The sequence below is a fragment of the Amblyraja radiata genome, chromosome 2, assembly GCF_010909765.2.
Source record: "Amblyraja radiata isolate CabotCenter1 chromosome 2, sAmbRad1.1.pri, whole genome shotgun sequence".
In the NCBI taxonomy this organism is placed as follows: domain Eukaryota; kingdom Metazoa; phylum Chordata; class Chondrichthyes; order Rajiformes; family Rajidae; genus Amblyraja; species Amblyraja radiata.
Window position 1 is genome coordinate 136,363,473 of NC_045957.1, and position 72,089 is coordinate 136,435,561.

Genomic DNA, 72,089 nt, shown 5'->3' on the forward strand with positions numbered 1-72,089 from the left:
ATCCAGTCGATACCTGTTGGGACATTTGGTCCTAATTATTTCTAGATAATATCACGGTGGTCTTCTTTTCCTTTTGGCAGTTGCATAATTTTCAAATGAGCTCCATACTTGTTCAAATTGAATTAATTGACCCCTCTGGTTAAATGTTAATCTCTGTAGGTTAATAATATCCAGAGCTGAATGAATCCACTGTTCCCCAGGTTTGTGATTTCCAGGCAATAACTAAAGGACTAACGACAAGGAATTTGATACTGAAATGCACAGTGAGTTCGAACACCAACCAGCACCCGGCATGTTTACTTCGGAATGAGTCTGTAAAATTCTGACAATAAGCATCTCCAGACAAAGTAATTTCCAAAGCAGAAGTGCAGCCATTTGACCCCAACACTAGGATTGTATGGCTGGGAATCTCAATTTTGTATTGAACATCTGGGAAGGAAAATGACCTTTAGCTTCATAAACGTCACTTATTCTTTGGGTGGCTCACTTGGTTGTTGAAGACAATCGACCTTTTAATTCCCTTCAGTTTCAGTAGTGCACCCTTGTCCGAGTGCACCCTGACACATTTGCAATTACATTTATGAATTATTTACGAACATGTTCAAACTGTAAATATCACGGCTGAACTTATACAAACTATTCTGTGCTTGTGATTCTGGTTTAGTTCTGACTCTGGTGATATAGTTTTCTAGAAGTGGCAGGTTGGGCTTTCACCCTGGCATGACATTTTCCAATTTAGACACAAAGAGATGCAATAACTCAGCGGGTCAGGCGGTATCTCTGGAGAAAAAGGATGGGTGACGTTTTGGGTCGGAACCCATCTTCAGTCTCTGGAGAAAAAGGATGGTTGATATTTTCGGTTGGAACCCTTCTTCAGACTTCTGGAGTAAAATGATGGGTGATGTTTCGGGCCAGAACGCTTCTTCAGACCTGATCCATTGACCCGATGATTACTTCAGCACTTTGTGTCTATTTTCGGCATAAACCAGCATCGGCAGTTCCTTTCTACAACTTTTCCAATTTATTAATTTTTCAGGATCTGGGCCATACTGGCAGAGGCAGCATTCAGTATCCATTCACTATGAGAGAGCTCGGAGAAAAGTCAGGGGAAGAGCCATGGGGGAGAGGAGGGTATCACGGGGGAGGGGGGTAGGAGCCAGCGAGGGGGACCAGAGGGGAAGGGGCTGGAGCTGACGATGCGATGGGGACTCACAGCGGGTGCTGGTTGCTGGTCGATCTCCGCTGGGATCAGAGTCTCTGCTTTCCTTTTGGCCGCTTCCGGTCCCTCCGAAAATTGTGTCCGGTTGGAAACCTCCGCCGGCCATCCTCAGCTCCAGTAAAGACGCGATGGCGCAGGAAAGGGCCCCTCCACGCTTCGCTGACTGGCAGGAGCGGAGATCTATCTGCACACGCGCGGTTTTTACAATTTTTAAACTGCGCTAACTTTTACGTTATACCACCGATCGGAGCAAAACATGGTGCACTCGCAGCACAGGAGGACGGTGAGTGAGCTGGCGAAAAATCGTAGCGCTATCACGTACCGTTTTTGTGCAAATAGAAAGATCGCGCAAACCGGAAGTTAACAAGATCATAGTTTTAGTTATTTATAGATTGATAGATGTGCGGGGCAAGGTTTTTACACAGAGGATGATGGATGCCTGGAATGTGCTGGTAGTGGTGGTAAAGGCACACGATAGTGCAGTTTAAGTGGCTTTTAGATAAGCACATGGATATGCAGGGAATGGCGGGATAGGGATCATGTCCAGGCTGATGAGATTGGTATACTTTGGCATCATATTTAGCACAGACATTGTGGGCCGAAGGACCTGTTCCTGCGCTGTACTGTTCTATATTCTATGATGTCTCCAGGAGTCCAAGGTTTCTGCATTAATTGATGGAATAGGTAGTGAGTGTAAACATCAACAGAGAGGAAAGGACCTGAGTAAATTAATGAAGGGGGCAGGAAAGGATGACCATCTGAAGCAAAGGGGGAGAGGGATAAGAAACAAAGAGTAAGTGGCCAGCATGGTGACACAAGAGTTAAGTGCTACTGGAAGGACATCCTTGCTATTGAGGCAGTGCAGCGTAGGTTCACGAGGTTAATCCCCGCGATGGCGGGACTGGCATATGAGGAAAGGATGGAAAGACTGGGCTTGTATTCACTAGAATTTAGAAGAATGAGAGGGGATCTTATAGAAACGTATAAAATTTCATGGACCAGCTAGATGCAGGAATGAGTAAATATATATTTACAATATACATTAATGATTTAGATGAAGGGATTAAAAGAAACAGCAAATTTGCAGATGACACAAAGCTGGGTGGCAGTGTGAATTGAACTGTGAGGAGGATGCTACAAGGATGCAGGGTGATTTGGCCAGGTTGGGGGAGTGGGCAGATGCATGGCAGATGCAGTTTAATGTGGATAAATGTGAGGTTATCCACTTTGGTGGCAAAAACAGGAAGGCAGATTATTATCTGAATGGTGTCAAGTTGGGAAAAGGGGAAGTACAATGAGATCTGGGGGTCCTTGTTCATCAGTCACTGAAAGTAAGCAAGCAGGTACAGCAGGCAGTGAAGAAAGCTAATGGCATGAAGGCCTTCATAACAAGAGGAATTGAGTATAGGAGCAAAGAGGTCCTTCTGCAGTTGGACAGGGCCCTATTGAGACCACACCTGGAGTATTGTGTGCTGTTTTGGTCTCCAAATTTGAGGTAGGACATTCTTACTATTGAGGGAGTGCAGCGTAGGTTCATGAGGTTAATTCCCGGGATGGCAGCACTGTCATATGTTGATAGAATGGAGCAGCTGGGCTTGTATACTCTGGAATTTAGAAGGATCTTATTGAAACATATAAGATTATTAAGGGATTGGACATGCTAGAGGCAGGAAACATGTTCCTGATGTTGGGGGAGTCCAGAACCAGGGGCCACAGTTTAAGAATAAGGGCTAGGCCATTTAGAACGGAGATGAGGAAAAACTTTTTCGCCCAGAGAATTGTGAATCTGTGGAATTCTCTGCCTCAGGAGGCAGTGGAGGCCAATTCTCTGGATGCTTTCAAGAGAGAGTTAGATAGAGCTCTTAAAGATAGCGGAGTCAAGGGACATGGTGAGAAGGCAGGAATGGGATGCCATGATCACATTGTATGGGGGTGCTTGCACAAAGGACCAAATGGCCTCCTCCTGCACCTATTTTCTATGTTTCTACTGCCTCATAGCGCTCAGCACACAGGCTTGGTCCCAACCACAGATCATGTCTCTGTGGATTTTGAGTTTTCTCCTCAAGACTCCATGGGTTTCCTGCATGCTCCATTTACCTCCTACATCTAAAAAATATGTTAATTGCCAATAAGGAAATTACCCTTTTGTGCAGGTTAATGGCAAAAAAAAGGATAAAAGTGGAGTTAATGAGCCTGATAGAGAAAATAAGTTGCAGAGACACAGAGAAACAAGATGAGAAGGAATTCAGCAGATGGTATTGTTATGCTTGTAGCTGTCATGGAATGGTGTGTGGGTGCAAACATTTCTTTGCATAAAAATAAACATTTGCGGCTGGATAAGTGGGAAACGTTATTGGAGGAGTATGCAGGAAAAGGCTGGATAAAGGGAAAAGGAGAAATTTGGCTCAACAAAGGGGTGGAGGGGAGAAGAGTGACTAAATGGGGGCAGGGAAAAGACATTGGAATAAACAGAAATGCTGGAGAAACTCAGCGGGTGAGGCAGCATCTATGGAGCCTAACTCAGGGGACTCCATAAATGCTGCCTCACCCGCTGAGTTTCTCCAGCATTTTTGTCTACCTTCGATTTTTCCAGCATCTGCAGTTCCTTCTTATAATTTCAATAAACAGGATGAAAGCGATACATGTCAGAACAAAAGGGGGCAAAGCAAGGTCTCCAGGTAACCAGTGGGGAAGGAAAGGGTGTCTAAATGGGGACGACAGATGGCACAATGGGCTAAGTGTTCGGCTGGCAACCGGAAGGTAGCCGGTTCAAATCCCGCTTCGAGTGAATACTGTCGTTGTGTCCTTGGGCAAGATACTTCACCCACCTTTGCCTGTGTGTGAATGTGTGTGAATGTGTGTGAGTGATTGGTGGTGGTCGGAGGGGCCGTAGGCGCAGATTGGCAGCCACGCTACCGTCAGTCTGCCCCAGGGCAGCTGTGGCTACAGAAGTAGCTTACCACCACCGAGTGTGACTGAGGAGTGAATGAATAATGCGATGTAAAGCGCCTTGAGTATTAGAAAGGCGCTATATAAATCCCATCCATTATTATTATTATTAAATAGGGGAAAAGGGGAAGTACAACAGGATCTGGGGGTCCTTGTACATCAGTCTATGAAAGTAAGCATGTAGGTACAGCAGGCAGTGAAGAAAGCGAATGGCATGCTGGCCTTTATAACAAAAGGAATTGAATATAGGAGCAAAGAGGTCCTTCTGCAGTTGTACAGAGCCCTAGTGAGACCACACCTGGAGTATTGTGTGCAGTTTTGGTCCCCTAATTTGAGGAAGGACATTCTTGCTATTGAAGGAGTGCAGCGTAGGTTTACAAGGTTAATTCCCGGGATGGCGGGACTGTCATATGCTGAGAGAATGGAGCAGCTGGGCTTGTACACTCTGGAGTTTAGAAGGATGAGAGGGCATCTCATTGAAACATATAAGATTGTTAAGGGCTTGGACACACTAGAGGCAGGAAACATGTTCCCGATGTTGGGGGAGTCCAGAATCAGAGGCCACAGTTTAAGAATAAGGAGTAAGCCATTTAGAACGGAGACGAGGAAACACTTTTTCTCACAGAGAGCGGTGAGTCTGTGGAATTCTCTGCCTCAGAGGGCGGTGGAGGCAGGTTCTCTGGATGCTTTCAAGAGAGAGCTAGATAGGGCTCTTATAAATAGCGGAGCCAGGGGATATGGGGAGAAGGCAGGAACGGGGTACTGATTTGGGATGATAGCCATGATCACATTGAATGGCGGTGCTGGCTCCAAGGGCCAAATGGCCTACTCCTGCACCTATTGCCTATTGTCTATTGTCTATAATTAAACATGGAGGAAGAGTTATGAATAAACTTGGCAGGTCACGTAAGTCCAGAAGAATGAGGAGATTGCTAATCATTTTGAATATTGGCATAATTAGCAATGAGATATACCTCTGTCCTGCTGTATCAAGAGGAATAATTTGCTTAACTCCCCCGAGTGAGACTTGAGGCCTATTGCCCAAGTAATTCACAAATGTTGTCATCAAAGATGTGCAGGGAAAGTTGATATTTATTTATCTTTCCAGGATTAAAACCTGCACAGAGAGCGTTAAAACGGGACACTTCTGCTTTTGTGGATCATATCCAAGTCGATCATTCGGCTTCATTATCAACAAAACCATATTTGAATTCCCACACTGATAAAATGTAGTAAATATGGAGAAAATTACTTACTGATATTTAAAAAAGATATAAAAGTATCAATAACTACCTTGCACATAACACAGCCACATTCTTACTCAGGAAAACTAAAGTGGAAATGGCCTTGCACTTTAGAGCATATCAAATGTCATGCAAGAAATGTGTTGCTAAATGCCATTGATGTCCAAATAGCCTTCTTCATTTCAATGCGAACGTCACAAGGTAACAGACATTTGGAGTGGGTCGGAAAATTTCAATGTCAGTTTGCTACTACTAAATGTAGCCATTGTATGTCTTTCGAGTACATAAAAGGAACAAAGGAAAGTAAGTGAACAGAAAGATTCACTCATCACTACGGCTGAAGTTGAAGCTATATTTGACTGAGGACTTGCTGGATTCATTTGCGGGGTTTTAAATGTAAAGGTCTCACTGAGTAGTTTAAACTTTGGAAGTGGCCAATGCAATGATTAAACTCTCAGTCCCAAGAACGGACTAACTTTACAGGCGCTGCTGAAGATCGTCGTAAATTATTCATTTGAATTAGATAGAAACATCTCAGTGGTCTTTCATCACGTTTATGGTGAAAATTAATTTGGACTTGAACTTATTCTAAGGTAAGCCACTTTAATCACGCTAGTCAATTTGTCATTGCTGTAAGGACTGCAATCTTCTTCTAACTGTATTATATTCCACAATGAACACGCCACCCAGGAAGAACTCTAGTACGTTGGTCCATTCCTTGGCCAAGGTATTCGATTCTAATGCCATACAGAGCCAAGGGCCACCTAGGATAACAGGATCCTCCAGAAAATGCTCGAAGAGCAGTCGAAACAACTCGTTGGAGAGTTTCAATGCGATGGATATTAAACTGGAGTCCTTGAATAAAACTGTAGATAAAATACTGGGTGTTCAAGAAAATGTTGTCCAGAAGTTGGATGGCTTAACGCAAGATGTTGTTAGGATCAGAAAAGACATTGAAATGTTGAAGACCAGCAAAGAAATAATGAAACAAGACACCATCTGTCAAGGAGAAGAAAATAAAAGCACAAAAGTTTCTGGGGAGATTTCTAATATGCTATCAACACTCAATCAAAATTCAAAGGAGCAAACTAAGAAGATAGATGGAATTGAAAATGTCCTTCTTGGAGTGCAGCAAGTTATTAACTATTTAGGAGAGACATTTAAAAATTCTAGAATTGCAGAGTATATTTGCAAAGGCCAAGTTACATCAAAGCAACAAGGTGTTATGAGCAGCAGTGAACAGAAGATTTTTAAAAAGAAAATTACGTCAGGAAAAGTATTGTTGAGAAGGAAAAAAATAAAGGTAAATATATTTTAACATGCTTCCATCAGTTATTCAGTAATATTAACAGAATGATGTAATGTAAGAAATCAACTCAAATTGTCTTGATTTGCTTTATCATGGAGAACGGGTACATAGCCAGGACCCAGTGCAAACTGCTCAGCGGTGGCATATTGTGTTTCTTTTTATTTTAATATATTTTGCTGATGAGATTGCAAACAATGTGAATGAATATGTCCAGGCTTTTTTTTAGTAAAGTCAGGATATAATTGAAGTATATTGACTTGAAAGTTCCTCAGGATTTGTACAGATATAGTTAATCAGTTGGGAGAAAACGGGAGGTTATTATACCTTGATTGCTTGGCGTTAGGTCAGGGGTTTCATTATGCGAGCCGCAAGCCCCTATACATGAACCACTTGCTACTGCTGGGCATCAAGTGCGAATGGATGTTGGATGAAATTGTGTTTGGACTCAACCATAATATTTGCCATGGAATAAAACTCAGATTACATTGATGTGTCTGTAAAACTGCAAGAAAGATTTTCATTGTTGCATTGAACAATTAAACATTCTTGAGATACTGTCTCTAATCTAGTTTTCCATATACAGCCATAGAATTACGCAGCCCTTTGGCCCACCTTGTCTATGCCAACCGAGGTACCTTCCTGAGCCAGTCCGATTTGCCTGGATGTGGCCCATTTCCATCCAAACCATTCCTCTCCATGGATCTGCCCAAATGTCGTTTACATTTTGTTACTGAACCCACGTCTACCGCTGCCAATGACAGCTCGTTCCAAATACAACCTTTCTCTGTGAAATAGCATTGCCCCTAAGCTCCCCTTTAATTATTTTGCTGCGGATAAGACTGTGACTATTCCGCTTATATATTCTCCTCATGATTTTATAAAACTCCATAAGGTCATCCTTCACCTTCCTTCACTCCTGGGAATACAGTCCCAGCCTGTACTCTTAACTCAAGTGTTGCAGATCCTAGCAACATCCTTGTGAATGTTTTCCCTACTGTCTCCAGCTTAATTACATCCTTCCAACAGCCAGGTGACCACAACAACAGAAAATTATTTCAAGTGTGATCTCACCAACGTCTTGTGCAGCTGTAATATGTTGTCCCAACTCTTGTACACAGTGTTCGATGAAGACATTGGTACCATATCATAAAATCATAAGTGGTTAATATGTATTCTTGACCTTATCTATCTGTGGCACCATTTTCGGGGACCTATGTACTTGTGTCGCACTGTCTAACAACACTCTCTAGGACCCTGTCACTTGAGACATGCTACCAGACAACAAATTGCTATGGGTCTGCTCTGTAGCATAGAAAGGAGAAAATAGGTGAGAATTTTTTTTTTTAAAGGGCACATTTATATCAGTAATTTGCAATAAATTTCCCAACTAAATAAAATAAGTTGGAACCATTTTTAGCTTGATGTTGTTGTAAATCTTTTCCTGCAAATCAAACAGCTAGTCATAGATGCTCCAGTAAATAATGATAGTTTTTAGTGCTTTCTTTCCCAAGTACATGTGAAAGCAAGAAGACATTTGTTTTTAATTTAAGAAGCATTTAAAATTAAATCAGTTTAAAATAAAGAAGAGTCCTGAACCAGAAAATAGCGATCAGGGCATTGACGAACAATTAAAGGGAATTTGTGAATTGAATACAACTGACATTGGTGCCAAAATTAGTCAAATATCTGCCAAAAAGCTCAGGCATGTATATTTAATTACAGAATGACCATTCTGAATATTATTTTTAGCAATGAACATCTGTTACATTCACTGTTTATTAGGTGATTATCCTTCCCATATTGATTGACCTTGGCGCATTTAATGATTCATTAAAAATGTATTATGGAAAACCTACTGAGAAGAAGCCAGCCTTGGTCTATCATTCAGAAATTAATTAATCTTGCGACAGTATTTCAATTTTAATTTTTCGTATCCAAGTACGGGTGTAAATACTCGTCTCGTTAGAAATTGTGCAATTAAAACTATTAACTATTAACTGCTTGAACTATCGGGATGTAGCTTGTAAATCTGACCTTGATGTCATGACTCATACAATATTCTAATCGTATTTTAGCGGTTTCTGATTGTTGATGCACAGAAGGGCCACATCTGTGCAATCTTTTCAGCTTGACACCTGTTTCTAAAGGACAGTTGTTACCCAGGATTAGAAGCAGCATTCTGCACAATTGCATACTTACAATACAGAAGCAGCCTTCTCAGTCCATCAAGCCTATTGTGGCTCTTCAAATATAAAGATGGGTCAGACAATAAATATTTGGATGTCTTAAAAAACTTACGTCCCACAAAATTTCCCACAAAACGTTCCACGTAAAAAAACAATCCTTCAAATGTGTGGTACAATATGTTGGATGGTGGCTCCTTTTAAGTTGTTGTCTGCACCCCATTGCCGTTACTAATCTGCATGTATTTGTTCAACTTCTTTTTAAAATCATGAATGGAACTGGCTTCCACCACACAATCAGTCAGAAAGTTCCAGATCATAACAACTCTCCAAATAAAATAAAATGTCTCTTTGAATCAATTCTAAATCTTTTATGAATGATTTTACCTCCATGGATGCATGGTCCTGTTACAAAGAGGGAAAAGATTTTTTTCATCCACTTTATAGAAATTTCTCATCATTTTGCAAACATCCAGGTATCGGAAGGATGACAATCAATGTGTTGTATATAAGGAAAAGGAAACAAAATCTGAATAATTTTCATAAATTAATGAAATTAGGCGGTGTTAGAGACAGATGCGATAGTGGCATTTAAGATACTTTTAAACAGGCATATTGATTTGCAGGGAATAGAGGGAGATGGAATATATGCAGGTAGTTAAGTGTTGGCATCATGTTCGGCTCAGACATTGTGGTGTAATGTTTTATGTTCTTCTAGACCAATTACAGACCCATTGGGTCTGCTCCCCCAACGCACCCGTTCCCTATCCATAGCCCCCACTGGAGGTGTGGTCCTCATATAGGATGAAATCTTCAGTGAAGCTGATCACTGCTAGCCGAGCCATCGTGATGTCATCAGTTGAAGATGGTTGTTTTAAATTCAAAGTCTTCTGATTTTTTAAAAACTTTAATCAGTAATACGTCAAGAAATAAAGCATAAAATGTTCAGTGAAGGTGCTCCCTGCCTAGAGGGGAAAAATGTGAATCAAAATATGTAAAAATCTTTTGAAAGTAGGCATTTTTAAAGCTATAACTGTGAATAATGTCAAATATAGGATGAAACCTTCAGTGAAGCTGATCACTGCTAGCCGAGCCATTGTGACCTTATCAGTTGAAGCTGGTCGTTTTAATTTCAGTCTTTTGATCTATTTTAACTTTTAATCAGTAATGAATCGAGAATAAGTCGAGCAATAAAGCATAAAGTGTTCAGTGAAGGTGGTCTCAGCATGTCAATCAGAATATGTAAATTTTTTATCATTACCACGTAGCATTTTGTGAAGATGTAAAGACAACCACATATACACACACATATACACACGTACAAGATCAGACTTTTAATAAGTACTAGACCAAGTGCAGACCCATTGGGTCTGCTCGCCCAACACACCCGTTCCCTACCCATAGCCCCCACGGGAGGCATGGTCCTCCAACTCAAGCCCTTCCCGAACGTAAGATTCCAGCACTCCCCTGCCTCCCTCAGCAGTGGGCTTTAAAAATATTCCAATTGCACATCCCCTGCATGTTGCAATTGCAATTCGCCCTCCTCCTCGTGTGAGGTGAAAAATTCAGAGTGTTCCTGTGTCGCAACATTGTATAGAAGTTTGTTGGAAGCTGGCTAGAATGATTTGAATGATTTTAATGAAAAATGTGAATCAGACTATGTTTGCTCCCCCAACGGTGTGGTCTCCCAATGCAATATTCCACCACTCAGCCGTTCCCCCAATGCAACTTAACCCGTTCCTGAACATAAGATTCCAGCACTCCCCTGCCTCCCTCAGCAGTGGACTTAAAAAATAAATTCCAATTGCACTTCCCCTGCCTGCCACAGAAGTTCCAACTGCAATACCAATTGGCCCTTCCCCTCCTGTTGAAAAATTCCATTGAGATGAAAAGTTCAGAGTGTTTCTGTCATTCAACTTTGTGTCGAAGTGTGTTGGAAGCCGTGAGGATGGATTTTAACAGTAAAAATCTTGTTAACGTTGGCATTTTTAAAACTTTAATCGCGAATAATTTGTGAAATATAGGATTAAATCTTCAGTGAAGCTGATCATTGCTAGTCGAGCCATTGTGACGTCATCAGTTGAAGCTGGTCGTTTTAAATTCTTTTGATTTTTTTAAACTTTAATCAGTAATAAGTCGAGAATGTCGAGAAATAAAGCATAAAATGTTCAGTGGTGATCTCTGCCTCGAGGGGAAAAATGTGAATCAGAATATGTAAAAATGTAATTGTTACCACGTAGTGATTTTGCAAAGATGTAAAGACAACCAGATTGAGATTTAGAAGATTGAGGGGGGATCCTATAGAAACTTACAAAAATTCTTAAGGGGTTGGACAGGCTAGATGCAGGAAGATTGTTCCCGATGTCGGAGAAGTCCAGAACAAGGGGTCACAGTTTAAGGATAAGGGGGAAATCTTTTAGGACCGAGATGAGGAAAACATTTTTCACACAGAGAGTGGTGAATCTCTGGAATTCTCTGCCACAGAAGGTAGTTGAGGCCAGTTCATTGGCTATATTTAAGAGGGGGTTAGATGTGGCCCTTGTGGCTAAAGGGATCAGGGGGTATGGAGAGAAGGCAGGTACAGGATACTGAGTTGGATGATCAGCCATGATCATATTGAATGGCAGTGCAGGCTCGAAGGGCCGAATGGCCTACTCCTGCACCTATTTCCTATGTTTCTAACCACATACAGTGGCTTGCAAAAGTTTTCATACCCCTTGAACTTTTCAACATTTTGTCACGTTACAACCACAAACATAAATGTATTTTATTGGGATTTTATGTGATAGACCAACACAAAGTGGTGCATAATTGTGAAGTGGAAGGAAAATGATACATGGTTTTCAAATTTTTTTACAAATAAAAAACTGAAAAGTGTGGCGTGCAAAACTATTCAGCCCCCTTTACTCTGATACCCCTAAATAAAATCCAGTGCAACCAATTGCCTTCAGAAGTCACCTAATTAGTAAATAGAGTCCACTTGTGTGTAATCTAATCTCAGTATAAATACAGCTGTTCTGTGCAGGCCTCAGAGGTTTGTTAGAGAACATTAGTGAACAAACAGCATCATGAAGCCCAAGGAACACACCAGACAGGTCAGGGATAAAGTTGTGGAGAGGTTTTAAGCAGGGTTAGGTTATAAAAAAATATCCCAAGCTTTGAACATCTCACGGAGCACTGTTCAATCCATCATCCAAAAATGGAAAGAGTATGGCACAACTGCAAACCTACCAAGACATGGCCGTCCACCTAAACTGACAGGCCGGGCAAGGAGAGCATTGATCAGAGAAGCAGCCAAGAGGCCCATGGTAACTCTGGAGGAGCTGCAGAGATCCACAGCTCAGGTGGGAGAATCTGTCCACAGGACAACTATTAGTCGTGCACTCCACAAATCGGGCCTTTATGGAAGAGTAGCAAGAAGAAAGCCATTGTTGAAAAAAAAGCCATAAGAAGTCCCGTTTGCAGTTTGCCACAAGCCATGTGGGGGACACAGCAAACATGTGGAGGAAGGTGCTCTGGTCAGATGAGACCAAAATTGAAGTTTTTGGCCTAAATGCAAAACGCTATGTGTGGTGGAAAACTAACACTGCACATCATCCTGAACACACCATCCCCACTGTGAAACATGGTGGTGGCAGCATCATGCTGTGGGGATGCTTTTCTTCAGCAGGGACAGGGAAGCTGGTCAGAGTTGATGGGAAGATGCATGGAGCCAAATACAGGGAAATCTTGGAAGAAAACCTGTTAGAGTCTGCAAAAGACTTGAGACTGGGGCGGAGGTTCACCTTCCAGCAGGACAACGACCCTAAACATACAGCCAGAGCTACAATGGAATGGTTTAGATCAAAGCATATTCATGTGTTAGAATGGCCCAGTCAAAGTCCAGACCTAAATCCAATTGAGAATCTCTGGCAAGACTTGTAAATTGCTGTTCACAGACGCTCTTCATCCAATCTGATTGAGCTTGAGCTATTTTGCAAAGAAGAATGGGCAAAAATTTCAGTCTCTAGATGTGCAAAGCTGGTAGAGACATACCCCAAAAGACTTGCAGCTGTAATTGCAGCGGAAGGTGGTTCTACAAAGTATTGACTCAGGGGGGCTGAATACTTTTGCACGCCACACTTTTCAGTTTTTTATTTGTAAAAAAATTTGAAAACCATGTATCATTTTCCTTCCACTTCACAATTATGCACCACTTTGTGTTGGTCTATCACATAAAATCCCAATAAAATACATTTACGTTTGTGGTTGTAACGTGACAAAATGTGGAAAAGTTCAAGGGGTATGAAAACTTTTGCAAGCCACTGTATACACACACACATATATACACACATATGCACATATACACACATACAAGATCAGACTTTTAATAAGTATATGATATGATTAAGAGAGAGTTAGATAGAGCTCTAGGGGCTAGTGGAGTCAAGGGATATGGGGAGAAGGCAGGCACGGGTTATTGATAGGGGACGATCAGCCATGATCACAATGAATGGTGGTGCTGGCTTGAAGGGTCAAATGGCCTCTTCCTGCACCTATTTTCTATGTTTTCTATGTCTATGTTTCTATGATGTTCTGATACAAGCAGAGAGTGTTCCCTGACATTGTTCACGCTGCAATATGCCCAGTTAGAAGACGAGGTGCTGTTCCTCAATCTTACATTGGGTCTTACTGGAATAAGTGCATTTGGCCATAAGCAGATGGGTCAGAATGGGAGTGCAAGATTAATGTAGTGGAGAGTATTGCCTTATCCAGTATGGTGTTGCACATTCTTGCTGAAGGATGGAACAATTTGAAACATTCATATTTTTTCTAATCGAGTTGTCTTGAGATTTATCTTTGATAATTAAATGGATTTGTATTTTATGGAATAAAAATAATTTTGCGGCTATTGTCTGGATGTATTGCACAAAACAGAAAGGTCTCTTTGCATGTTCTGTACTACTAATTGTCAATTTAAAGGAAGTTTTAATCTGTTTTCATTGTTATGCAGGTTAAGGACCAAAGAGCCAATGAGGTGAAAGGAAAGCAAAATTTAAATGATAAAGAAATAAAGTCATCTCAGAAGAAGAAATCCCCAGAAACCAAAGGTATTCAAAAGGTTTAATTTAGTTTTGTTTATTATTGTCACGTGTGCAGCGGTACAGTGAAAAGGTGGCATGGTGGCGCAGTGGTAGAGTTGCTGCCTAACAGCGCTTGCAGCGCCAGAGACTCGGGTTCGATCTTGACAATGGGCGCTGTCTGTACGGAGTTTGTACATTTTCCCCGTGACCACTTGGGTTTTCTCTGAGATCTTCAGTTTCCTCCCACACACCAAAGATGTACAGGTTTGTAGGTTAATTGGCTTGGTATAAATGGGAAATTGTCCCTAGTGTGTGTATGATAGTGTTAATGTGCAGGGATCGCTGGTCGGTGCGGACTTGGTGGACCACGCTGTATCTCTAAACAAAACTAAACTAAACCACATTAAAAGCTTTTGTTTGTGTGCTATCCAGCCAAAGAAAAGACTATACATGCATACAATCCAGATCCCATCAACTCATGAACATTGCACGAAAAATTAATATATAAATGCATTGGGTTTTTTTCTTTAAATTCATAGTATAGAATACTACCACACGGTAACAGGCCCTTCAGCTCAGCTCATCCATGTTGCCCCAGATTTCTCTCTAAGTTAGTCCTACTTTCCCTTGTTCGACCCATATTCCTCTCAACCATTCCTATGCATGTATCTGTCCAAATGTATTTTAAATGTTGTTATTGTACCTATCTCAACCACCTCCTCTGGCAGCTCATTCCATATATGCACTACCCTCTGTGTGAAAAGGTTGCCCACTGGGTCCTGTTTAATCTTTCCCCTCTCACCTTCCTTGTTTCTTACACTAGGGCAAATTCAGAAGAGTCTACACACTTTTGCAGATACAAAGGTCCAGAATTTAAATAATGAAAATGCTAACAGCTCAAGAGTCTTTGAAGCTCAGCATGAAGTCAAAGATCTAACGGAGCAGAACAATGTAACTAAATTAAAAGGAAGCACATCTGTGGAAGATGTTGGACTCTTTGAACCCGAGCCTTGTAGAGCGGCAGAGGACTCAGCCTCAGCCTTCGGCCCAGAATTTTCTGATGTCACTTCGGACACTTATGCCGGTGGTGAAAAGAAAGATGAAGATGTAGCCGCAGAAGAACAACATGAACTGAAACCTGCAGGAACCTCTAGCATTGTAGTGAACCAGTCAAACACTGACAGGCAAAATGATGAAAGGGCAGAAAGGAACAATGTTATGCATGAAAACATACAACATATCGGAGCACAGGCAAAAATGCAAGCAGAAAAGGATGACAACGAATATAAAGAATTAATAACTGAATCAGTGCCAACAAAAGGAAGTGTCTATCTAATAGCAAAGGAGAATCAGGAAAGAGTAAAAGAACACCTAGAAGTTGAGGAAAGAAATGACACAGAAAGGGACACCGGATTTGAATGCACGGACTCAGATTTGACGATCACAGAGGAATCCAAAGGAAAAACCATGCAGTCCCATGTGGAAGAAACCAGCAAGGAACAGTTAACCAACAGGTAACACTTTTATCAGACAGATTTATTTGTCAGTTTGTATATTTTCAGATTAATTTTTCTGTGAATAATTGACAACAATTCTAAAATCTCACTTCCTGTGATTATCTTCCAAATGATCTGCAGATCAAAGAGCTGCCGATATATTTCCTTCCTTCTTTCTGAAAATAAATCATAATGTTTAGAAATCTGAAACTGGGCAACTTATTCCTCAATTTAGAACCAAAAATATTTCTGAAGTGGCATATAACATTACATTTAATTAGGAGGGAGCAATGCTAGTGATTATTATGTGTCCCTTGGCACTTCCCTCAGTCAATTCACTGAGTCGCAGCAAATAGATATTCATACCCAGGCTAGTACTAAATGTGCTATTCGGAAGCTGGAGGGTGTTGTACTCGATGTCTAAAATTAAGGAACGGTGGCACAACAGTTGAGTTGTTGCATTACAGCACCAGAGGCCTGGGTTCCATCCTGACTACCGGTGCTGTCTGTACAGAGTTTGTACGTTCTCCCCGTAACCTGCATGTGTTTTCTCCGGTTGCCTTGATTTCTTCCCACAGCCCAAAGACGTACAGGTTTGTAGGTAAATTGGCTTTGGTAAAATTGTAAATTGTCCCTATTGTGTAGGATAGTGTTAGTATGTGGGGATCGTTGGTCAGCGTGGACTGGTTAATGGACTGTGTCCCCTCCCCATATATCATACACCAACACATCTAACCTCGCCCATACTTTGACAGCTAGGCACCTGTCAAAGCAAAGCCACTGTTCGGTCTGAATGTCTGTTTTTATTTCAATTTTTAGGCCTATTTTAATTATGGAAATTTTAATTTTTAAAGCTATATGTATTTATTCTGTTTTTATTAACCGCACTGATGGGAACTGATTGAGAAACAATTTTTTTTGTTTCATCTGTGTATGTAAGTACTCAGTTAAAATGACATTAAAGTAAATACTGAATACTCAGTGGGCCGAAGGGCCTGTTTCCACACTGTATCTCTAAACTAAACGGAACCAAAAAAGTATATGAACTACTACTGCTAAAGAGTGGGCTTCTTATAATTGACGGGCTGATTTTCAATACCATGAGACTCAATATGCAGATGGCTGCAATTCAATGATCTGCATATTGCAAGTATGCAAATCATAATGCAAGTATGATTAATATTTCAGCAATAAATACTGGTCTGGTGGACAGCGCCCACATCCTATAAGAAAATAAAAAATAAAATAAAACACTGAATTAAGGAATTTTATTGCATTGCACACTCTGGGAAACATACTTAATTGTGTTGAAAGACTAGATTCATGAAGGGAAACTAAAAAGGCAGCTTCCCAATGGAGTTGTTTATAGTAGTTACCAATCCCCTTGTGTTGGAGCATGAGAGTATCAAAGTAGTGTGTAATTCCATTTAATAAATACAAATCCTTTACATCGGCTAGACAATGAAGACGCTTTCACCAAACACTTGTGCTCTGAACGCCACGGTCTACTGGGTTTTCCTGATTGCTGATCATTTTAACTCCCTTTCCCTTTCCCATACCAAGCTTTCTGTCCTTGACAGAATGAGTCCACATGCCAGAGTGAGTCCACATGCAAACTTGAATATCAGCACCATATTTTGCTTGGGTATAACTTACAAACCAATGGTATGAATATTGAATTCTCCAATTATCAGTCAAATACCCCTACCCTGTTTCTTTCCCCTGCCTTTGTTGTGTACACATTTCTTCCGGTATCTCCCAACTCCCCAGTCACCCTGCTTTTCCCCCCCCCCCCCCCCCCACGTTACCCTACTCTCCCATCTCCAAGTCCCATGGAACCTTTCATCTCCTCTTTCCCCTCCTCCATATCCTCTTCTACCATATCCCTCCGGCTTAACATTTCACTTCTCCTCTTCATTCTTTATCTGACACCATTTTGTATTTTTTCCCCTCTCGTCTTTGTCACTCTCTACCCATCTGCCAATAAGACCCCTCGTCTGTATCCACCTGTCACTTCCCAGGTTTTGCTCTAAACCCACCTCACTTTCCCAGCTTTCCATCCACCACTCCATTAGTTCAAAGAAGAGTCTCGACTTGAAACGTTGACTGTCCATTCCCTCCTGCATCTGGAGTTTGTTCTGTCACAACATATTATTTTGAGTACATTAACTCCCATTAATTCTTGTCCCCTTTATCTCAGTGAGTGTGTTAGCAATTCAATAGGCAATAGACAATAGGTGCAGGAGTAGGCCATTCGGCCCTTTGAGCCAGCACCGCCATTCAATATGATCATGGCTGATCATCCCCAATCAGTACACCATTCCTGCCTTCTTCCCATATCCCCCGACTCCCCTATTTTTAAGAGCCCTACCTAGCTCTCTCTTGAAAGCATCCAGAGAACCTGCCTCCACTGCCCGCTGAGGCAGAGAATTCCACAGACTCACCACTCTCTGTGAGAAAAAGTGTTTCCTCATCTCCGTTGTAAATGGCTTACTCCTTATTCTTAAACTGTGGCACCTGGTTCTGGACTCCCCCAACATCGGGAACATGTTTCCTGCCTCTAGCGTGTCCAAACCCTTAACAATCTTATATGTTTCAATGAGATATCCTCTCATCCTTCTAAACTCCAGAATGTACAAGCCCAGCTGCTCCATTCTCTCAACATATGACAGTCCCGCCATCCCGTGAATTAATCTTGTAAACCTACGCTGCACTCCCTCAATAGCAAGAAAGTCCTTCCTTAAATTAGGGGACCAAAACTGTACACAATACTCCAGGTGTGGTCTCACTAGGGCTCTACACAGCGATCACTTAACCTACATGCATATCTTTGGAAGAGTACAAAGAACATTCACAGAAAACTCTGCTTTAAGTGTTGAATAGGTCAGGAGGGCACATTATTGTCAACAATGTTGAATACAAGATTCGACTGTCAGCTCCTTATGCCGGTTTACCCACTAAACAAAAATCAAATTCAGTTCTAGTTTCTGCAGGGAGAGACAGGTTTCATTTTGCAATGATCTTTGGCAAAGATTCTCCTCGAGCATCAACCCAACAGTGAGAGAATCAATCTTCAAGTGCCAAGCATATTGTACATACCCATGCATAGATAGGGTGCAGTTATACATCTAGTTCACTATTCCCAGAAGTATAAACTGAACAGTCCCAATGTATTAGTATATTTGTTTCAATTACGACTCCATGCTCCTGAAAATCAACATATTGTATTGTGCCATTTGTAATAGATGCGGTGAGAGTGAAGGAGACATCAATGCTTTGTTAGTAGCTGCAGCAGAACCAGAAGAAGGAACGTCTCAGAATATTGAGCAACAGGAAGCCAAGGATTTAAGCACCTCCAGTAAAAGGGGGACTGAGGAAGATCTGATAAAAGATGACAGCAAAAAGAGCAGAGTGGAAGAAAATGGTTGCAGTCAAGAACGTTCATCGATTCCTGCCTCAGGTCAGATGACAGCAACATCCGCTGACGGACAGCAGGAAATTAATCAAGCGGTAGAAGAAACTGAAGTGGAGAGGAGACACACCGTGATTGGCAAGTAGAGACCTAAGTATCTCGTGCTTTAAAGAACTAGAGCTTGAGAAGATTTATGTCTCAAGAAGGGTCTCGACCCGAAACGTCGCCTATTCCTTCTCTCCATAGATGCTGCCTCACCCGCTGAGTTTCTCCAGCATTTTTTGTCCACCTTTGAGAAGATTTATGTCAGTGCAAACTAGTGCCCTTGATAAACCAGTAATATGTAACCCTGGTAACAAAAAAGGAGATTGAGACTATTTCACCTGGGGAACTATCAGCTCTAAAATCCACTATTATATTAAATTCAAAGCATGTTACTGCTATAATTGTAGCTAGCTCCTATGTTCCTCACCTGCACATACACAATTGGTAAGTTCAAAAGGGAGGACGCACAATGCTGGTTTACATTGCCGGGATATTTTATATATTTCTTGCAGCGGCAGATGGTGTAAAGTAAGTCAGCATTGTGCAGACAGGAAGAATAAACAAATAACTCTGCAGCTGAGACAGAAAGAGGGATATCCTTGCATTATTGATGATAATCTGGGTGGATGCTCAAATGCACACACCCTGCTAGAAGTTAAAAGTAGGATCATGCCTGGCCCCCCTCAACATCAATGATCAGAGAAGGACAATTAACACCACTGGGGTAGCCTAACAAAGGAAATAGCCTTACCCCCCTAACTTCTGCAGTTGGATCAATGGTGATCAATTTCACTGACTGTTAATTTTGAACAGTCACAGTCAGTCATAACATGCACTAAACATCAGTAAATATGATGACTAAATATGAGTTTTCCCTGCAGCCAGACAGGAGTGAGGATGGCAGGTCAGTCAGGGCCATGTAATGAATGCACCTGATTTGCAAATTCAGTAGTTTCTTGGCATCCCATATCACGTTTGCAACAGAGGGTTGTTACTCGTCTTAGGCTGTTTAAATACTGTACTATCACTCAATTTCTTGAGTATGAATTGAAAATAATTCCAAAATTTCTTGAGTATAAATTGAAAATATTTCAAAATCAAGAGGACACTGAGTGTACCTTCTGTGGGCAGAGTTATGCCCCTGTCCCACTTAGGAAACTTGAACGGAAACCTCTGAAGATTTTGTGCCCCACCCAAGGTTTCCATGCGGTTCCCGGAGGTTGCAGGTGGTTGCCGGAGGTTGCAGGTAGTGGAAGCAGGTAGGGAGACTGACAAAAACCTCCGGGAACTGCACGGAAACCTTGGATGGGGCGCAAAGTCTCCAGAGGTTTCCGTTCAGGTTTCCTAAGTGGGACAGAGGCATTATATGCTACCCTCTAAAATGCCACAGAAAAGGAGATGAGTGAAGAAAACCCATTGTCATCTTAGCTTGATATCTTACCAAAATGTTGTGCAATTAGTTTTTTTAAGCATCATTAATTAATTTCAGTTTCTTAATGCGCACTTTACTGAAATGTGTGTTTTGGGGTACTCATTGCTTTCTGTCCAGCACATTCATGCTATGGAATGCTATCAGAGCCAATGATGAAGCAGTGCAAAGTAGGATATGTGTTAATGTAGCAAATGGTTGTGATGCAAATTGTGACATTTCACATTGACACATTACATATATTTTTAAATTCAGGTTTATCCTAAAGCCATGGTAATAATTTAATTGACCACTACAAATTATCCTTTAGTATTGGCAATGGAATCAAAAGCAGGTTGGTGGGCTTATGTGACAAGAAATAACATGTAATGTTACAAGGAAACAAAGAGGGGGGGATGGGCTTGTTAGGATTTTGGGATCTGTTCCCTTGGGAACTGCCATGAACTAATGGGCCAAATGGCCTCCTTCTGCATCATAGTAGTAGGTAATGGATATAAATCCAACAAGTAACTGATATATTTATCCTTCTTAATCCCTACTGCTACTGTCCACATAGGATTAATGTCAGCTTCTCAATATTTCTTTTTTGTTGCAATGGATACACATGCTAAATAATGTGCCTATATTATCTTTTCTGGTTTAGATGATGGTCCTGCTCCACCTGCTCCATTTGAACATCGGATTGTCTCAACGAATGTAGCACAAGTCAGCAATTACTATACGATAAAGAAATCTGAAATTCTTGGAGGGTCAGTTCTGCTTTAAGGTTATCCAAAGATTATTCATTGCTAAAATGCACTGGCTGAATGCTAAGTCATCCCCATACCACCTTTCGTCCCATTGAGTTGAGGTTAACGATATATCAGTATCTCAATCTGTTTTTACACCAATGGACATTGCTAGTTAGGCCAGCATTTATTGTCTCAAATTCCTCTGAATTGCCTTATATTTCAGGAGGCATTTCAGAGTTCACAATCATTCAGTTCCAGACCCAGGGGCCACAGTCTAGTAATAAAGGGGAGGTCATTTAAGACTGAGGTGAGAATTTTTTTTTTCACCCAGAGAGTTATGAATTTATGGAATTCCCTGCCACAGAGGGCAGTGGAGGCCAAGTCACTGGATGGATTTAAGAGAGAGTTAGATAAAACTCTAGGGGCTAGTGGAGTCAAGGGATATGGGGAGAAGGCTGGCACGGGTTATTGATAGGGGATGATCAGCCATGATCACAATGAATGGTGGTGCTGGCTCGAAGGGCCGAATGGCCTCCTCCTGCACCTATTTTCTATGTTTCTATGTTTCTATCATTGCTGTGAGTCTGAAATCATTTGTACATCAGGATTCAGGACACTAGTGAACCAGTATGTTTCCTACAACAAATCAGTTTCAGATGCAAGTTCCTTACACCAATAAGTTAACATATCAAACAAAGTTTAATTAGTTGAATCTAACTTCTTCAGTCACCATTTTTGGATTAGAACTCATGTCTTTATCACAATGGACCAGGTATTTGGAGACTAATTAAGTAACTAGGCCATGAAGCTATCATATCCCAAGTTAGCATCGCCAAACTTCTAATATTTCTTTGTGATATAAATGCCCCATTTGTATAGATTTTGTTAAAGTGAATATGCTGTGATGGTTTGAATTATTTTATTAATTTTGTGACTGCTTTAATTGTTCATTGCAGAGGACGATTTGGACAAGTACACAAATGTGTTGAAAAGTCTACAGGCCTTACCTTAGCAGCCAAAATTATTAAAACTAGAGCGGCCAAGCAGAAGGTGTGTGCCTTCCAGAATAACGTCAATCCTTTCTTGTATGCAAAATCAAATTGTTTTTTGACATCATATGTATTATTATTGCTTAATAGGAGGAAGTTAAGAATGAGATCCATGTTATGAATCATCTGAATCACACCAATCTCATCCAGCTGTATGATGCTTTTGAAACAAAGAATGATATCATTCTGATCATGGAATAGTAAGTGGCGTTAAGCATCAGTCAAATTGCTAGTTCTTAGTAAATGATTTTCAACACAAGGATATGAATACATGCTCAAGTTTGTAGTCACAATATAGCCCAAGAGGCAGATAAGATTCGTTTATTGTGGCATTATTTTCAGCACAGACATTGTGGGATGGAGGGCCTGTTCCTGTGCTGAATTGTTTTATGCCCCAAGAGCTGACATATCCTGGATTCTCAAGAAAACTGTTGAGACCAATCCAAAAGAAAAATCAAAGGGCTGTTGAAAGGCCTGTGCACTTTTAAAAATCGCTTTAGTTACTTTTGGTTCTTCATTATAAATGAAAACTTTGGACTTGGGTAACAGAACCTTTTGAGTGCTTTTGGGAATTATTCAGTGGGATAATAGAATGTGTTAACTTCTCAGTTGACTTTGCCAGGTGAAGGTTCATGAGTATGGCTGTTGTTTGTCGAAAGATGTTGACTGACCCATTGCACTATGTCAGGGCAGAACTGTTTAGTTCAGACAGTCTATGATTCAATGGTATTTTATTGTCACGGATACCTAACTCCAGTGAAAACATTTTTTCCATACAATTCCGTGAAAATCCGACTATACATTAAGCACAATTATACTAAGTACAAGGGTGTAAGAGAGTAAGTAGATCACACTGAGTCAGTGCATCAGAGTTGTCACATTTCAGCCACCATTATATGATGGAATATTAGCCAAGAATTCCATTATATATAGATGTAACATCATTAGTATTTAATTATACATATAAATAGACTGGCCAAATACAACTGTCTTTCCGCAAATTCATTTTTGTTAAATTGAATGTAATACAAAATAAAAATGAATCACCAAATTCCTCACTAAACAATGCAAGGCAGTTCGAGTAAAGTTTCCAGAGGAATCCAACTGATAAACTGGCCATAAAACCTCAGAATTAATTACAAACTGTGTAGATTATCTCAATGATAATTGAATTAAACTATCACGCTTGTTGGTAAAGATATGTATTATATGAAATTCCAAAACCTGAAATTATTGTAAGATTAACAGAAAGTTAACACTAAGGTTAGCAAGGATGGAAAGTGCCTTCCCTTCAGGCCATTGATGCATCAGATGAATATTGCACTGATACTAGATTTTTTAAAATACAGAATTATTTAAATAGCTGAATTTAAATTATGAACTGCTTTGGTTGTTTATTCAAACACACGTCTCTAGGTTGTTGGTTCAGAACTCTGGCTACAAGTCTAATAACTCAACCACTTAATTGATTGTACTGCACTGATTGCAGACAAGTGATTGTGAACTTTAACTGAAAGCTTTATTCCTTGGAGTGTAGGAGATTGAGGAGTGATCTTATAGAAGTGCATATAATCATGTGGGGCATGGGTATGATGAATGCAAAGAGCCTTTTCCCCAGTGTCAGCGAATCAAAAACAACAAGTTTGAAGGTTTAGGGTGAGAGGAGAAAGATTTAAAAGCTACCCGAGAGGGCAACTTTTTCAAACAATGAATGATAAGTATATAGAACAGGCTATCAGAGGAAGTGGTTGAGACAGGTACAATAACAGCATTCAAGGGACAATTGTGCATCTACATTTGGATACGTAAAGATAAGAAGAATATCGGCAAAATACAGGTAAATGGGACTAGCATAGATGGGCAGCTTGGTTAGCATGGGTAAGTTAGTCCAGTTTCATTGCTGTATAATTCTATGACTCCAGCCATCAATTAACCATATAACCATATAACAATTTACAGCACGGAAACAGGCCATCTCGGCCCTTCTAGTCCTTGCCGAATACTTATTCTCCCCTAGTCCCATCTACCTGCACCATAACCCTCCATTCCTTTCCCGTCCATATAACTATCCAATTTATTTTTAAATTATAAAATCGAACCTGCCTCCACCACCTCCACTGGAAGCTCATTCCACACATCTACCACTCTCTGAGTAAAGAAGTTCCCCCTCATGTTACCCCTAAACCTCTGTCCCTTAATTCTCAAGTAATGTCCTCTTGTTTGAATCTTCCCTACTCTCAGTGGGAAAAGCTTATCCACGTCAACTCTGTCTATCCCTCTCATCATTTTAAAGACCTCTATCAAGTCCCCCCTTAACCTTCTGCGCTCCAAAGAATAAAGACCTAACTTGTTCAACCTTTCTCTGTAACTTAGTTGCTGAAACCCAGGCAACATTCTAGTAAATCTCCTCTGTACTCTTTATTTTGTTGACATCCTTCCTATAATTAGGCGACCAAAATTGTACACCATACTCCAGAATTGGCCTCACCAATGCCTTGTACAATTTTAACATTACATCCCAACTTCTATACTCAATGCTCTGATTTATAAATGCCAGCACACCAAAAGCTTTCTTTACCACCCTATCTACATGAGATTCCACCTTCAGGGTACTGTGCACAGTTATTCCTAAATCCCTCTGTTCAACTGCATTCCTCAATTCACTACAATTTACCATGCACGTCCTATTTTGATTTGTCCTACCAAGATGTAGCACCTCACACTTATCAGCATTAAACTCCATCTGCCATCTTTCAGCCCACTCTTCAAAATGGCCTAAATCTCTCTGTAGACTTTGAAAATCTACTTCATTATCCACAACACCACCTATCTTAGTATCATCTGCATACATACTATCCAAATTACCACACCATCATCCAGATCATTGATGTACATGACAAACAACAGTGGACCCAACACAAATCCCTGTGGCACCTCACTAGTCACCGGCCTCCAACCTGACAAACAGCCATCCACCATTACTCTCTGGCATCTCCCATTCAGCCACTGTTGAATCCATCTTGCTACTCCACCATTAATATCCAACAATTCAACCTTCTTAACCAACCTTCCAGGAGGAACCTTGTCAAAGGCCTTACTGAAGTCCATATATACAACATCCACTGCTTTACCCTCATCAATTTCCCGAGTAACCTCTTCAAAAAATTCAAGAAGATTAGCCAAACATTACCTTCCAGGCACAAATCCATGTTGACTGTTCCTAATCAGACCCTGTTTATCCAGATGCTTATATATATTATCTCTAAGTATCCTTTCCATTAATTTGCCCACCACTGACGTCAAACTAACAGGTCTATAATTACTAGGTTTACTCTTAGAACCCTTTTTAAACAATGGAACAACATGCGCAGTACGCCAATCCTCCGGCACTATTCCCGTTTCTAATGACAATTTAAATATTTCTGTCATAGCCCCTGCTATTTCTACACTAACTTCCCTCAATGTCCTAGCGAATATCCTGTCAGGACCTGGAGATTTATCCACTTTTATATTTCTCGAAAGTGTCAGTACTTCCTCTTCTTTGAATCTCGTAGTTTCCATAGCTACTCTACTTGTTTCCCTTACCTCACATAATTCAATATCCTTCTCCTTGGTGAATACCGAAGAAAAGAAATTGTTCAATATCTCCCCCATCTCTTTTGGCTCTGCAGATAGCTGTCCACTCGGACTCTCTAATGGACCAATTTTATCCCTCGTTATCCTTTTGCTATTAATATAGCTGTAGAAACCCTTTGGATTTACTTTCACCTTACTTGCCAAAGCAACCTCATATCTTCTTTTAGCTTTTCTAATTTATTTCTTAAGATTCTTTTTTCAGTATTCAGTTCAGTATTTCTTTAATATCATTTTCACTGAGTACTCGCATACACAGAGGAAACGAAAAAACGTTTCCATTCAGTGTAGTTAATAAAAAAGGATAAATACATAGAGCTTTATAAACAAATTAAAATTACCATATCTAAAAACAGAAAGTAGGCCTAAAATTTACAATAGAATAAAAACAGACATTCCGACCGACAGTGGCTTTACTTTGACAGGTGCCTAACTGTCAAAGTATGGACGAGGTTGAATGTGTTGGTGAACGATATTTGAGGAGGGGACAAAGTCCGTTAATCAGTCGTATTGCCTGTGGGAAGAAGCTGTGTAGCATCCTGCTGGTTTTACAGCTGATGCTCCTGTACCTCTTCCCAGATGGCAGAATAGAGAAGATGTGTGTGATGGGTGGTAGGGGTCCTGGATGATGGAGATGGCTCTACTGATGCTCCGCTTCTTGTAGATCTCCAACAGGAAAGGGAGTGGGGCACCAATGATCCTGCTGGCGGTCTTCACTATCCTGTTGAGTTGATATTGTTCGTAAGCCTTGCAGCTCCCGAACCAGGAAGTAATGCCGTAGGTCATTATGCTTTCCAATTTTTACTATTTCCTTTCAACCGACAGGGACATAAAGATTCAGTACTCTTAAAATGTCATCTTTAAATGTCCTCCATTTCTCCTCCGCATCCTTCCCATCAAACAAAATGTCCCAATTCACTCCTTTTAAATTCTTTCGCATCTCCTCAAATTTAGCCTTTCTCCAATCAAAAATCTCAACCCTAGGTCCAGTTCTGACCCTCTCCATAATTATATTGAAACTAATGGTATTAACCATATTAAACTAAGAAATGAGCAGCAGTTGAGGTGAGAGTTGCCAAGACTCCATAACTATCAAGAAGTCTTTAAGAAAACTCCAGAAAAGTTAAACTTCAGGACCACTCTGAAAGAAAATGTACAGATAGACCATTGTGATAACAATCAAAACCTTCACAAATTACTTACATAAATATTGGAAAAGGGGACAAATGACAAATAATTAATCAAGCACTGTCCAAACAGGCAGTGGAAATTTCTGTCTTACAATAGTCTTCCCCAACATTGTTCCCGAAGTTGGGGAAGTCCAGAACAAGGGGTCACAGTTTAAGGATAAGGGGGAAATCTTTTAGGACCAAGATGTGAAAAACATTTTTCACACAGAGAGTGGTGAATCTCTGGAATTCTCTGCCACAGAAAGTAGTTGAGGCCAGTTCATTGGCTATATTTAAGAGGGAGTTAGATGTGGCCCTTGTGGCTAAAGGGATCAGGGGGTATGGAGAGAAGGCAGGTATGGGATACTGAGTTGGATGATCAGCCATGATCATATTGAATGGCGGTGCAGGCTCGAAGTTCCGAATGGCCTACTCCTACACCTATTTTCTATGTCTATGTCTATTGTAAGTCTTACTACCACTACCTGCAACCACCTTCAACTAGCATCGCAACCGGCTTCGACTAAAAATTACGGATTTTTAAAACGGCAACCTATTTTTAGTCGCGGCCGGTTTTGAATTTTTTGAAATAATCGCCGGAACATAGAAGAAGCGGAAACCACTTTCGACCATTAGGGAGACTGACAAAAACCTCCGGGAACCTCCGGGAACCGCATGGAAACCTTGGGTGGGGCGCAAAGTCTCCAGAGGTTTCCGTTCAGGTTTCCTAAGTGGGGCAGGGGCATTAGTGTGTGGGATAGCACGCACTCAGTGGGCCGAAAAGCCTGTTTCCGCGCTGTTTCTCTAAACTAAACTAAAAGGGTGGATCGTGTGATAAAAGAAGAATTACCACAAAGGTAATTGCTTATGGTGGTGGAAATTGTATGATGAATGGAAAGGCAGCCCTGTTGTAAGAGAGACACAAGAAACTGCAGATGCAGTAAATGTTTTGTTTAGTTTAGAGATACAGCGTGGAAACAGGCCCTTCGGCCCACCGAGTCTGCACCGATCAGCAATCCCCGTACATTAACACTACAGACAATTTTTACTCTTATGCTAATCCAATTAATTTACAAACCTGTACGTCTTTGGAATGTGGGAGGAAACCCAAGATCTCGGAGAAAACCCACGCAGGTCACGGGGAAAACGTAAAAACACCGTTCAGGAATCTTGAACAAAATAGAACGGGCTTGAAGAACTCAGCAGGACAAGCAGCATCTGGGGAGGGAATGGACAGGCAATATTTTGGGTTGGAATCCTTTTTTTAAGACCTGTTGAAAGAAAATCAGCTGTAATTAGCAAATTTGGGAACAAATAAGTTAAGGAATTGATGTCATTAGATATAACTCTTAGGGCTAACGGAATCGAGGGATATGGGGAAAATGCGGGAATGGGGTACTGATTTTTAATGATCAGCCATGATCATATTGAATGGCAGTGCTGGATCGAAGGGCTGAATGGCCTACTCCTGCACCTATTTTCTATGTTTCTATGTTTTAAGTTTCTTGTTGCTTGTAGCTTGCTGCCAAGGAACAATAGGATAATTAGTGATATCTTTATCTCAGCGTGGTTCCACATTAGCTAAGGTATATTAGCTCTTCCAGTTGATTAGAAAAAGAGCAGTAACAATTAAAGACATGGTTGCACCATTTCTGTCAATTACCAACTTTACCGTCAGTGGTTTAGATGGCATGTTGGAATGCCTGAGGTTTCACATTCTGGTTTCATGCAGTTCATGTCCCAAGAGAGAATATGGATAGGATTTCTTCACAGGATGGGGGGCAGGTTACGAAAAAAATGCAGTATTTATGGTGTGAGCTGTATCTTCACACATGCTCCATTGTGTGAGCATGGAGGGAGAAACACCTTGCCCTGGGATGGTTCAGGTCCTATCTGGCAGACAGAACCATGCGTGTAAGCCTTGCTGGCTTTGAATCCTCCTCCACTCCCTTGGTATATGGGGTTCCACAGGGCTCAATTTTAGGGCCCCTGCTCTTCTCTTTATACCTACTTCCTCTGGGCTCAATTTTAAGAAGGCATGGCATCTCCTTTCACTTTTACGCAGATGATAGCCAGTTATATATGCCACTCAGGAAAGAAGACGACTATTCTCTAAAATCACTTCTGTCTTGTCTTGAGGACATTAAGTCCTGGATGGCCTTAAACTTTCTGGGACTTAATGAAGAGAAGACAGAGGTGATTTTGTTTGGCCCCAATGGCTGCCGTGAACCTCCCTTTGTTGACTTGGGTCCACTGGCATTGTCTGTAAAGCCAACCGTTTTGAACCTGGGTTTTAGGATGGACGGTGATTTTAAACTAGATAAACAAATAGGCGCGGCGGTTAAGTCCAGCTTCTTTCACCTAAGGAAGCTGGCAAAGGTGAAGCCCATTCTCGAGCGGCAGCATTTTGAAACAGTAATCCATGCCTTTATTACATCTAGGCTGGATTACTGTAACGCACTCTACTCTGGAGTCGCACGAGCTTCATTGGCTCGTCTCCAGCTTGTTCAAAATGCTGCCGCTCGCCTTTTGACCGGAACTCGAAAGAGGGAGCACATTACGCCAATTTTGGCCTCCCTTCACTGGCTCCCAGTGCACTTTCGAGTTCATTTCAAAATTATTTTATTTGTTTTTAAATCGTTGAATGGGCTCGCCCCGCCTTACCTCTCTGAGCTGCTCCACCTATATGCTCCTGCCCGGTGCCTCAGGTCAGCTTATCAGCTGCTCCTTGAGGTACCAAGGTCTAAGCGGAAGCTCAGAGGGGATAGAGCCTTTTCTGTTGCTGCTCCGGCACTCTGGAACACCTTGCCGTTGCACATCAGACAGGCCCCCTCACTGTCCATCTTCAAATCCTCCCTAAAAACAAATTTTTATTCTTTGGCTTTCGACACTGGCTGAGGCATTGCTCCTGTGCTTTTAATGTCTTTTAATTTTTAGTGTGTTTTTTATAGTCCTTCGTTTTACGGTTTTTAATGGTTTGTAATAGCTTTTTGTCCATGAGTTCTCATGTACAGCACTTTGTGGCAACTGCAGTTGTTTAAAGTGCTTTATAAATAAAGTTATTATTATTATTCTCTATATATCTTACCAGATTTAATTAAATAACCATATAAAGGACTTTATCGGACTATATAATGTTACAGTATATCTTGCAGTAAATACAGTACCCGTTATCCTTTATCTGTCCACTGTGGACAGCTTGATTATATTCATGTATAGTCTTTTCTTTGACTGGGTAACACATAAACAAAAGTTTTTCACTGTACCTCGGTACACGTGACAATAATAGAGTAATAAACTAACCAAGACACTGCAGATGCTCGAATCGAACAACAAATCAAACTGCTAGAGGAATTCAATGTCAGGCAGCATCTGTGGAGGGAATGAACAGGTAACATTTCTAAATTTCTACTATTATCACACCACCCATCCTTTTATATCTGAGCATTAAAATAAAAGTCAGCTCCATTTCCCTCCACAGATGCTGCCTGTGGTTCTTTCAGCAGTTTGTAGTTTGCTGTAGTAGGATGAAAGTAGGAATATTGCAATACATTAATATATTAAAAACAGAAAACACTCAGCAACTGTGGAACGTGAAACAGATATTTTGGGGTTAGAAACCCTAGAAAAGAATTTGGAGAGAGTAGCAAGAGTTCCACTAGCCCAGAATGCTAACTTGGTCGGCATGGACAAGTTGAGCGAAGGGGTCTGTTTCTGTGCTGTGTGGCTTCATGAGATGCGGTCTAATTTGATGAATATTTCCAACGTTTTCTATTTTTATTAAAGTTTTCTGTGCTTTTCTAATATTCATTTACTGATTAGGTTATAATTGAATATTTGTACAGCAAAGCCTGTTCCTGATCAGCACAAGCTAATTCAACTTAATGAGAACAAGAACCTAAAGGAAATCGGAGTACTGAAATCTTAGAAGTCTACATTCAACCTCAGGCACATATGTTTATGTGCAAATGGCAACTTGCACTCCAGTTCTGAACTTTCATGAACCTCAACGGAAGCACATGTGGGAACTAGGCCATAGCTTACAATGGCTACAATATATTACATTTAGGGTTTGTGACCAAAGTCAACTTTTTTTATCTTGCAGCAGGAATTGTCACAAGACATTGTTCAATGAATTGTGACTATCGTTAATTCCTTTTACCTTTCTTCCCCTACAGTATTGAAGGTGGGGAACTATTTGACAGGATCATAGATGAAAACTACAACTTAACAGAAATGGACACAATCCTATTTGTAAGGCAGATTTGTGAAGGACTTCAATATATGCATCAGATGTACATCCTTCATCTAGACCTTAAGGTAAATGCTGTTGAAAGATAATTTTGGAATATTTTTGCATGTCACGTGAAACTTACCCACAGCAAAGAAATCATAATGATCTTAAACTATCAACACTTAAAATTGTCATGTTGGAAAACAAAATTTTAATTTCCCCCATGACCAGGATATTAACATTTCCTCATTCAGGATAGTAAATTATACACAGCCATGCAATGTTGTTTATATCTCCAGAGCACTGGTCAATGTCTCCTCGGGTTTCCCTGATATAGCCCATACCACATTGGGATATCTTTTGTCTCTGGTCTCTGTCATTTATTTAAGGTGCCCCAAGAGAAGGATATTTGAAGTTCTAGGGTGCAAGAGATTATTATCTGAGCCCCAAATAGAAACATAGAAACATAGAAAATAGGTGCAGGAGTAGGCCATTCGGCCCTTCTAGCCTGCACCGCCATTCAATATGTTCATGGCTGATCATCCAGCTCAGTATCCCGTACCTGCCTTCTCTCCATACCCCCTGATCCCTTTAGCCACAAGGGCCACATCAAACTCCCTCTTAAATATAGCCAATGAACTGGCCTCAACTACCTTCTGTGGCAGAGAATTCTAGAGATTCACCACTCTCTGTGTGAAAAATGTTTTTCTCATCTCGGTCCTAAAAGATTTCCCCCTTATCCTTAAACTGTGACCCCTTGTTCTGGACTTCCCCAACATCGGGAACAATCTTCCTGCATCTAGCCTGTCCAACCCCTTAAGAATTTTGTAAGTTTCTATAAGATACCCCCTCAATCTTCTAAATTCTAACGAGTACAAGCCGAGTCTATCCAGCCTTTCTTCATATGAAAGTCCTGACATCCCAGGAATCAGTCTGGTGAACCTTCTCTGTACTCCCTCTATGGCAAGAATGTCTTTCCTCAGATTAGGAGAACAAAACTGTACGCAATACTCCAGGTGTGGTCTCACCAAGACCCTGTACAGCTGCAGGAGAACCTCCCTGCTCCTATACTCAAATCATTTTGCTATGAAAGCTAACATACCATTGGCTTTCTTCACTGCCTGCTGCACCTGCATGCCTACTTTCACTGACTGGTGTACCATGACACCCAGGTCTCGCTTGAAGAGAGCTGTATATTCACCGAGTGGCTCTACAGTGCAGGTTGGTACCTGGAATATTTCTGGAGTTGTATAGAGTGGGTCTGTACCCATAGTAAACTAGGTGCATCATGAAGGCACTAGAGCCTGCAGATGCTGGAATCTGGAGCTGGGATAATTTAGCGGGTCAGGCAACTTCGGTGGAGGAAAATGGACAGTCAATGTTACGGTTCAAGACCCTTCATCGGGACTGAAAGAGTAGAGGGGAAGTAGCCGGTGTAGAGAAGTGGGGGAAAGGGGTGGGACAAGGGCTGGCAAGTTATCGGTAGATACACGGGAGGAGAAATTGCTTATCAGATGACCGTTCACGGCAGAGGCTGGGAGGTGGTAAACGGAGATCAAAAGACTGCAGAATCTAAGGAAGGTTTAGGGTGGAACTAATTAAGGAAGGAGGGGAGCAGTTGGGCAGGAACAACAGATGGGGGACAGGCCAAGGAGTAGGGAGGGAAAGTTATCCAATGGGAGGAGTATGTGGGTGATGGCCAGATGGACTAGATCGGATGAACAAAAAGAAGCAAGGTGGTCCTCTCACACGTACAAGGGTGTGTGTGACACGACCAGGATAGATGAGAGGAGAGAGAAAGGGACAGAGAGGATGCAGGTGCCTGAAATTGGAGAATGCAATGTTTATGTTATTGGGCTGTAGATGACCCAGGTGAAATATGAGGTGCTGTTCCTCTAGTTTGCATTTAGTAGGAGACTGCAGACAAACAGGTCAGTGTGAGAATGAGAATGGGCATGGGAATGGCTAGCACCAGGGTGCAGATGCTTGGCAAAGTGGTCACCTAGTCTGCCTCTGGTCTCACTGATATAGAGGATACCACAAGGAGAGCACCCAAATGCAATGAACAAGGTTGGAGGAGGTGCAGGTAAATTTCGGACTCACCTGGAAAGGGCAGTTTATGTTCATGTAGGTGAGGGAGGCAGTGTAGGTTGAGCAGAAAAGAAAGTAATGGAGAGAGTGGTCAATCTGCAAAAAGGTGGGGTGGGCCAGACGTGACTGGTGGTGGAATCATGTTGTAGCTGGACGAAATATCAACGAATGATGTGCTGGTGCGTTGGAGTATTCCTGCAAAGGCAGTTTGTTCCATGGGTTTAATGTGGCAAACTTAGGTGTTACTGGGAAGATAATATCAAAGGATAGAATGATAGGGAAATGAATCTCAGGATGTCAATAAAATCCAAGGGCAACTGACAAATAAACTGAACTAAACTAAATTAGAATCCCAGCAACGTGTTACTGATGGATGGATGGATGCTGGTTCCAATGCTGTTAGATAAGCAGATTAGGAGGACCATTGCTCTCTGTTCCACTCCATTCATAATGTAGCTGATAGATGAACAGCTCAACGTGGACCACAACCTATTTCATCAAGCATCTCTTATCTCCAAGGCAGTTGCAAGCTGCATTGCATGCAGAGGGCCTACCACTGCATTCACTGTGTTTAAGAAGGAACTGCAGATGCTGGAAAATCGAAGGTACACAAAAATGCTGGAGAAACTCAGCTGGTGCAGCAGCATCTATGGAGCGAAGGAAATAGGCAAAGTTTTGGGCCAAAACGTTGCCTATTTCCTTCGCTCCATAGATGCTGCTGCACCCACAGCATTCACTTCTCTGATTACTCAACAATGAGCATCAATATCCCCAACAATTTGTGCTGGATTCTCCACATTGAAGGTGTGACCAAGAAAGCACATCTGCACCTCTAATTCCTCAGAGGACCAAAGAAATTCAGCATGTCTCTAACGACTCTTACCAACTTCTACGGATGCACTGTAGGAAGCGTTCTCAGATCCATCACAGCCATAGATTGACAGCAACTCTGTCCAACATCACCAGAATGTGCAGAGTTCTGAATGCTTCCCAGTCCATTACACAGACCACCCTTCCCTTATCGATTCCATGTACACTTAATGGCGCCTCAGGAAAGAAGCCAATGCAATCAAGGACCATTTTCACTTTGGTTATTCCCCCTTATTCCTTATCCTGTCAGACAGAAGATACAAAAGCTTGAAAGCACATACCATCAAACTCAGGAACAACTGTCATCAGCCTACTGAATGATCCTCCCATAAACTAGGGAGTAGTTCTGATCTTCCAACCTACCTCGTTGCAGGCCTTGCATTTTTTTCTCTGCGACTGCAATGTTCTAATGCTGTAACATTATATTCTGCACTCTGCTACTTTTTTTCTTTGCACTACCTGTTGTAATTGTGGATGGCTTGATTGCACACTTGTATGGTATGAGTTCACTGGGTAGCACACAAACAAAGCTTTTAACTGTATCTTGATAAACATGACAATAATTAATAAATACTAATAACAATACTAACAATGTTGTATTTTCATGTAGCTTTTGGGGCGTATCAGAAGACTTAGTAAGAATAGGAAGACTACTTGCACTTCCCATTAGAGTTAGGCTGCATACTGCAATTCATTTTGAATCCAAGAAAAACATACTTTGTAGATAACCAAGCCATCACTCTGATGCAGAGGTAACAGTTTAGGAATGATGAAGCTGCTAGATCAGAGCCTTCCTGTCACAGTTGAGGTGAAGAATGGGCATTCAGCAGCAGTGGTGGTAGTCCATAGTGAAGGTAGCTAACTACGACCTTAAAATAATGCAGTGGGACAGATGCTGCCAGCTCGTTGTTAGTTCCTTGCAGAAGGAACACGAGCAGCAGCACACATGCCAGTATGCTTTGCATTTAAGCACCTGCACTCTGCACCATTCCACTCAAAAGTGTGATAATTGCCTGTTCTGTGCTGTTCTGAGCTGTGCGGATGAGTACACTTTGAATGTGGTGCCTCAGCTTAATACCAAGCATAGCTGCCGCAATTCAAGTGGTCCCCATTCACTTGAATGGTGCCAATTCACAAAAAAATGTAAGTAGAGGTTAATTGTTTTTTTTTCTTTTAATTAATATTAAAACATTTAATTTATTTATTTAGAAAGTAATTTGCTCTTTTTAACGCTTTTTTAAAAAAAAATCATATTTTTAATTGCTAATATATGATTTTGATATTTTTAACCGGGTTCTAAATGTTGTGGATCACCAGGGATATTTGGAAACTGCGCAAAAGGCCTAATGAGTGCAGGAGTTATCCGTGGGCTCGCAGCAGCACGGCAGCCTTAGTTTCCCCACCTGTGGGCCTCTTTGCTGGCAGCAACCTGCTCTGCCTTGTGGAATGGCTGTAGCAGGATGTTGGGAGTCACGCAGCTGCTAAAGTTATCTGTTGCTGCAGGCATCCCATGAGAGGAAAGCACAATCCAGATCAGCGTATCAAAGGAAATGGAGGAAAGGGAGGTAAATGGAGTAGAGGTGCAGATCAGACATTGCCAGAACAGACTCCAGTGGCTACATGGCCCACTCCACAATAACAATAAAAGATCAGAGTACGTCAGTGAAATCCAGTGAAAAGTAAGTTTAAAAAACACACATGTGAGCAAATCAACAGTTCATCAGCAAACCCATGCAATGGATTTTAAGGATAATCCACTGTGGAACGAAGTTGTACCAAAAGGATCTCAGAATTTTAAAGTTACAGTAACAAGCATGCAGAAAGATTGTGTGCAGTGGAAGGACTATCTTAAATAGCACAAATCTCTTTTATCTCATTCTTGATTTTTTTTTCATTTTCAGCCTGAGAACATTTTGTGCGTTAACAGGGAAGCCAATCAAGTTAAGATAATCGACTTTGGCTTGGCAAGAAGGTACAGCCCATTTATTTTTTTAGAATTTATAAACAAAATATTATTAGCTACAATTTTCATAAAGGCATTATTTCATCAGTGGTGAAGGCCATGATATAATATAATTAAGGTACAGGAGCCTGCAAACTGTAACGTCCAGGTTCAGTCAAGTCAAGTTTATTCGTCACATACACATACGAGATGTGCAGTGAAATGAAAAGTGGCAATGCTCGCGGACTTTGTGCAAAAAGACAAACAAACAAACAACCAAATAAACTACAAACAAAATGGAACAGAATCACATATTCTTTTACACATTAAATATTGTGGGCAGAAGGAAAAAGGGAAAAAAACGGCAATTTAAAAAGAAAGCAGTAGAGTGGTTCAGTAAAGTTAGTCCCTGGTGAGATAGGAGTTTACTGTCCTAATGGAATCTGGGAAGAAACCCCCTCTCAACCTCTCCGTTCTCACAGCATGGCAACGGAGGCGTTTGCCTGACCGTAGCAGCTGGAACAGTCCGTTGCAGGGGTGGAAGGGGTCTCCCATGATCTTATTGGCTCTGGAGTTGCACCTCCTGATGTATAGTTCCTGCAGAGGGATGAGTGTAGTTCCCATAGTGCGTTCGTCCGAACGCACTACTCTCTGCAGAGCCTTCTTGTCCTGGGCAGAGCAGTTCCCAAACCAGATTGTAATATTTCCAGACAAGATGCTTTCCACAGCCGCTGCGTAGAAGCACAGGAGGATCCTCGGAGACACTCTGAATTTCCTCAATTGCCTGAGGTGGTAAAAGCGCTGCCTTGCCTTACTCACGAGTGCTGCGGCGTGTGATGTCCATGTCATATCCTCAGCGATGTGGACTCCCAGATATTTAAAGCAGCTCACCCTATCCACAGTATCCCCATTTATCCTCAATGGTGTGTACGTCCTCGGATAGGAACAGCTTCTTCAGTCTGAAGAAGGATCTCGGCCCGAAACGTCACCCATTCCTTCTCTCCAGAGATGCTGCCTCTCCCGCTATTCCAGCATTTTTTGTCTATCCACAGCTTTTTCTCAACAGCCATCAGCATATTAAACACTACAACCTCCAATAGGCTCTGAACTACATAGACTTCGGGGCATTGGTTTTGTCTTTTTGCACTTTTATTGTTTGTCTGTTTTTTATGTATACATATATGTGTACAAACATTACATATGTTACAAACTTGTATGTCTTCGGAGTGTGGGATGATATCAGAGCACCCATAGAAAACCCATGCAGGTCACAGGGAGAACATACAACCTCCATACTGACAGCTCCCGTAGTCAGGTTCGAACCTGAGTATCTGGCACTGTAAGGCAGCAATTCTACTGCTGCGCCAGCATGACACCCTCAGGACATTGTTGAGCTAAGGAGAAACAGGGTGGCTGATCAATCAATTACTTTATCGTATCGAGGCAAAATCAGTGGAGACACAAAGGCATTGAAATAGAGTCAAGTCAGATTTGAAACAGAACGGATGAAAAGGAAGTATTGAGAGAAAATAAGAATAGTAAGAAAGAGATTTAAATGTAAAAATATCTCCAGCATTAATTTACTGTTTTATGGATTGAGATTCCTTATCTGATACTTCTTCATTTCAGGGCAGGGGAGGTTTATTGTCATTTTAGGAACATTATTTTCTTGGTAATTAATCTACAATTAACCATAGAACTCAGGCAAGTTGTGGAAAATGTGCAGAGAAGCGGTTCAAATATCAAGGTCTCACTTCTTAAGAATAAATGGCAAAACAGTTTGTACATTAATAGGGGTAGCAATTGCCTCACATCTCTGCTATTAGTTAAAAGTGATGAGATGAACCCATCTCATATCTGCTATTGATATGAGTGATTCATCTCATCACTTTTAACTGTGTTTCATTTACCATTTTTGCTCAAATACTGTAATAATGTTCTTTTGTCCATCTGTTCCCACACTAATATTGTGAAAGATGTGAATAAATAACAAAGTAAATCTTTCCTATCTGAATGGATAGAGATGATAAAAGTGATCTAACTCATGACGATTTGTTGATTTGTTGTATCAGATACAAACCGAGAGAAAAACTAAAGATAAATTTTGGAACTCCAGAGTTTCTTGCACCCGAAGTTGTGAATTATGATTTTGTATCATTTCCTACGGATATGTGGAGCCTTGGAGTAATTGCCTACATGTTGTAAGTATGACTACAAGAAAAACACAATTTTCGGGGGGTGAGATAAGGAACTGAAATATTTATGAATCACACATACTTTCTTGGTTTTTTACTTCATCCAGGAAGATGTATTTTTTCCAAAATCCACTTTTGAACAGTTGATCTCAAGAATGTTGAAAAGATAGAAGGAGCAAAGCTCCAAAGAATCTTGGAGATTCACCTGTATGGGCATTAAAATGTGTGGGGCGTGTATAGAAAATAATTAAAATGGTAAATGGATATTGGGTTGCAGAGGGAATTATATACAGCAAGGTAAAATTCGAATTAATCCAAATCTGAATGGTTTTGGGTAACACACCATAGGTCTGAAGATTCATTTTGCTCAAGATTCCATCATCTGCAGCTCCTTGTTTCTCCCTGTTACCCCATGGAAAGTATGTGTTGACCTTGGATGGACTGCAGTGTAGATTCACACATTACAAGAGTTGAACCTAGAGATTGCACTCTAGTGCACATGACAATAAACCTATTTGAACCAGAATTTTATGTTATGAGATTAATGAATAGTTACATTTTTATTTTCTCTTGTTATCTTTGCCTTCCTTTCTTGGTATAAATTGTCACAACAGAACATGTATGCATTTTTTTTAAATGAACCTGAAACATTTGATTCTGTTGGCACTACCAGCATTGTCTCACCAGTTATTGATAAATGTTTACTGCATGTTTCTCCGTCTTCATTGAAAGGCTGAGTGGACTTTCTCCATTCCTCGGGGACGATGATAATGAAACCCTGAATAACATTCTTGCCTGTAAGTGGGACTTGGATGATGCTGAATTTGAAAACATCTCTGAAGATGCCAAAGAATTCATATCAAAACTCCTTATCAAAGAAAAGGGGTATGTTTACCTTAATCTGATATTATTTTACAGTACTGACTGCAGGTGGGTTATGGTAATGGGAGTCTGCCAAATATTTAAATGGAATGTTTTTTTCAACGGGACACTAAGTAACTAGAAAATTGATAAACGCTTGTAGATGATTAATTAAAACATTTAAGTCAACCATTGCAGTAATCTCTAATGTGAGGACCAAATAATACAGATGTACTTGAAAAATTAAGCTTAGAAAAAGATTTAGATAAAGATTGGTGCAAAGAAAACCTATACACAATCAATAGTCATTGAGTCTTAGTCATAATATCATACAGAGTGGAAACAAGCCCTTCGGCCCAACTTGCCCAACATGTCCCAGCTACACTAGTCCCATCTTCTTGTGTTTGGACCATATCACTCCAAACCTGTCCTATCCATGTTCCTGTCTAACTGTTTCTTAAATGTTGAGACACTCCCTCCCTCAACTACCTCCTCTGGCAGCTCATTCCATAACAGCCATCACCCATTGTGTGAAAAAGTTACCCCTCAGATTCCTATTAAATCTTTTACCCTTGATCTTCAACCCATGTCCTCTGGTCCTCGATTCACCCACACTAGGCAAGAGACTCTGTGCATCTACCCAATCTATTCCGCTCCTGATTTTATACAACTCTATAAGATCACCCCTCATCCTCCTGCACTCCAAGGAGTCTCAGCCTACTCAACCACTCCCTATACCTCAGACCCTCGAGTCCTGGCAACATCCTCGTAAATCTTTTCTGTACGCTTCCCAACTCCTTTCCAGTCCTCAAATAGTTAAGGGCAAACAGGCAATGGGCAAGTGGTAAAAGGAGTATCTTGAAGATTTCTATTATGTAAAAATAATCATAGGTAAATCATCTCAAAAGAAATGGCCCCATAATCAGGGATTGAAGTGTTTGCTGGATTTATTAGGAGACAAAGTGAAGTTTTTATTGTTTGATTACATAGGAGTGAGGCTCTTTGCACAGATAATATAATTGTAGAGGTGGAGTATGCTGTAAAAGTAATGTCTCAAAGTCGATTTAAAGTATAATTAACAAACTAATATGTGCGTCTTCCAGATCAGCGGGGAAATTGAAAAAAATACTTTGAAATTGAGTCAAAAGTAAATAACAGACCAATCAGCTCACTATACAAAGAAATAGATTCACAAAGGACAATATAAAGATATATCCCAGTGATATAGAACAAAAACCAGGATGGTTCTAGGTTAGCTTTAGATAAATACATCAACTGTCCGTGATAATAGATCATGCAACACAACATTTGCAAAATTCAGATGCTTTTTAGAGTTTACAGCTGACATTTTGGTTCCAAAATTACAGCTGAAGTATAGTTGTACATTAGCAGGGCAAGATGGCACCAGGCATGCAACTGGTAGCCGTGTTAACATGTGCACAGCCAGGCAATCCTCACTCTAATGTTCAGCGTAAGCAGAACAAGACATCAATGGGGATGTTTGATGAACCAGCAATATCATTGTTGAACAGTCCATCTCATGTCTTTTCTAAATGAAGCATGAAAAAAGATGTTTAAGAGCATGAAGGACCAATAATAAGTAAAAGGAATTATTGAGACCATTATGTCTACCTCCTCTTTCTCCTTTCACTATTGCTCATCCTCTCCCCCCCACCCCCTCCCCCCATTTCAATCTCTCACTATTTCGCCCCACCTTTCTCCCATTTCCTGTAAAGAGATAAGAATAATAAGTAAGGGTTCATAAATAAAGATGCATGTGGAAGAAGCAAGAAAGACAACTGCAATATTTATGGAATGAAAACAGCTAGAATGGCGTTCAAGTTCCACAATACAGTTAAATACGTGAAGGAAGCAGTGAGGAAGAAGTCAAAACTCTGGACAAACTCTGCCAAGAATGTCTTGTCATGGCAGGGCGTGATCAAAGCTGCCAGGGATAGTACGCAATTAACAATAATGGACTGAATTCCTTTTGCCACCTCATTGCTGCTGAGCTACCAGAAGGAAATATAATTGGAGATGATCACTGCCATTTCATTTGATTAGTAGTAAATATTTCTTAGCTGAAGCCTCATTTGGTTAAAAATGTGTTACTGTTCCAATGTAAGTTCGGTTTCTGGATTAATTTGTACTTGAAGGACTAAAGCATGGTATTTCATTAAATCTAAAAATCGGAAGAATTGTACCTAACATTCTGGCAGGACTTTATGCATATTTCACCTTTAACAACTCCAGGGATGTTGGATTTGGACAAATCCTGTAGCTCTGTTATACCATCAATATCTACTGTGTATCAACTGCTGTCACCTTACTTTTATTTTCCTTTAGCTGGAGGATAAGTGCAAATGAGGCCCTTAAACACCCCTGGTTGTCAGACCAAAACCTACACTACAAGTCTTGTTTATCAGTGTTATGAAAGCAGTATAGCTCTACATTGGCTTGTCGTGTTGCTCATGCCCTCGTTCCTTAAAGGTCATACTGGCCTACACGAGCTATAAAAATGTATGCAAATACAGAAATACTCTAATTTAATTTCTGTATTTCATGAATATGGGCCGGAATGCATATGAACATTTATTTAATATTGTTTTATTAACATAAAACAAGTGAAGTCACTTTTGATGCATTAGCCCTCTCAGTCCTGTATCGACTGCATGTTGCCCTTGCATGAGTGATAGCTACCAATGTCATTCTTGACACCCATAAATATAATAGTAGAAGCAGTCTAATATTACCGTCAAGGACCATTAGTTGCTTGATACCCGCATGCTGCTCAACGTGTTATAACTGATACATTATTGCTGCTGTTTCCATTTTTCAACAGGGCAGGTTTTACTGCATCATATTACAGGTCATCCACATGTTTACAAAATTACAATCGTCGTGTTTGACCTTTAACATGAAAAGTTCCCATTCTGTAGAGAACGCTTGTTGTCCTAGGTTGAAGAACTGTTTTCATTCTATCTGTAAAACATTTTAACTGTAGATGCAGAAATTTATTTTTCAATTCTAATTTACACTATTAAATAAAGTTATTTCTGTGTGAACATACTTTAAATTATGGTAAGAATTGGGATTCCCTCTTTTTGCAATCAATCTCAGTGATTGAAAGATGGCATAGAGGCTCATTTATATTGTGGTTTCTCCATTACGGTAATGGTATTGAAAAAGATTATGTGTGGGCCCCAGGTACTACTTAAGTTGATGATTGGTCAGTCTGTATCCCTCAGCAGTCTATGATTTGTTTTATGGAGTGCATGTTTCGAATGTTAATTCCGAAACTACATTAATCCTAAATTAACAAGATTATTTTCTTTAGTTGATTGATTGATTGATACTTTATTATCAAACAGTGAAATTATTTGTTTTGCAAACCTAAGTATACAAAGAGTCGGCACGTATAGGGTGCCGCCAAATATACAGTGTTCAATGTCGTCACCAATGTCGTCTTTGTTCTCGGCCCCACCCCCCACCCTATATCCCCCTTTGTTCTCAGCCCTCCCCCCCCCCCCCCCCCCCCACACCAACTCTCTCTTCATTTTCGACGGCCCCGCTACACCGGGTCCCTCTTCGTTTTTGCCGGTGTGTCCAACGGGTGTCAAGGGTTGTGGGGAGAAGGCAGGGAAATGGGATTAGGAGGCGGAGATCAGCCATGATTGAATGGTGGAGTAGACTCGATGGGCTGAATGGCCTAATTCTACTCCTATAACTTGTGAGCTTGTCCTCGTCTGGCATAAACGGCGGGTCCGTACGACCTCTAGCTCCCACTGTAAGCCCGCCAGTTGTGAATCTGAACTGATATTTGCAAAGCACAGTAATTTCTATTCCACGAATGAATGCCTACTCCATTTTCAATCTAGATTTCCTCCCACTCCTTTTCCCCGGAGGCGAATGCCATTGGAATTTACCACATTTATTAGTTAGTTTGTTTAACATTAGCCATGACACTAGGTGGGATATCTCGCCTGTATCTTGTTAGAGAACCATCTGGAATCTTGTCGTCCCCATCAGTTCAAAACCGTGCAGCGCAATTTGTGACAACAGTGGACTGACCTGACATCGTCAAAGGGCGCATTACAGCTAATGGTTATAATGCTGTATTCTGTTTGATGATAGCTTTTAGAACCACAGGCAAAGGCAGGAACAGGGGAAACCGAGGCTCCACTTGAATCAGGGAGGAGGGGATTTTTATCTGTCCATTAGGGGCCTAGCATCCAATTTCAGACCCACTTCCTGAAATTGCTCTGACCTTGAATGTTATTAGTCATTCAGAAGAACAATGTCAACTCATAGCCTAATTTGTGTTGTTGAAGAAGATAGACACAAAAAGCTGAAGTAACTCAGCGGGACAGACAACATCCCTGGAGAGAAGGAATGGGTGACGTTTCGGAAGAGTTATTTCTCAGTTTCCATCAAAAGGATATGTTTTAAGTATGTACTTGCCCCATTTGGGACTCCAATGATCAGGGGAAGACCAAAGTTCCACAGCCATTCTGAAGATCAATGCAAGTCCCCATTCATCTCTCTTCCATTTGTCTTCACTCATGTACCAGATGTATCTAAGACCCACTGTCGGCAAGGTAGAAACCCCAAATTCAAATCCAATTTGCTGTGAAATGCGTATGTGTTCTTCAAAACACACCACTGCTGCATCAGTTGCTCCATTGAGCAATGCTGGATGTGCTTTGGTCCTTTCTGTTCCCATGCTAGGATGATCTTCTGTGAGTTTATGTCGGTGACTCATCTTCAACCATTTTCACAATTGCACTCTCTTTGTGGGCAAATAGTTGAAACCCATTTCGAACGTTCATAAATTCACTATAAGAGGACATGAATTACATTCAAGTGTATTACTACTGAGATTGGAATTCAAGGTTGGCGTACACACATCAAATGTGTATCAGCCACTTAGAAGTCATGACTACACCAAAAAATGACAGAAGCATAGAGGTGCTCTATATGTCTTCATTTTAACATAATAACCATATAACCATATAACAATTACAGCACGGAAACAGGCCATCTCGGCCCTACAAGTCCGTGCCGAACAACTTTTTACCCTTAGTCCCACCTGCCTGCACTCATACCATAACCCTCCATTCCCTTCTCATCCATATGCCTATCCAATTTATTTTTAAATGATACCAACGAACCTGCCTCCACCACTTCCACTGGAAGCTCATTCCACACCGCTACCACTCTCTGAGTAAAGAAGTTCCCCCTCATGTTACCCCTAAACTTCTGTCCCTTAATTCTGGTCATGTCCTCTTGTTTGAATCTTCCCTATTCTCAAAGGGAAAAGCTGGTCCACATCAACTCTGTCTATCCCTCTCATCATTTTAAAGACCTCTATCAAGTCCCCCCTTAACCTTCTGCGCTCCAGAGAATAAAGACCTAACTTATTCAACTTTTGTATGTAAAACATATTGGGCGCAGTAGTTAATATGAGGATTTGAAAAGAAAACCAGAAATTATTTTGCAAATTAAATTCTGTCCATTATTCAGAAATATATGAAATTGACTGAGGGTGCTTCAAATCCTACTTTATCAGCAGATTCAATATTTTATCAGGTATAATCTGCAATAAGATACAAATTACTAATATGCCAATGCTGGAACTACTGCCAAATCCTCTGCTTACCACATGGATGGTGCATTTAACTGTAAATTTGCAAAATAATATATGTTATTCAACTCACAGAATTGCATCTATTTCACTACTCAATGCGATCATTGCTGATATTTAATCTTCCTGACACTTTCCTCCTCTATCTGTTGATTCCATTAACATCAAGGGGTCCATTAATGACAAGGGGTCACAGCTTAAGGATAAAGGGGAAATCCTTTAGGACCGAGATGAGAAAAACTTTTTTCACACAGAGAGTGGTGAATCTCTGGAATTCTCTGCCACAGAATGTAGTTGAGGCCAGTTCATTGGCTATATTTAAGAGGGAGTTAGATGTGGCCCTTGTGGCTAAAGGGATCAGGGGGTATGGAGAGAAGGCAGGTACGGGATACTGAGTTGGATGATCAGCCATGATCATATTGAATGGCGGTGCAGGCATAGAAGGGCCAAATGGCCTACTCCTGCACCTATTTTCTATGTTTCTATCCCAAAATCTATTGATTGGTAATGTTGGTGGCCCAGAATTTCCCACCTGTAAGATTTCCCTTAAGTTTCCTTGGGATTTCTGACCCTTCCTCGGACCTTGAGGAGTCCAAGGATAAATAGGAGGAGGTGTCCGAGAGCTGGCATCTGGCCTCAGTGCGGTGAAGAAGGGTCTCGACCCGAAACACCACCCATTCTTTATCTCTGGAGATGCTGCCTGTCCCGCTGAGTTACTCCAGCATTTTGTGTCTGCCTTCCTCTGGCCTGTCGATCCTGCTCATTTGTGAATATTGGGATGGCTGCCAATGGAATGGCAGCAGTGGGTTTCCTGAGGTTGCACTCTCACTTAGTCAGACCAAGATTTATGAGATCCACCTGCTGCCTGAATTCTAACATGGAGGATCTGACATTTGTTCAATTCCGGGAAGAAAACAGGGGAAGGATTATCAGATAGTAACCTGGAAGTGCAGGTTTTCTGGAATCCACAGAAACTAACTGAGGATATCACAAACCTTTTCAAAAGGTTCCCTTCCTGGTAGGTAACCAGATTTGTTGACTAACAGAAAAATAGCCATGGGGATTATAGACCTGTTACTCTAACATCTGTTGTGGATATGTTATTGGATTCCATAATTAGAGATATAGTGACTGAGCACTCAGGGAAATTTGAGCTGATGAGAGGGAGTAAACATGGACTTTAAAGGTTAGCCATGTCTTAATGACATAACTGAATGTTTGAGAAAATAACTAAAGCAATAAGTAAACACACCAACTACACATGGGTGAAGTCTCTGTGACTTTCATTAAGGATTAACATTAATTTTTTGTTTAAGTTTATGGAATTAAAAATAATTGACCCGATAAGCAGAATAATTTTAGCTGAGAGAAAGTTAAGATAATTCCATTTACAGTGAAGTGATTAGTGGTGTCACAAAAGCAGGAGAACTGGAGTCTCAGACCAGCAGACTGATGTGAAAGTGATAATGATTGGTGTGTCAATTTTAAATCTCATAAATGACGCAACTGATTATTTATTTTAGTAGTTATAATATTGGGAACTGGAGGTCCATGAAGATTTAAGGCCCCATATGTGCCTTTCCATAAAATATTATGGTTCATAAATCCAAAAATTATAAAAGATAGTTAGCCTTTAATAATTAGAGGACTACAATAGAACGTGAGTGATTGAGGAGTGGGGTGGGAGGGGTGATGTAAACTTTTAACCGACTCTGTACTATATTAACACAATGGAGAGGTATTGGTGTTGGTTTTGCGTTGTTACGTGTACCGAGATACAATAAAAAGCTTTGCATGATATTGGCAAATTATACCATAAATGAGTGAAAGCAAACAGATTGCAGCAGATAAAGTTACAGCGACAGAGAAAGTGTAGATAAAACAACGTGCAGGTTCAGCAACAAAAAATAGGTAGATCGGGAATTCATCCTTCGTTGGGAAGCTATTCCTTAATCTGGAAGCATGTGCTTTTGAGCTGGTGTATCTTCTGCCTGGATATATTGGCCTGGAAGGAATACAGCGCAAAGTTATCAGAATGTTCCGCGGGCCCCATGGGTTAGACTATGACGAAACTACATAGTCTGGGCTTGAAATATTAACGTTCTGGGAAAAATCTGATTGATGTTTTTAGGATTCTGTAAAGAACGATAAGAGTAAATAGAGCAACACATTTTCAATTGATGGTATTTCAGTTGGAATGAAGACAAACAGACTAAAGACACAAAGCTCATTGAAAGTAGCTACATTAGTAGTTAGTGGTAAATAATTTATATGGTATGCTTGCCCTCATTTGTCAGGGCATTGAGTATAAGAGTCTGGAAGGGGTCATGATGCAGCTTTATAAAATGTTGGTTTGGTCGCATTTGGAGTATTGCGTACAGTTCATCGCCCCCTTACAGGAAGGATGGAGTGACTTTGGAGAAGGTGCAGAAGATGACACCTGGATTAGAAGATATAAGGAGAGGTTAGACAAATTTAGATTGTTTTCTCTGGATATCAGGGGCTGAGGGAAGACCTGATAGAAATTTATAAAATTATGAGAATCAAAATCTTTTTCTGAGGGTGGAAATGTTAAATGCTAGAGGACATGAGTTTGTGGTGAGAGGGGGAGAGTTTAAAAAAGATACGAGGGGTGTGTTCTTTTAGAGACGGTGGTGGGTGACTGGAACATGCTGTCAGGGGTCCTGGCAGAGGTAAATATGATAGTGGGTTTTAAGAGACTTTCAGATAGGCACATGAATATCCAGGATTTGGAGGAATATGGATATAAGCAGGTAGAGAGAATTAGATTAATACAGCATCAAGTTCAGCATGGACATCGTGTACCCACGGGACTATTTCTGTGCCATGCAATTCTATGTTCAGTAAACAAACACTTAAATGTAGAATGGAGAGGAGTAGCTTGAAACCCTACCCTTCAAAATCAGATAATTCTAGCCCTATTAATCACCATAAATACTATTAGGTTATTGCTGGCAGGTGTGTTAAGAAATAGGAAATCAAAAGGTTTGGATACAGATCTGCCATGTTCTCAGTTAATAGGGGAATGGATTCAACAAGCATTAGCTCCTATGTTCCAATAATCCTATTTCACATCAACATTGGTTTATTGAATAAGAAATAAAGTATTGACGGGCTACAATTGAAATACTCAATCGCCTGTTGCAATGTCACAGCCATAGAGTTATACAGCTTACAAACAAGCCCTTTGGCCCAACTTCCCCACACCGACCAACATATCCCATCCACACTAGTCTCACCTGTCTGTGTCTGGTGCACATCCTTCCAAACCTGTCCTAACCTATCTAACTTTCTTAAACATTGCGATAGTCCCTGCTTCAGCTACCTCCTCTGGAAGCTTGTTCCATACACCCACCACCCTTTGTGTGAAAAAGGTACCCCTCAGATTCCTATTAATTCTAGTTATATCAACAAACAACATAATAGCGCAGGGTGAGGGTGGGGATTAAACTGATCTTAAGATGTTCATTATTTGTGTCTGAATTAAATTTGTCCATAAAACCCCCAGTCTCACGATAAACCTAATAAAATATAACTTCATTTCTAGTTCACCTCGCGTTGTTGAAGCCTCCGACAAACGACAGACAGAAAAAATTGCTGTAAAAATAACATTGATTAACAGTCATGGAACAAGTTTGATACATTTTTCATTTCAGAATCTTGACTGCAGCACTTTATGAAGTAAAGGCTGAAAATCTTTAAGCACAGTTTAGAATTCTGAAAATGACAGTGGTCGGACGTGTTAAATGTCCTTATATGTTCTGCTATTTTTTCATCTGCTATTTCTTTTTCTTATCCTCTCAGCAGCTGTATTTTATCTGGAGGATTTTCAAAAAATTTGCATTTGTTATTTCTGAACAGAGAAGCACAATACAATAATTGCCCCTTACAATAAATTTTAAAGAGTACCCTCTAAACTCTGCATATGGAAGTTTGGGGACAGAAGTAGGTTTCGTTTGGTGGGTGATTATAACATATTTTTTGCTATGATATATATGCTGGCATCCACTTAGTTTGAATATTCTATCTTTTAGAGTCATGGAGTTATACAGCATGGAAACAGGTCATAGATACATAGATACATAGAAAATAGGTGTAGGAGTAGGCCATTCGGCCCTTCGAGCCTGCACCGCCATTCAATATAATCATGGCTGATCATCCAACTCAGTATCCCGTACCTGCCTTCTCTCCATACCCCCTGATCCCTTTAGCTACAAAGGCCACATCTAACTCCCTCTTAAATATAGCCAATGAACTGGCCTCAACTACCCTCTGTGGCAGAGAGTTCCAGAGATTCACCACTCTCTGTGTGAATTTTTTTTTCTCATCTCGGTCTTAAAGGATTTCCCCCTTATCCTTAAGCTGTGACCCCTTGTCCTGGACTTCCCCAACATCGGGAACAATCTTCCTGCATCTAGCCTGTCCAACTCCTTAAGAATTTTGTAAGTTTCTATAAGATCCCCCCTCAATCTCCTAAATTCTAGCGAGTACAAGCCGAGTCTATCCAGTCTTTCTTCATATGAAAGTCCTGACATCCCAGGAATCAGTCTGGTGAACCTTCTCTGCACTCCCTCTATGACAATAATGTCCGTCCTCAGATTTGGAGACCAAAACTGTACGCAATACTCCAGGTGTGGTCTCACCAAGACCCTGTACAACTGCAGTAGAACCTCCCTGCTCCTATCGCTCCTTCGGATCAGGCCTCCCTGCTGACCAAGAAGCCCTGTCTGAGCTAGACCCATTTATCCCCATATGGCCCATATCCTAAACGGAATCAAGGGATATGGGGAGAAAGCAGGAACGGGGTACTGATTTTGGATGATCAGCCATGATCATGTTGAATGCCGGTGCTGGATCAAAGGGCCGAATGGCCTGCTCCTGCACCTATTTTCTATGCTTCTATGTTTCTGTGTACAAACGTCTCCTATCCATGCACATGTCCAAGTGTCTTTTAAATGCTGTTATATTACCTGCCTCAACCACCCCTGCTAACAGCTCGTTCCATGTAGCCACCATTCTTTCAGTGAAAAAGGTGGGCCTCGAGTTCCTATTAAATGTTTCCCCTCTCACCTCAAACCTATATCCTCTGGTTCGTGATTCCCCTACGTTGGCCAAAAAACTCTATCTATTCCCCTCATGATCTTATGCACCTCTATAGGGCCACACCCTCAGCCGCAACCTTCCCCTATAGCTGAGGCCCTTGAGTCCTGGCAACATCTTTGTAATTGAAGATAGACACAAAAAGCTGGAGAGAAGGAATGGGTGATGTTTCGGGTCGAGACCCTTCTTATTCTCTGCACTCTTTTCAGCCTAAAGATATTGAATAATTCTTGTTTTTTCTTTCTTTCTCTCCTACACTCTTCTTTGAGATATTACTCTCAAGTGAATTTTGACTGTCTTTCTTTCTTGCAATTTCCCAATTTTTCGTTTATTTTTGAACCATTCTCAGGCTACTTATTCAGACATATTAGCACTGGGCACACATTTCTGAGGTGTGTGGGAATTGATACTTGGAAAATCTCAGCTGAAACATTGACAAACTGACACAAGAGCAGCTTAAAGTTTTAGATGTTGCAGAGGCCTTCCACTTACTTCAGCCACATATCAGCAGGTGTCAGTTTTTCCACGAAATGTGTGATTTTCCATAAAGTTAGGAACATTTTTGTGAAAGACTTTTGCAGTTATATGAGCTTGATTTGTGAATGTCCAGATTTGTCATTGTTCTTTTAAAACTGGAAAATACATTAGTAAAGCAAGTTTGAAAGGACAGTGAGAACAGAACCTTCATGAAGGGAATGGACAAAAGCTCGTAACCCTTGCTTTGCCTCTCTCTACATCCTTTCCCCTTCCCATTTCTCTGACCAGTCTTACTGTTTCCGACTACATTTCATCTCTCTTTGCTTTGTTGTTACCTTCTACCAACTAACAATGATCTATTCTACATGTTCCTTGATCTGCATTCCCTTTGTCCTGTTTCACACCTTATATCTCCTTACCTATACACTTCTTTATCTATGTACCGCCCACTCCCCTGACATCAGTCTGAAGAAGGGTCTCGACCCGAAACGTCACCCATTCCTTCTCTCCAGTGATGCTGCCTGTCCCGCTGAGTTACTCCAGCTTTTTGTGTCTATCATTGTTAAGGGGGAGATGGCAGCAGAATGGGGCTTACAAGTTGTTTCTTCAAAGGGCTGGTTGAAGAGCTGCAAATTTCTGCAATGCTCATCAAAACACTCATTATATCACAATTGGATTTCACTACTGAATCTCCTTGAATTGGAAAAGTATTGCAACATTTTTGTTTTCATATCAACTAAAATTTTCCTTGGAACTATTTCTTGTTCTATTCCTGTTGTGCTGAAAGAAAGAAAGAAAGAATGTCATTGTTCTATCTGGGACACATGAACTTACTCAACTGCTGCAATTCCACTGGAAGTGCAACTGAAACCAGAATTATTTATATTTATTTTAAGGGCCTGTCCCACGGGCATGCGGCCTGCATGCGGCAAGCGCGACCTAAAGGGCCGGTCCCACCAGCATGCGCCTGCATGCGGCAAGCGCGACCTAACGTGGTCGCTTGAGCCGTACGGCATGCGGCAAGCGCGACCAAACCAGAAGCGGGAGCCGCGCGGAGGTCGAGTGAGCGACACGGCGTCGAGGCAACTGCGGGCCGGCAAGCCTCGCGCGATGTCGGGACCAGCTCCGCACAACTCCATACGGCTCCGGCGATCGAAGTAGGACTGGCCCCGTTTGGCCGTACGGCTCAAGCGACCACGTTAGGTCGCGCTTGCCGCATGCAGGCGCATGCTGGTGGGACCGGCCCTTTAGGTCGGGCTTGCTGCATGCAGGCCGCATGCTCGTGGGACAGGCCCTTAACTATCATTTTAGTTTAGGTAGAAAGGTGAGAAGGATTCTAGGAAAACTGCAAATATGAAAACAATGACAGACTAATAGTGACATTTCAGTTTGCTTATCCTACCCAAACAATTCTGATGCCTTGTGGATCGCAATAGTCATAGAATTTGCTGAGGCGTTTGGTTTGAAATGTGAATTTAAAATAGCATTTGCTTCTGTACATTCATTTAATTGACTTTCTGGCCATTGCTGTGTGTACTTTGAGCTGTGCATGTACTTGATGCTCTTGTGCTTAAATTCCATGCCCTGACTAAAAAAATACAAACTACAAAACAGGACTCTCAGTGAATTAATGCATGGTAGTATATTTTGTGCGTGTGATTGTTACTTTTAATTTTGCTGCAACTGAAATCTTGTAAATGCCACTAACAATCAGTAAAATGTCCACAGCTCCAATAAACTGAGAGATGACATTCCTTTTTCTTTCCCTTGCAGTGCAAGAATAAGTGCTGCCCAGTGTCTCAAACAACCCTGGCTAACTAACATTGCAGAGAAAGCTAAACAATGTAAGGTTCGTCTCAAGTCCCAGATCCTTCTACAGAAATACATGGTGCGACGGCTGTGGAAGGTACAACGACAGCTTGCAATAGAACTTAATGAATCATTTTCCAGTTTTAATGCTGCCCTTCTTTAAAATTAAAAATATGACCCCTGTATATGAGAAATTAAACTTCTAAAATATAAAATGAGCATTCAAGTGGGGATAAATTGATCTGGTGCTAATTAAATGTATGACATTGATTGCCATTTGGACCCATTCCTCAATATTGGTTCCATTAGAATATGAGCAATGGATGAAAACAAAACATAGAAAATAGGTGCAGGAATAGGCAATTCAGCCCTTTGAGCCAGCACCGCCATTCAATATGATCAAGGCTGATCATTCAAAATCAGTACCCTGTTCCTGCTTTCTACCCATATCCCTTGATTCCGTTAGCCCTGGGAGCGATATCTCACATGCATTAACAAAGGAAGCCAAGCTGAATCCCTCCCAATCTATTTCTTCATGGGTGCTGTTTCTCTTTTCTGTGCTGTGGAATTAATCTGGCATATTCTTCCAGAAATTGGATTACCATTTCAAAAAGGCTGAACAGTGTTGTATGCTGGAGACATTGGCGTCAAATTTCTCCGCTTCCCTCCAATCTGATGTAAAATTTCCACTGTACTTCCCGGGGAGCTCTGCCATTTTCCATTCTCATCTGTGGCCCAGGACCCTCACAAGATCAGACCAGCACTAGTGGTACAAGGACTTTCCACCACTTCCAGAGATCAGCATCCAGGAGATCCTGACTACCTTACTCTATAGAAGCAAGGTCTTAACTGCTGTCACAAAACAAGAGTCAAGAGTGTTTAATTTTCATGTACTGAAAATGGAACAATGAAATTCTTATTTATTGCAGCCTAACTGGGCCATTCACACAATAACCCACAGTCAATATATAATAATCAAAAATACAATAAATTAATATCTATAAACATAATAGTGCAAAAATTAAAGTCCATAGTGCAACTAACCACATAATCCATAGAAGGTCATAGTTGTTGATGTTAGTGTTGTACTGTATTCAAGAGTTTGATGGTTGCTGGGCAGAATCTGTTCTTGAACCTGGTGGTCATGGTTTTAGGTTCTTGTACCTTCCTCCCGATGATAGTCGCAAAATAAGGGCATGGTTTGGGTGGTGTGGGTCTTTGATGATATTGGCAGCCTTTGTAAAAAAAAAAGTGCCTTTTATAGATTCCTTTGATGGTGGAGAGGTCAGCACCCATGATGGGTGAGGCAGTGTCTACCACTTTCTGTAGTCTCCTTCATTCCTGCACGTTCCAGTTGCGGAACCAGGCGGTGAAGCAGCAGTCAGTATAGTCTCTACCATTCACCTGTAGGAGTTCGATATTCAAACATTCTATTCGTCAACATAACAAATCTTATCAATCGTCTACGAGAGTAGAGGAATTGATGCGCTCTCTTTGTGATTGTATCGATGTGCTGGCCCCAGGACAGTTCTTCAAACCAGAACTTGAAGCTGTTGACTCCCTCCACCATGAATGTTGATGAAGATGGACACAAAGTGCTGGAGTAACTCAGCGGGCCAGGCAGCATGTCTGCAGAAAAAGGATGGGTGATGTTTTGGGTCTGGACCCTCTTCAGTCTGGGGTGAAGCCCTGTTGATGAAGACAGATTCATGGATCTCTGATTTATCCCTCCTGAAGTCAACAATCCTTGGTCATGCTTATGCCCCTGTCCCACTTAGGAAACCTGAACGGAAACCTCTGGAGACTTTGCGCCCCACCCAAGGTTTCCATGCAGTTCCCGGAGGTTTTTGTCAGTCTCCCCACCTGCTTCCACAACCTGCAACCACCGGCAACCACCTGCAACCTCCGGGAACTGCACGGAAACCTTGGGTGGGGCACAAAGTCTCCAGAGGTTTCCGTTCAGGTTTCCTAAGTGGGACAGGGGCATAACGTTGAGAAGAAGATTTTAATTGAATTTACAGTCTCCCTCCTGTGCTCTTTGTTACCCGCTATTCATCCAACGAGGATGGTATCATCAGCGAGTTTAAAGATGGCATTGGACCATTGCCTGGCCACACAGGCATGAGACCAGAGAGTAGAGTAGGGGACTAAGCACACAGCCTTCAGCTGCTCCAGTACTGATGGTTATCGAAGAAGGCAATTCGTACAGATTGTGGTCTGCCGATGGAGAAGTCGAGCACCCAATTACATCAGGATGAGCAGAGATGGTGTTCTCTGAGTTCGATGAAACCTGGGACACCTAAGGATCACTAGCTCCTAACTTTAGCCAATAGACCAGGGTTTCCATTTTCATAATTCCAATCTCCATATTTGCATCCATTAAAAAAAAGTGTTTTCCCATGGATTTTTGTACCTAGCCAAATACAAACCTGGCTTTGAACTGGCCGACTTTTTAAAAGTAATCTTTATTAAAAAAAGTTATCTTAACAATTTTTTTCAAATAATTTAAAGGTACTGCTGATGTAAGTTGATTAAAGCAGCTGAAAATAAGTTTTAAATGTAAAACAAATGTGTATTAGATCACGATGCCAAACAATGACGCATGTGTAACTCGATTGTAAATGAATGGACTACTTTAAAAATTACTATTACGATTGTTAGTTTCTTTGGTAAATTAAAGTAAAAATTGCATTCTAAAACTTCCAAAGCATGTGAGTTATTATCATTGTAATTGACAGAATCTGCTCATTTTTGTGTTCTGTTCAAAGGCCTGCATATATAGGGAATACGGGGTATAGGGAACGAGTTACCAGAGATAGTTGAGGCAGATACTATAACTATATACTATCACAGTATTATTTTCATGGTACATCTCCTTTTACCTAAGATGCGTAACTTGGAATTCATAACTATTAGTAACGGGAAAGAATATTTGCACCTATGTTATGTAAACACAAAAGGCAGCATCTCTGGACAACATGGACAGGGGAATGAATGGAAATAATTGGTTACTCATCACACCCTGCTCTGTACATTTTACAAAGATAATACTTAGGGATTAATGGGATAACAGGGGAAGAAAGGCAAGAAGATTGGTCATAGGGAAAGAGAAGGTTGGAAGGAAATACACAAAGTGCTGGAATAACTGGAGTAACTGGCCAATTCTGGAGTATGGTGTACAATTTTACAGAGGAGATTTACTAGAATGTTGCCTGGGTTTCAGCACCTAAGTTACAGAGAAAGGTTGAACAAGATAGGTATTTATTCTTTGGAGTGCAGAAGGTTAAGGGGGGACTTGATAGAGGTCTTTAAAATTATGAGAGGGATAGACAGAGTTGACGTGGATAAGCTTGTCCCATTGAGAGTAGGGACGATTCAAACAAGAGGACATGATTTGAGAATTAAGGGACAGAAGTTTAGGGGTAGCATGAGGGGGAACTTCTTTACTCAGAGAGTGGTAGCTGTGTGGAATGAGCTTCCAGTGGAAGTGGTGGAGGCAGGTTCAATTTTATCATTTAAAAAATAAATTGGATAGGTATACGGACGGGAAAGGAATGGAGGGTTATGGTCTGAGTGCAGGTAGATGGGACTAGGTGAGAGTAAGTGTTCGGCGCAGACTAGAAGGGCCAAGATGGCCTGTTTCCATGCTGTAATTGTTATATGGTTATATGGTTATAACTCAGTGAGTCAGACAGCATCTCTGAAAAACATGGATAGGTGACATTGTGGGTCAGGACCCTTCTTCAGACTTCGGTGAATAAGGGTCCCGACCCAAAATGACACCTCTCCATGTGCTCCAGAGATGCTGCCTGATCCACAAAGTTATTCCAGCACTTTGTGCCCTTCTGTGTAATCCAGCATCTGCATTTCCTTAGTTCTACAAGAATATTTCCGGGTTACAACCCATCTCCACGGCTACTAACAAAATAGTGTAATCCAGAAATAATCACAAATGTTAACAGCTGATAGTAGATTGAATTGGTCATCTTTACTCCAAGCAGAACCCAAAAGTACTTTATTGCACAATAGTATGGTTTTTTTCGCTTATAATATCAATAAATAACAAGTAATGTGTGTGTTGGCGAATCCGTATTGTTTTAACATATAGTGAGCAACAGGTTTCTGTCAATGAAAAACACAAAATGCTGGAGTAACTCAATGGGTCGGGCAGCATCCCTGGAGACTGTAGACACTTCTGTCAAGTTTTTGCGACCATGTTGTATTTCTGGCATCCTCGTATCAGAAATGATGCATAACTTCTCTTCCAGTGTTTCTGTCAAATGCTTGATCTGACAAAGAATAGGCAGTACTCTCATTTTGTTTTGTTTTTATCTCTGTGTAGAAGAACTACCATGCAGTGACTGCTGCAAATCGATTGAAGAAACTGAGCGATTCTGGGGCTTTGGGCCCTGTGGATGTGTGAGCTGCATTGACTGAACCCGTTGCACCTTCCCTTTTCAGTCAGGACACTACTCATTGTGATTTGCCTCAACCTTGTTGAACCACCTTTACTTATCCTTCCAGTAAAACACAATATGGTTTAGGTTTAGAAAAATGTGTTTGGGTAAAAATGGTACAGACTCATAAAAATGTACGCCCATCATTTTGGTTTATTTATCCTTCCACCAAGAGTGTGGCAGTCTGATTTGATTGTAGTTAATTTAGTCAATCTCATTATTTATATTAATTTGCTGCCAGTAACTAGGCTTTTATTCATTAATGATGTGTATTTATCATTTTAAAGCATCCAAAAAGAAGCACAAGGGACAGTAAATGATCCCAACCAGCATGAGCTTTCACGCCCTTTGCACTGAAATGTCAGGCTGGTGAAACTGTGAATTAAATGAGTTAATTAAGGTTTCAAAATGTTTTTGTCTTAATCCTCTCCAGATCTGAAAAACTCTTAAGCAGATAGAATGTAAAATAAACTTTCAAAGGTCTAATTGGTTCTATTTTGGCCTCCAGCCTGCAGTTGAATGTAATAGTACTGGTTGACTGCCACCCTTTTGTGACATTTCCTTGGTTTCCACATCTACTGTTTTACAGCCAAAACCATGTACTGGATATTTTGCAGGTGCCCAGCTCTCAACCTCGTTACCAGAGAGCTGAATAGTGCACTGTAATTTTTAATTTGATGTTTTACTATGATATTTTGGCCTCAGTTTAACTGTGACCTGAACCAACATTGACATTTCAACAGGTTGCCAAATAACCAGTGTAATCTTCAAGAGAAAGATCACCGAGACACATTGAGTATCCACGTTAATTAGGCCCATTACCATCAACATTTGGAACTTTAATTCTTAAAGTAAACAGGCAAATTAAGACAGGCAAATGCAATGAAGGAGAAGACAATTTGTCTGGACGGGATAGTGGCACAGCGGGTAGTGCCGCTGCCTGACAGCGCCAGAGACCCGGGTTCTATCCTGACCTTGAGTGCTGTCAGAATGGAGTTTGCATGCTCTCCCTGTGACCACGTGGGTTTCCTTCGGGTGCTCCGGTTTCCTCCCACATCTTCAAGATGTGCAGGTTTATAGGTTAATTGGGCCTCTGTAACTTGCCCTGAGTTTGTCGGGAGTGAATGAGAAAGTGGGATAACATAGAACTAGTGTGAAGGGTTGATCAATGGTAGATGTGGAATCGGTGGGCCGAATGGCTTGTTTCTATATAAGCTAAGTATAACTAAACTGGTATACTTGGCCAGGTACAATAGGATAGGTTTAGAGGGGTATGGGCCAGGTGGGACTTGTGTCTGGGAGTTAGATAGAGCTCTAGGGGCTAGTGGAGTCGAGGGATATGGGGAGAAGGCAGGCAGTGGTTATTGATAGGGGACGATCAGCCATGATCACAATGAATGGTGGTGCTGGCTCGAAGGGCCGAATGGCCTCCTCCTGCACCTATTTTCTATGTTTCTATGTGTAGATGGGGAAAGTTGGTCAGCTCAGATAAGTTTGGCCGAAGGGCCTGTTTTCACACTGTATAACTCTGATTGCTGTATGACTATGAATCTCTATGACTCTTTGACAATAGATTCAGGATATTAAGAATGAACTTTTGTCACCACCAGTCAAAGTTCCGTCACCACACCAGAAACCAAAATGTGTGAAGAAATGTTTTTACCTTCTCCTAACAGTTCACTCACCTTCTTTAACCCAATGCAATTTAAACAAAAGCAAGAGATGTAACAAAGCTTCATTAACTTCATGGTTACAAGTGTGCAATGACACAGGTATTCAAAACAAACCAAATTGTTTTCCCTCCAGCCATTCGGGAGTTTAAATTTAAGTGAAGTTCTCTGCCTGATGCAATCAAGGCGAGAAAAAACACATCACTTCATCCCTGCTGAAAGAGGAGCAGTTCTTCTGATACTGCATTCAGAGATGCCTGAACATAGTGAGAATTTTAATTACAATTTTCTAGGAATGGGTAGGGGCAGGGTGAACTGGAGCAGCCTCCACTACAATGTATGCATATGCATTATTGCAATTCCTCTGTTGTTGATGTTTGGTCAGATGCAAACCACACTCGCTATTTAACATTCGTTTTCTTGGTGAAGTACAGTTGTTTCATAAGATTATAAGATCATGTGATAGGAATAGAATTAGACCATTCGGCCCATCAAGTCTACTCCGCCATTCAATCATGGCTGATCTACCTCTCCCTACTAATCCCATTCTCTTACCTTCTCCCTATAATCTCTGACACCCATACTAATCAAGAATCGTATCTCTCTCTGCATTAAATATATCCACCAACGGCCTCCAAAGCCTTCTGTGGCAAAGAATAGTAAGATTAAACGAGAACTTACCAGTTTGAAGTTTGATCTGTATTTTATGAGGAGTTACGATGAGGGATTACGTGAAGAAGAAGCCCGCCAGGCGCATGCGTGTCATTCTTTAAAGCAGCGGTGTGGAATCACAGATAACTGTAATGACTAAACATAGTAAGATTAGAGAAGAGGTACCAGTTAAGTATATGATCTGGGTGGGAGCTGAGGGCACGTAATCCCTCATCGTAACTCCTCATAAAATACAGATCAAACTTCAAACTGGTAAGTTCTCGTTTAATCTTATTATTTTACTTTGGAGTCACGTGAGTGACTACGTGAAGATTTTAAAGCTCTATGATTTCATGCTGTGGAACGAGTCCATGCATCACGTCTGCCTTGACTTTTGGGAGGATTGTGTTAACATAATTTGGACATGAATTCGACATTGAAATCATAACATTTTTAACACAAGTTTATAACCCCTTTATATGGGTTTAAATTAATTTACAGAACTTAAATTGTTTCTGCAAATGTTCCAGGTTTCACTACTGGTTTACAAATAATTGGAATGTTTTTTCTCCTCCAGACCATCCTGCTGCCTTGAGGATTTGGTCCATTGGTACATCCAACTGTATCGCTGCCGATGTAGCTGCAGCCCTGGTGGAAAGAGATTTTTAAAATTTTAGTATCCACCCCAGCCTGTGTTTAGCAACTGTTTCAGCCATCTTGAGATGGTCTGGACCGTCACTCTTGGTGTGGTTGCTAGTGGCTGATAAAAGATGTGCCTTTTCATTGCCTCTTAGGATATTCATTTTCTCCATGTGTAACGACAGATGTTTTATTATACACAGACGGTCATCTGTTGGGTATGACCTAATTGTATATAGAGGCCTGCTGATCCCTTTTTCTGTTCTGCTTACTACCTCATAAATATGAAACGTAATGTTTTCTGTTGAGAAAGTCATGTTGTCCAGTCTTGTTTTGCAGTGACTGTATCCTCTGTGCCGTGACCAATACCATAGCATGACCATTTTAATGTCAGTCTGTGTAAAGACAGAACTGTTGCTGGAGACCACTCCTGAGCATCTTCAGGATTATACTCACATCCCATATATGGGAGTATCTGGTACTCCTCATAGGCTTTGTACCAGTGGATCAGTCCCAACAGTGTAATGGTCTGTCCCCTGCCATAGGTAAGTCGATAGGGCACTTCTGGCGCAGTTGATGGCACTGTAACTGAGCCCCTCATCGTAGTGGAGGCCTGCCAGATATTCCAGAACAGATGGGATGTTCATGTCTCTGATTCCATGTTTGATACCACTGGGAACCATGGTTGTGTAGGCCAATCGGGTACTACCAATTCCAGATGCAGAGTCTGTTGTATTTCCTTAATACCCGACTGATGAGGCAGGAAAGGAGGGAATGCGTAAATAAACAATTTCCCCTCCCCTCCAATGCAGTGAAAAATGCATCTGTCGCCGCTGCCCCAGGGTCTGGTTCCTGTGTAACATAACTTGATAACTGGGACCTGGTGTCTGCCACTGAATTTAGTCTTCCTGGTAGATAAGTGGTTGATATCCAAATATCTTTCTGGAGACACCATTGCCAATTTGTATGGCCAGATTGTCACATGATGTTGATTTGTTTCCACCCTGTGGTTAATGCATGCTACCACGGTGGTATTGGTATTGGTGGCTCCGCACCAATTGTACTGGCATCAGTTTGTAGTACCATGGAAAAGGTTACTGACAATGCTTGGATAGGAACAAGGCTAGAGTTATCTATCCACCATTTTAGTTCCATTTTAGCCTGATTGGTAGTTTCACAGATCCGTCAAAGTGACCTGCATAATTTAGAGTGCTTGTTTTTTGCTCTCTCTATGTTTTGGTAATGTAGAGGTCCAAATTGTGTGGCTGGAAAGGCAGCCATCATTATGCCAATTACTTTGGCTACCAATCTGATGGATGGTTTGCTGATGTCAGTGAGGTTTTTATAAGCCTCTATTAAATCTGTAGCCTTTCCCTTAGGCAGAGTCACCGACATGTGAACTGAGTCAATGGTGAAACCTCAGGTAGTCCATAGTAGTGGAAGACGTTAGTTTAGATTTAACTGGATGAAATCCCAGTTCCCCAAATAACTTTTTTGTGGCTGTTACAGTTTGTTTGGCCAATTCCAAAGTTTTTGCACATAATGAGTATGTCATCTAAATATGCCATGACCATGTGTATACGTTTCCGTAGAAATGCTTGGGCTGGTTTCAAACATTTTTGTGAACAGCCTGGGCTGATGATAACCCATTTGGCAGTGCTTTATACTGTCAGAGTTGTCCCATCCAGTTGAATTTAAGTAACATCTGTGGTCACCTCGTATAGGCGCTGAATAGTAAGCATCTTTAAAATGATGCTGGCCATTGAAGTAACCTTTGGGTATTAATTGTTAAGCAGTAACAAAGTTATCTATTTTGTTAGATCTATGATGATGCGATGACCATCACCTTTTTGTTTATATATCGGACACGAATTTTAATGGTTCGTGTTGAGTTTTCTCAATTACACCTTTTATGTGAAGCCGCTTCAGTTCAGCTTGCGCTTTTGATTTCTTTCATCAGAAAGCACGAACATTCGGTTCAGTATATGTTGAACTGGAGGGCTGTGCTTGTGTATAAACTCTATTGTATATCCCTGGATACTGCTTAAGATGTAGATATCGGTTGTATCATGCTCCATGCATTCAGAAGAGAGTGTTATCTCCACCCAATCTCCGTGCCCACTGTTTGTAGGGAACCAGACCCACCTTCCTTCATAGTTAGCAGTGGCAGGTTTACCTTTTTGTAGGTTCTTCGCTGTTGTAGCGCTGGGGTCTGGATTTACGGTTGGTTGGCGTTGGAGGTCCCCGCATCTTCCGAGAAGGCCGGTCTGGGCCATGGCCTAAAAGACTCATGTTTTTGAGTACCGGTCCTTCGAGCTTTCACCAGTTTTGCTGGTGGGTGCGTGGGGGTGCTAGGTTCCAGTAGGTTCTCTTGTTCCTGCACCCCCTTGCACACTTTCTTCTGCGGACCCCTCTTCCAGGTCAGCCCAGAACTGACCCGCAGTGCTCCCCTCTGATGAGGTAGAAGCACTGTGCAGCCCTTCAAGAGGTACTGCTGTGGGTTATCATAGGGCCCACAGTGACCCGACTCCATGTCCCGGAGTCTGTCACGTTGGAGCAAAGCTCCACACACCGCTTCTTCCCGCTCCAGCGCTCTCGGGCGCTGGCCGCCGGCGGTGATTCAAAGTCGGACTCCTCTGAGTCCACGACCTTGTTTGTTTTGTGTCTAGCCTTTCCGCCGGGCGGCGTGGATCTGGCCGGTGCGGAGGCGACATCAGGCACAGCTGATCCCACTATGGGTGATCCAAGTGCCGCTGGCTGCTGCTGGCTGCCCGCTGCTCCGCGGTCCTCCTTCTCCAGCTTTGTCCTTACTGTCCTTCCGTGGAGTGGATATGGCCGGTGTGGAGGACATCTGGCACAGCTGATTCCATGTAGCCCACCAGCTTTGTCGCAGCCCGTTGTTTCTGCACCTGCAATCAGCATAGAAATGCAAAAAAGACCGCAGCTCTTACCTGCAGGTCCAAGTTTAAATCGTTGCTACGGGTGAGTGTCATTCTACCCCGTCTGCTGCCGTTAATGACTGGTCAAGTCAACGGCCCCATTTGAATGGTCTCCCGCCCGGCCGTGGTGTTCTGGCCGGCGCGGGACCAAATGTCGGCACTGCTCTCCTTATAACGGGAGATAAACGTGCCTTTGGCTGCTGCTGCCGGCTGCCTGCGACTCAGCTGTCTTCCCCAGCCAGCTTCACTAGCAGCACTGTGGACACGGCTTTGTCCAGCTTCCCCTCCTGTACAGACCTAGCGCGGGGAAACATTAGTTTTGCTTCCTCTCCCGCCCGGCCCGGTGCGGGAGTGAGTCGGGAGCGAAAGTCGGGTACAGCTATTCCCATTACGGGAGCCGACCGGCCGCAGCTGTTGTCCCCTGTTGCGCTTACTCCACCTGGCTTAGCCACGGCAGGAGCGCAATCTCCTTTTGTCCCTTAATATTATAAAAGGGGACAGAGCACAAATACAACCCACTGTCTGTGGGTTGTTGGCTCCGATTTCCTCCACCCGTTTGGGGTGAGGTTTGGCACTCGCTCCCGTTATGGGAGATGGTGGTGCCGACGTCCGTTGCTGGCTGCCTGTTGCTTTTCAGCGGCAGCTCGGCAGCCTTCCTGCAATGAAGAAAAAGGTAAGGAAATCTCTTACCTGTGTTGCTGGTTCTCAGCCTGCCGTTTCGGGAGGAACGTCCTTCCTCCCGCTGTGATTTCCGCAGCTCCACGGACCCATGTAGCGTCCTCGGGGCTGTTGTCCGAGTTTGTCGGACTGACGGCTCCGGAGTCGGAGCTGAAGACGCACGGACTCCCGCTAAGGGAGACTGTCGTGCCACTGGCCGTTGCTGGCTGCCTGCTGCTTGCAGACTCCTCCCCCGCCAGCTTTCAACAGCCTTCTGTAGAAAAAAGGTAAGTATGGAACGAAGTTCCCTTACCTTACTGTTGCAGGTTCGAAACCTGCCGTTCGGGAGGAACGTCCTTCCTCCCGACAATGACGAGTTGCAATGCGTGTAGCGCAATGACACGCATGCGCCTGGCGGGCTTCTTCTTCACGTAGTCACTCACGTGACTCCGAAGTAAAATTCCACAGATTCACCACTCCCTGACTAAATAAATTCCTCCTAATTTCCTTCCTAAAAGAACATCCTTTAATTCTGAGACTATGATCTCTAGTTCTAGACTCTCCCACTAGTGGAAACATCCTCTCTACATCCACTCCATCCAAGCCTTTCACAATTCCGTACGTTTCAATGAGGTACCTCCTCATCCTTCTTCCAGCGAGTACAGGCCCAGCGCCGTCAAACACTCATCATAGGTTAACCTACTGATTCCCGGAATCATTCTCTGCTTGAAGGTGGGACAGTTAACATGCTGTCCCCAGCAAATCGCTATTCATGTTAAATCTGCTAAACAGCAGCAGGGGTTTCCCCATTGAGAACAATCAGACAACAGACAAGAGATAAGATTAACAGACTGTGGAACTTCACTGACAGCCTGTTGCACGCTGGTAATGGCCAAGTACAAGGAAGCACCTTCCCTCATAGGGAGAAAGTATACAGCTCAAGGACAAAGCTGAAAGCACAAATATTTTCAGTTAACTTTCAACAAAATGAAATACTAAAGATGTTTTTATTTATCTTGGTCACCTTGGTAACCTGGGCACCAATGGCCAACATTTACAGTAGATCCATTATTGATTTTAAATGAAGTGCCCTGCTAAATGATTTTGGAGGACATTTAAGAGTCATCCACATTGGTGGAACTCGTCAGATATAAGCCAGCGCAGGTGAGAATGGTAGATATTCTTTCTTGAAGAACATTAATGAACCAGATGTGTTTAATTTAACTACACAACACAAATAAAATAATAGAGTAAAACTCAACAAAACCTATATAGAACATAGTACAGCAGAGGAATGGGCCAAGCCCAACTGTATCTGCTTGCACATAATCCATATCCCTCCACTCCCTGAAAATCCATGTGCCTATCCAGAAGTTTTTAAAATGCTACTCTCATGTCCACCTCCACTACCACTTCCGGCAGCACGTTCCAGACACTTAGAAACATAGAAACATAGAAAATAGGTGCAGGAGGAGGCCATTCGGCCCTTCGAGCCAGCACCGCCATTCATTGTGATCATGGCTGATCATACCCTATCAATAACCTGTGCCTGCCATCTCCCCATATCCCTTGACTCCACTAGCCCCTAGTGCTCTATCTAACTCTCTCTTAAATCCATCCAGTGACTTGGCCTCCACTGCCCTCTGTTGCAGGGAATTCCACAAATTCACAACTCTCTGGGTGAAAATGTTTTTTCTCACCTCAGTCTTAAATGACCTCCCCTTTATTCTAAGACTGTGGCCCCTGGTTCTCGACTCACCCAACATTAGGAACATTTTTCCTGCATCTAGCTTGTCCAGTCCTTTTATAATTTTATATGTTTCTATAAGATTCCCCCTCATCCTTCTAAACTTACCATCCTCTGTGTAAATAAAATTGCCCCGCACATCTCCTTTAAACTTTGCCCCTCTATCCTTGATGTTATGCCCTTCAGTATTTAATATTTCTATCCTGGGAAAAATACTCTGACTGTCTATCCTATTTATGTTGCTCATAATTTTATATTTCTCCAACATATCCCCTCAACCTCCGGCATTCCAGAGAAAAGTAACCAAGTGTGTCCAACTTCTTCCCTAATTCTAAATAGTCCCTAATCCAATCATTATTCTGATAAATCTCCTCTCCATCCTTCACAAAGACTCCACATCCTTCCTATAATGCGACAACCAGAAATCCACTGTCCTAACCTCATCAATCACCTTTGTCACTTTCTCAATAAACTCGGTAAAGTTAGTAACACCATGCTGACGGTCCCTAATTAACCCATTCTCTTTCAAATAGTAGTAAATCCTATTTCAAAGAATCCTCTGCAATAGCTTCCCTATTACTGACGCGAGGCTCACTGGCCTATAATCCCCTGGATTCTCTCTACTTCCCTTCTTATACAAAGGAACATTATTCATGCTCCAGTCCTCCGGGGCTTCATCAATGGTTAGAGAAGATGGTTACAGAGGATCTGAAAAACATGGGATACATCCCATCAAACTCTGGGGATATATCCACCTTATTGCTCTTCAAGAGCCTCAACACCTTCTTTTTAATCTAAAACCGCCCATGCATATTAGCATTCTCCACACTGATCAAACTCTCCTCCATGCCTTCTCCCTCGTGAAAACAAATACAAAGTACTTGTTTAGTACCTCACCTACATATCTTGACTCCAAGCTCAAACTCCCTCCTTGTACCGTATATTTTATTTTATTTAGATCTTGCTATTCAATTGAATGTTCTAGAGAGGTTTGGGACGATCATATTTCTTTTTTTTTCAATGTTTTATTTTACACAACAAAACAAAAAAGAGAAAGAAAAAAAAGAAACAAAAGGCAACAGAAAAAAGCCGGCAGACAGAACAGTATTGGTGCAATCCACATGGTGCTACATAGTCAGGCATTGCAAGAGCACAGGACTACATCTCTACAGATAATATGAAATTATGAAATTAATGGTCTTTGAGATGGTTGATAAATGGTTCCCAAACACTTAAAAAGTTGTTGGGTACCTTGGAGATGTAGAAACATATGATCATATTTCTGATCGGTTATTTTAAATTCATTATACAACCAAGTTATTTCTATTCCAAGTAACAACAAAGACTTTCCTTCACAAAACATTTCTGTTCCCCTCAATTTGCAAAATAAATTACACTTCCTGTATTATATTGTGTTTCTAATTTAAACTGAAACAAGCAAATTAAGTTGTAACAATGTTTTCAAAGCTCCTGTAACATGATACGTTGTTAGTGAAGAGCAATTGGCTTGAAATACAATATTTCGACGTTCCACTTTAATCTCACTGTATTTTCACTGAGGATTATCTGATTATTTTTGACTCTTGTAAGCCCTATTGAGTGTGTGGGCATTAATACAGTTGTTCAAATGTTATCATCTTACAGTTTCTCATTTGCAGCCTTTTTGAAACCATGATAATCAAATGTTTAGCTCTTTAAGTGCTGAACGATTTGGCAAATTTCATATAAATTGTGGTCACTAGAAGCTACTCGATAGATTTATTTTGTGTGTTGAAGCATGATGTATGCATTGTGTAAGATGCTCAAAAGTGACAGCTGTGGTTTATGGCGAATATCTGCTTAAATTGGTGGAGCATTAGCAAAGTTAGATTGATAATGTCTGTTCACTGTGTGAATCGCAGAGTAACTACTGCATAGTATTATCTGATTTATCTGCAGTTTGCTATTATTTGATTCGTAGCATGCAAAATAAATATTTTCACCGTACCATGGTACACGTGACAATAACAAACCTAAACTGAACCTAAATAGAGGAGTGTAGGTTGAGTTAAGGGCCTGTCCCACTTATGTGTCCTTGGCACACAAATTACACGACCTCGTGGTCGCGTTGAGCCGCAACGGTCCCGTGAAGGTCATGCGCGACTTCATTCGACCGCACAGCCGTCTGGAGCGCGTGATGTCGTTTGAAGACGGACACAAAGCTGGAGTAACTCAGCGGGACTGGCTGCATCTCTGGAGAGAAGGAATGGGTGATGTTTCGTGTCGAGACCCTTCTTCAGTCCGAGGTCGCGTAATTTGCGTGCCAAGAACACGTAAGTGGGACAGGCCCTTTAGTGTCCAAGGAGTTGAAAAGCTGTGGATAGGTTTATTTTTTAACATTTATATCATTCTTTCAATTGTACCAGAAAAATAAATAGGCTGAAGCCAAACCATGGTACCAAGTTACATAATTTCCACTAAATATCTTCTAAACATGGATAATGCTGCTTGCCTGAGTTGAGAAACTGGAGTGTGTGGTCTTTACCTTCCCTGAAGGCCTGGCTGTCAACAGATAACTATCTGGGGCAACATATCACACTGGAAGTGAAGTACAGCCGTGCTGCTTTTTATCATAGTTGAAATGCTGATGGTGTTTAATAATTGGCAGCACTGACTGTGCATTCCCTTTAGGATGTACTGGTGTTGGCTTTCATGACTTCTAAATGTCACTTCACCATTGACCCTCATTGTAAAGTGCCCTTGATGTCTTCATGCATAATGGAATTTGCAAATGTATGCATTTCTAAGCCATATGATGCGTTGTTTTCTTGTGAATGAGCCAAGCTTTTTACAGTTCTAAATAAAGCCCCTATGTTTGTACGTGAAACGGTGCTGTTTGTAATCAAATCCTTTATCCCCCCACCCACCGCGATTCATTCTGCGATATATAAGATAAGATTTCATTACAAAACATGACTGATTTTACTGGAATAACAAAGACCACTGGCTAAATTGCGGAATTTGAATCCTGAAGATTCCCAGAATCTCACCTAATGAAAGTTATATAGTAAACTTTGAGCTGTCTTTCTGCCACTAGAGGCCAGCAGTGCAGCTCCGAATCTGGAAAATAACATTTCTGGGCCTGACTTTCAACATTCCTGACAGGCTGGAAAAGATGGGAACAATTTGGAAATCAGATGGCTGAAGTTACATCCCCCATTCCTGACCGCAGTTCCTCTGCCAGAACTCTCTTTTGGGACTGCTCCACAGTGACGTTCATGTGGGAACCTACGTGTAGTGTGAGAATTGGGGCACCGATGGACAGACTTAGCACGGACCGTCCTATGAAACTTGTCATGGAACGACCTCACCAGAAGTTCCTATAGGGATCGCTGCAGGTCTACCTAAAAACAGGCAACCACTTGTTACTTGCAAAACTTTTGCCCGTTGCAGACTGCCCAGGAACTTATCCTTGATTAAAAAAGAACACAAAGTGCTGGAGTAACTCAGCGGGTCAGGCGACAACTCTGGAGAAGATGAGTGACATTTGAGGTAGGGACCCTTCTTCAGATTTCAGACTCAGTCTGAAGAAAGATCCCCACCCGAACGGACACCTTTCCGTGTTCTTCAGAGATACTGGCAGACCTGCTGAGTTACTCCAGCATTTTGTGTCTTTTTTTGTAAACCAACATCCTCAGTTCCTTGTATCACCCTTTTGTTAATGATGGTTTCACCTCCTTCAACCTGGCTCCATTCTGCTCTTTCTCCCAACACCAATTTTTCACCACCAATGCCCCTCAAATCACCCTCCTCTACCCCCTCCTTTCCCCAATGGCCTGTGAGCAGTCTGTGACTGGTGGCTTGGAGCTCACCAGTATTCTGCACATATCAGCTGGGGCAAAGCTGTTACCCAGGTCTCTGGGCAGGTGGATCAATTGTAATGCTCAATCTTACCCTACTTATTTTACTAAAGAAGAAAAGGTGGCAAGCAAGAGGTTACGGGGAGAAAGCAGGAGAATGGGGTTAAGAGGGAAAAATGGATCAGCCATGATTACATTGAATGGAGTGGAGTAAACTTGATGGGCTGAATGGCCTATTTCTGCTCCAATGTCTTATGGTCTTTTTCACACAGAGAGTTGTGAGTCTGTGGAATTCTCTGCCTCAGCGGGCGGTGGAGGCCGGTTCTCTGGATATTTTCAAGAGAGAGCTTGATAGGGCTCTTAAAGATAGCAGAGTCAGGGGATATGGGGAGAAGGCAGGAACGGGGTACTGATTGTGGATTTTCAGCCACGATCACATTGAATGGCAGTGCTGGCTCGAAGGGCCGAATGGCCTACTCCTGCACCTATTGTCTATTGTCTATTAGAGAATCATTAATCTCTTTCCTCTGGTTTTCTTAGGCCATGTACATTCTACCAGTGAAATTGGGTATGAAAAAAAGTGAAGAGATATGGGGGTAAAGTGAGAGAGTTAGTTTGAGATAGAAGATTAGCCATGATCACTTTAAATGGTGAATTGGGATTGAATGATCCCGTGGGCTGTTCCAACCCCAGTTTCTCATTTTCGTAAAAGAACCAGCTGTCAATATTCCTTATCTCCACCCTGATGCAGCAGCTGGGAGAGTGCCAGTAACTTTAGGAGCACCTCATCATCATTTGACATCTCATCAGAGGAACAAGCCAAGATGAAACATCCATCGCCATGAAGCTCCAAATATGGCTCGTTCTGCATGGCAGAGAATTGCTGTGTTCCACAGTGCTCATCCCATGCCATCTCACACTCAAGCATGCTTATTGATATGAAACGATTGCAAATTGCGGAGAACTGTTTTACAATAGAGGAACTTAATTTGTAACTAGCTCAAAATAAAGTCTATACCTCTTTGCTTTGTGGTTTCCGACTCTCATTTTACTGCTATGGTATATAACATTGGGAGCCTTTATGGAGAGTTCACAAAGATTGCAGCCTTTGGAGAATTCTGTGGAATTTATTTCATCGTATTTTGCGAAACATTTTTGAGGCTCAAGTTATGGATTTGCACTTCAACTCCTATCCACCTGGCTAACATGGCACCAGCTTTCTGCAACCCTTCTAAAAGTCGGGTCATTATATCTGCAGCTTGGAAAAAAAAAAAAAGCAGCCTGGCTCTCGGCCACATGGACTTTGTAGAGCTGGAGAGTACAGTGCACTTCTGTTAAGGATTGAAGAGATTTTCCATGAACTTCTTACTGCTTCTCTGAAGTTTAACACATGCAGGAATAGACAGGAAGCAGGTTGTGAAGCATAAACTAATCCATTTTGTGAAAATGCTGCTTTTTTTTCAGAATATTGCTTAAAGAAACTTAAAAAAAAAAAAGATAAATAAATCAGACGCTGGAGTACAGATGGGGCAGATTCCTGTTTTGAGGGAACAGATGGCAAGAATGTGGCTAGACTTTATTTTCTGTGATTATATTGATACTAAATATAGTTTATAGCGTGAGATCATCGCATCATTTGACTGCTGTTCACCACTGGTTTAAACACATTTCCATTCTGCTTTTGTAATGTTTTTGAGGTCAATCTTAACTTGCCAGAATTGGTGTTAACAGGCCAGTAATGGCTTCAAAATGGTATTGTGCTTAGCACACTGCCAGTAGAGTGGCGTGCTGCTGCCATTTTCATCGTGGGTTCTTGCTGGGTGTTTGATGCCGCTGGTTTGAATCAAATATATGAGCGTGCTAATACGTAAATCAGGGTTCTCCAGCAAGCTGTAAAAACAAGGAGCTGCAGGTGCTGGTTTACAAAAAATGACACTAAGTGTTGGAGTAGCTTAGCCGGTCAGGCAGCATCTATGGAATCTGCAGAACCATATAACCATATAACAATTACAGCAAGGAAACAGGCCATCTCGGCCCTTCTAGTCTGTGCCGAACACTTATTCTCCCCTAGTCCCATCTACCTGCACTCAGACAATAACCCTCCATTCCTTTCCCATCCATATAACTATCCAATTTAATTTTAAATGATAAAATCGAACCTGCCTCCACCACTTCCACTGGAAGCTCATTCCACACAGCTACCACTCTCTGAGTAAAGAAGTTCCCCCTCATGTTACCCCCTAAACTTTTGTCCCTTAATTCTCAAATCATGTCCTCTTGTTTGAATCTTCCCTACTCTCAATGGAAAAAGCATCCACGTCAACTCTGTCTATCCCTCTCATCATTTTAAGGACCTCTATCAAGTCCCCCCTTAACCTCCTGCGCTCCAAAGAATAAAGACCCCAACCTGAAACATCACGTGTCCATGTTCTCCAAAGATGATGCCGGACCCGCTGAGTTACTCCAGCACTTAGTGTGTTTTTTCTCCAGCAATGTCTGCTTCACTGATGCATATTTTCGCATGGAACTCCAGCAGAACCAAGAGAAAATAATCGGAACATGTGCATCTCAGACCAAGATTATTGATGACAGCAGTGCATCCTGCATTTAACTTGAAGCGGGGTGGCCCAACTAAAGGCTGTCTCCTGAAGAAGGGTTTCGGCCCGAAACGTCGCCTATTTCCTTCACTCCATAGATGCTGCTGCACCCGCTGAGTTTCCGCAGCAATTTTGTGTACCTCCAACTAAAGGCTGTCTCCTCTGGCATTATTCTGGGCAGTGTGCTGCTTTAGACACACAATGGATTCAATTCAGCATTTTTAATTAGTCAAAATAGGTCCAAACTTGGGATAGTATTCAATTAGTAACTCTGCGACAGTCTCTAATTTCTTAGTTTCAACAATGATACTGACTTTGCTTCAGCCAATTTGCCAAAATCTAGATCACAAAAGGATTCCCCCCTCTTTATTTAAATGCAAATATTGTATTTATATGGTTCCTTGCATGATTTCAAATGTCCCCAATGTACTTTGCAGTCACTGTTATTAACTCGGAAGCTCTAAAGCTAATTTGGACAGGACAAATTTCACAATACAGTGATAATGTTCTAATAATTATACTTTTGATGTTAAATCATTAAACATTTGGCTCAGTTGACCAGCAATAATTTATTTTCCTGAATAAATTATCAAAGAATAATTTATTTTATTTTTCTTCAAAAGAAGAAATAGACAATAGATAATAGACAATAGGTGCAGGAGTAGGCCATTCAACCCTTCGAGCCAGGACTGCCATTCACTGTATTACTTCAATGTAT

General features: G+C 41.5%; 1 protein-coding gene across 3 annotated transcripts; it reads left to right on the forward strand.

Moving 5' to 3' along the window:
- The first annotated feature begins 5,594 nt into the window (after positions 1-5,594).
- Positions 5,595-57,041, forward strand: mylk4 (myosin light chain kinase family member 4). Of its 3 annotated transcripts, none has more exons than XM_033016290.1 (13): positions 5,595-6,715; positions 13,898-13,994; positions 14,791-15,481; positions 18,709-19,013; positions 20,993-21,098; positions 22,037-22,130; positions 22,220-22,329; positions 31,110-31,251; positions 36,028-36,098; positions 38,141-38,269; positions 38,996-39,148; positions 52,140-52,272; positions 56,518-57,041. In XM_033016290.1, the coding sequence occupies exons 1-13, from the start codon at positions 6,086-6,088 to the stop codon at positions 56,596-56,598; spliced, it is 2,742 nt and encodes a 913-aa protein (XP_032872181.1). In that variant the 5' UTR covers positions 5,595-6,085; the 3' UTR covers positions 56,599-57,041. The 3 variants fall into 3 exon arrangements, with proteins under 3 accessions (XP_032872181.1, XP_032872189.1, XP_032872198.1); XM_033016298.1 differs by having other exon boundaries at positions 52,140-52,215; XM_033016307.1 differs by having other exon boundaries at positions 52,140-52,210; positions 56,518-56,633.
- Positions 57,042-72,089: the final 15,048 nt, after the last annotated feature.

Coding starts and splice junctions, on each gene's coding strand:
- mylk4 (XM_033016290.1), top strand. CDS start 6,086: ATGAACACGCCACCCAGGAAGAACTCTAGTACGTTGGTCCATTCCTTG. Junction 13,995..14,790: donor GAAATCCCCAGAAACCAAAG/GTATTCAAAAGG, acceptor TTCTTACACTAG/GGCAAATTCAGAAGAGTCTA. Junction 15,482..18,708: donor AAGGAACAGTTAACCAACAG/GTAACACTTTTA, acceptor CATTTGTAATAG/ATGCGGTGAGAGTGAAGGAG.